Here is a 55,342-nt window from a genome sequence, read left to right as displayed (position 1 = left end):
GAGGTAAGGTATGTCATATGGTCTGGCACTAGGATTAATTTTGGATTTAATGCCGACTTCCGTACCCATATTCAACATTCTTTCATGAAACATTGTCCACACTTTGTGGCACACTTCAATTTTTTTTTGTTACCACAGCACATCCTTCCAAGGAGGTGCCTTGATGCCTGTGAAAGGCTCTTGATCCAGGGAACTGGAAGTGTCTCTTCCCTTTTTTTGATCGAATCTGATTGCCTCTCCTCCTCCATGTGGTGTGATTACTCAGGGTTTAGCATTCTTCTATTATTATAATCAAATAAAGTGCTAAACCGACAAGGGTCATGCTGCTAGCATTCCCCTAAAAATGTAATAACTCTTAAATATTTCGACTGTGGCATGATCTGAGAAAGGTATCCTTGTATTCCTCAGCCGAGCCCCCTCTACCTCAATTTACACAAAAACGAATGCTGCAGAATGAAATTTAAGTTTATAATGTTAAATATCAGCTTTCAAAATTTGAAGCTAATCAGAGGAGACAGTCACAAACTATTATCTGGAAACTACTGGTACCTACACCCTTTAAAACCGACTCGATTTTATTCCTAGTGTACTCACCTATATGTGGTTGCAGGGGTCAAGTCACAGTTCTTGGCCCCGCCTCTTCACTAGTTGCTACTAGGTCACTTCCTACTCCAAGAGCCTTATTATACCTCTTCTTAAAGGTATGTATCGATCTTTCCACTCTTCACTCTCCAGATTATTCCACTTCCTGACAACTCTATGACTGTGTGCGTACTCACCTAGTTGTGGTTGCAGGAGTCGATTTATAGCTCCTGGCCCCACCTCTTCACTGGTCGCTACTGAGTCACTCTCCCTGCACCATGATTATTATTATTATAATCAAGGGGGAAGCGCTAAACCCGTAGGATTATACAGCGCCCAGGGGGGGATGTGGAAGGCATTCAGGCTTAATTCGGGGAACTGGAGCACAGATTCAATTCCCTAAATCAAGAGCCCCTCACCAAAATCAAGGAACCTTCCATGAGGGGCCCTGCACCATGAGCTTTATCATACCTCTGCTTAAAGCTATGTATGGATCCTGCCTCCTCTACATCGCTTTCCAAACTATTCCACTTCCTGACTACTCTGTGACTGAAGAAATAGTTCCTAACATCCCTGTGATTCATCTGTGTCTTCAGCTTCCAACTGTGTCCCCTTGTTACTGTGTCCAATCTCTGGAACATCCTGTCTCTGTCCACCTTGTCACTTCCTCTCAGTATTCTATATGTCGTTATCATGTCCCCCCTATCTCTCCTGTCCTCCAGTGTCGTCAGGTCGATTTCCCTTAACCTCTCCTTGTAGGACATATCCCTTAGCTCTGGGACTAGTCTTGTTGCAAACCTTTGCACTTTCTCTAGTTTCTTTACGTGCTTGGCTAGGTGTGGGTTCCAAACTGGTGCCGCATACTCCAAATATGGGCCTAACGTACACGGTGTACAGGGTCCTGAACGATTCCTTATTAAGATGTCGGAATGCTGTTCTGAGGTTTGCTAGGCGCCCATATGCTGCAGCAGTTATTTGGTTGATTTGCGCTTCAGGAGATGTGCCTGGTGTTATACTCACCCCAAGAACTTTTTCCTTGAGTGAGGTTTGTAGACTCTGGCCCCCTAGACTGTACTCCGTCTTCGGTCTTATTTGCCCTTCCCCAATCTAATAATTTTGCATTTGGTGGGGTTGAACTCCAGGAGCCAATTGCTGGACCAGGTCTACAGCCTGTCCAGATCCCTTTGTAATTCTGCCTGGTCCTCGTCCGATTGAATTCTTATCAACTTCACATAATCTGCAAACAGGGACACTTCAGAGTCTATTCCTTCCATCATGTCGTTTACAAATACCAGAAACAGCACCGGTCCTAGGACCGACCCCTGTGGAACCCCACTCGTCACAGGTGCCCACTGTGACACCTCGCCTCGTACCATGACTCGCTACTGTCTTCCCGACAGGTATTCCCTGATCCATTGTAGTGCCTTCCCTGTTATACCTGTTATGCCTGTTATGCCTGTTATCTCTTGTGTGGAACTGTGTCAAACGCCTTCTTACAGTCCAAGAAAATGCAATCTACTCACCCCTCTCTTGTCTTACTGCTGTTACCCTGTCATAGAACTTCAGTAGGTTTGTGACAAAGGATTTCCCGTCCCTGAAACCGTATTGGCGCTCATTTCTTTCTAGGTGTTCCACCACTCTTCTGATAATCACCCTAGACTAATTGCTAAATACTCAGTACACACTTACTCACCTATGTACTCCCACATCATAACTGAAACACTCACTTTGAACCTTTTATCCATTGTTGACAGGAATATAATTGAATCATTGTTTTCACAAAAAGCATTTTCGAATATAAATATATCTTTGTATTATACAAATTTTGATTCATTTATAATTAATATTCTATTTACCTGGAGTTTACCTGGAGAGAGTTCCGGGGGTCAACGCCCCCGCGGCCCGGTCTGTGACCAGGCCTCCTGGTGGATCAGAGCCTGATCAACCAGGCTGTTGCTGCTGGCTGCACGCAAACCAACGTACGAACCACAGCCCGGCTGATCAGGAACTGACTTTAGGTGCTTGTCCAGTGCCAGCTTGAAGACTGCCAGGGGTCTGTTGGTAATCCCCCTTATGTGTGCTGGGAGGCAGTTGAACAGTCTCGGGCCCCTGACACTTATTGTATGGTCTCTTAACGTGCTAGTGACACCCCTGCTTTTCATTGGGGGGATGTTGCATCGTCTGCCAAGTCTTTTGCTTTCGTAGTGAGTGATTTTCGTGTGCAAGTTCGGTACTAGTCCCTCTAGGATTTTCCAGGTGTATATAATCATGTATCTCTCCCTCCTGCGTTCCAGGGAATACAGGTTTAGGAACCTCAAGTGCTCCCAGTAATTGAGGTGTTTTATCTCCGTTATGCGCGCCGTGAAAGTTCTCTGTACATTTTCTAGGTCGGCAATTTCACCTGCCTTGAAAGGTGCTGTTAGTGTGCAGCAATATTCCAGCCTAGATAGAACAAGTGACCTGAAGAGTGTCATCATGGGCTTGGCCTCCCTAGTTTTGAAGGTTCTCATTATCCATCCTGTCAGTTTTCTAGCAGATTCGATTGATACAATGTTATGGTCCTTGAAGGTGAGATCCTCCGACATGATCACTCCCAGGTCTTTGACGTTGGTGTTTCGCTCTATTTTTTGGCCAGAATTTGTTTTGTACTCTGATGAAGATTTAATTTCCTCATGTTTACCATATCTGAGTAATTGAAATTTCTCATCGTTGAACTTCATATTGTTTTCTGCAGCCCACTGAAAGATTTGGTTTGATGTCCGCCTGGAGCCTTGCAGTGTCTGCAATGGAAGACACTGTCATGCAGATTCGGGTGTCATCTGCAAAGGAAGACACGGTGCTGTGGCTGACATCCTTGTCAGATATGAGGATGAGGAACAAGATGGGAGCGAGTACTGTGCCTTGTGGAACAGAGCTTTTCACCGTAGCTGCCTCGGACTTTACTCTGTTGACTACTACTCTCTGTGTTCTGTTAGTGAGGAAATTATAGATCCATCGACCGACTTTTCCTGTTATTCCTTTAGCACGCATATTGTGTGCTATTACGCCATGGTCACACTTGTCGAAGGCTTTTGCAAAGTCTGTATATATTACATCTGCATTCTTTTTGTCTTCTAGTGCATTTAGGACCTTGTCGTAGTGATCCAATAGTTGAGACAGACAGGAGCGACCTGTTCTAAACCCATGTTGCCCTGGGTTGTGTAACTGATGGGTTTCTAGATGGGTGGTGATCTTGCTTCTTAGGACCCTTTCAAAGATTTTTATGATATGGGATGTTAGTGCTATTGGTCTGTAGTTCTTTGCTGTTGCTTTACTGCCCCCTTTGTGGAGTGGGGCTATGTCTGTTGTTTTTAGTAACTGTGGGACGACCCCCGTGTCCATGCTCCCTCTCCATAGGATGGAAAAGGCTCGTGATAGGGGCTTCTTGCAGTTCTTGATGAACACAGAGTTCCATGAGTCTGGCCCTGGGGCAGAGCGCATGGGCATGTCATTTATCGCCTGTTCGAAGTCATTTGGCGTCAGGATAACATCGGATAGGCTTGTGTTAATCAAATTTTGTGGCTCTCTCATAAAAAATTCATTTTGATCTTCGACTCTCAGTCTGGTTAGCGGCTTGCTAAAAACTGAGTCATATTGGGACTTGAGTAGCTCACTCATTTCCTTGCTGTCATCTGTGTAGGACCCATCTTGTTTAAGTAGGGGCCCAATACTGGACGTTGTTCTCGACTTTGATTTGGCATAGGAGAAGAAATACTTTGGGTTTCTTTCGATTTCATTTATGGCTTTTAGTTCTTCCCGCGATTCCTGACTCCTATAAGATTCCTTTAGCTTAAGTTCGATGCTTGCTATTTCTCTGACCAGTGTCTCCCTACGCATTTCAGATATATTGACCTCTTTTAGCCGCTCTGTTATTCTTTTCCGTCGCCTGTAAAGGGAGCGCCTGTCTCTTTTTATTTTACATCTACTCCTCCTTTTTCTTAGAGGAATAAGCCTTGTGCATACATCGAGTGCCACCAAGTTAATCTGTTCTAGGCATAAGTTGGGGTCTGTGTTGCTTAGTATATCTTCCCAGCTTATATCGGTTAGGACTTGGTTTACTTGGTCCCACTTTATGTTTTTGTTATTGAAGTTGAATTTGGTGAATGCTCCCTCGTGACTAATCTCATTATGTCGGTCTGGGGCTCCGCGCATACATGTCTGAACCTCAGTTATGTTGTGATCTGAGTATATTGTTTTTGATATGGTGACATTTCTTATCAGATCATCATTGTTAGTGAAGATGAGGTCTAGTGTATTCTCCAGTCAAGTAGGCTCTATTATTTGCTGGTTTAAATTGAATTTTGTGTGTGTGTGTGTACTCGCTTATTTGTGGTCACAGCTCCTGGTGTACTCGTCTATTTGTACTCGCCTATTTGTGGTTACCGTGAAAATTATCATTATTCGAGCAAATCACCTGCAGGAGATTTACAGGGCATCACCTGAATTATTACCTGCAAGTAATTTGGGTGAGGTAAGGGGGACTTAGTCACAGTAGGTCGCTGAACTGCAACTCCTTCGACTGCCCACTTCTTCACTACTCTCACAAAAAGTTAAACCTGACATTAAATTAACAATTATAAAATTAAAACCAGCAACTCTGGTAAAATTAAAATTATGTAAACTGTATGTTATTTTGGTTTACTTCCTGGGTACACAAAATTATAGCTATTAGTACAATACATATAATACAACAGTATTTATTAAAAAGTAACTTTGTATTACCACTTACCATTTAATTAGTGTAGATGGGTCACACCACAACACCTGCCTCACACCTAGACCCTACACTGGCCAGCTGAGATCCAAATGCAAGGATTAATGGTATACTTCCCTGTGAGTGATGTTCCCTTATCTTCCACCATCCACTTGTAATTCTTGAGGTCCCGCAAATTTCCTGTCCCAATTCTTCAGCAGGGGACATTAACATGGGTTCCTATTACAAATTCAGGCCAAAACACTCCATATTGGCCTCGGAAAATGCCGAATTACACTGCATCATTGTAGTGATACTGGTCCTGTGGGGAGCAGCAGCAGGATAATACTGCACCACCTCTTGGGGCCCTTAACAACAACAACAGTTTGGTGTATGTCATGGGCGCCAACACATGGTGTGTGATTCTCTCCTACTATATCCATTTATCAGTGATGCAGATTACACGGCGAGTTTAAATATGTGGCCTGTAGTTATAACTTTTCTCTTGACATATGCAAGACATCACCATCCCTGTAGAAGCCATTATTAGATGTACTAGTCATTATATTTTGTTGTTGCAGTAGTACTATGAAGATTCTATGTTCAATAAAGCCTAGATATAAGGCCTGTGTTTCTATCACAACAATTTATTGAACATAGAATCCTGGGCTACCTGGTGGTGATCCTGCGCTAGATTACATCACAACATGGAGCGTTTACTGAAACCTGAGAGGCTAGACTGTGACCCCAGCTTATCAACGGCTGCTCAGGAATGGAAGCACTGGTTTAAGACTTTCGAAAACTTCTTGGGAGCTCTTCCTAAAGAAGATCTAGATAAACTAAGTCTGCTCATCAATTTTGTGTCACCTAAGATATACGAGGCTATTTCTGAGTGTAATACCTACGAAGATGCTATCAAAACCCTCAAGTCTCAGTATATTAAACCTACAAATGAAATCTTTGCACGCTATCGCCTTGCAACTCGCCGCCAGCAGATTGATGAATCCTTAGAGGAATACTTTCAAGCACTGAAAATTTTAGGTAAGGACTGTCACTTCCAAGCAGTGACAGCTGCTCAGTATTGTGAAGAGTCCATCAGGGATGCTTTTATCAGTGGCCTGCAATCACCAATAATAAGGCAGCGTTTATTGGAGAATAAAACTCTCGACTTAGCCGCTGCCTTTGACCAGGCAAGAGCTCTAGATTCAGCCCAGAAGAATTCTGAAGTATACAGTACCACTCAGCCTTCTCGAGTGGTAAGTGCTGCAATTCCTGACCAAGACTCTTGCAATGAAGTTACTGTGGAACCTGCCTCAGTGACAGCAGCAGCAGGTACGGTGTGTTTCTTTTGTGGTTTTTCAAGACATCCACGTCCAAAGTGTCCTGCTCGTGAAGCAATGTGCCATAAATGCCACAAGAAAGGTCACTTTGCTAAAGTATGTCGTGCTAATGCATCAACAAGAGCTAGTGCCTCCACACTACTGTCAAAGGCAGTTGTGAAAGTATTCATCAAAGGAACAGAAGTAGATGGTCTTATTGATAGTGGCAGCTCAGAGAGTTTCATCAACCTTGACTTAGTTAAACGGCTCTCCTTGACTCTACATCACTCATCAGGTACCGTTTCCATGGCATCAACATCTCTCTCTATTCAGACCTTAGGGTTTTGTAAGGTAAATCTCAGAGTTAATGGAAAGGATTATCAAGATGTACATTTAGCTATTCTGCCACAACTGTGCTCTGATGTTATCCTTGGTCAGGACTTTCAGAAGCTGCATGGTAGTGTCACCTTAACATATGGAGGTGAACTGCCTCCTCTTGTTGTCTGTGGACTTAGCACTTTAAGGGTAGACCCACCAAAGCTGTTTGCAAATCTTACCGCGGATTGCCATCCTATATCAGCTAAGTCACGCCGCTATTCTTATGAGGATCGGATGTTCATTGAGAAAGAAACTCAGAGGCTGCTGAAGGAGGGTATTATAGAACCGAGTGATTCCCCTTGGCGTGCACAGGTTGTTGTTGTTAAAGATGGTTATAGGAAACGGAGACTGGCTATCGATTACTCTGAGACAATCAACAAATTTACACTTCTTGATGGGTACCCTCTACCTCGAATTGATGATACAGTGAACAAAATTGCTCAGTACTATGTGTTTAGCACAATTGATCTACAGAGTGCCTATCATCAAGTCCTTATAAGGAATGAAGATAAACCATACACAGCGTTTCAGGCTAGTGATGGCCTGTATCAGTTTACCAGAGTCCCTTTTGGAGTCACCAATGGGGTAGCCTGCTTCCAACGAATTATGGATTCACTCATTCAGGAAGAGCAACTCATGGGAACTTACGCGTATTTAGATAATGTTACCATTTGTGGCAAGACCCAGGAGGAACATGATGCAAACCTTGATAAGTTTTTGGAAGCCGCCAAGAAGAAAAATATCAGTTACAATGAGGAAAAGTGCACTTTTTCAACTAAAAGGCTTAGCATCCTTGGTTATGTAGTGGAAGGAGGTTCAATATTCCCAGACCCTGAACGACTACGACCTCTACGGGAACTTCCAATGCCTCAAGACAAAAAGTCACTCCGAAGAACTCTTGGTCTCTTTGCTTATTACTCACAATGGATCTACAACTATTCAAGTAAAGTCCGCCCATTGAGTGCTACCACATTTCCTGTGACAAAGGAAGCAGAAGCCGCTTTCCATACTCTCAAACAGGACATTGAAAACTCAGTAGTTCAAGCCATTGATGAGTCCCTACCATTCGAAGTGGAAACGGATGCATCTGACATTGCCATTGCTGCAGTCTTATCTCAGGCAGGACGACCAGTAGCCTTCTTTTCGAGAACTTTTCAAGGATCAGAGAAATGTTATGCTGCTGTAGAAAAGGAAGCCCAGGCCATCATAGAAGCAGTTCGCCACTGGAGGCATTATTTAACTGGTAGACATTTCACCATAAGGACTGACCAACGGTCCGTGATGTATATGTTCGACAAGAAGCACAAAAGTAGGATAAAGAATGACAAGATATTACGCTGGAGGATGGAACTATCGTGTTATGACTTTGATATTCTGTACCGACCGGGTCAAGAGAACATCTCACCTGATGCATTCTCTAGGTCCCACTGTGGAGCAGCATGTCATGATTTGCAATCACTCTCAGCTCTCCACAAGGCTTTGTGTCACCCAGGAGTTACACGCCTGTACCATTTTGTCAAATCATAGAACATGCCCTACTCAGTGGAAGATGTGCGACAAGTGATCAGAGCATGCAGAGTATGTGCAGAGTGCAAGCCAAACTTTCATCAGCCAGAGAAGACTCATCTCATAAAATCCACCCAGCCTTTCGAAAGATTGAATATAGATTTCAAAGGACCTCTACCAAGCACAAATCAGAATAGGTATTTCCTTAACATAGTAGATGAATATTCAAGGTTTCCCTTTGTATTCCCCTGTGCAAATATGGCTGCTTCAACTGTTATTAGTTGTCTTTCACAGTTGTTCTCTATTTTTGGTATGCCAGCTTATATCCATTCAGACAGGGGATCCTCGTTCATGAGTAACGAACTTCAGGAGTTTTTGGCTAGCAAAGGTATTGCCTGCAGCAGAACAACAAGCTACAACCCTCAAGGCAATGGTCAAGTGGAGCGGTTCAATGGTACTATATGGAAGGCAGTTACAATGACATTGAAGTCGCGCAATCTACCTGTTCAACACTGGCAAACTGTCCTTCCTGATGCTCTTCACTCTATTAGATCACTGCTGTGCACAGCTACTAATGCAACCCCTCATGAAAGACTCCTCAACTATTCACGTCGTTCCTCTACGGGAGCCTCCGTGCCCACTTGGTTATGTCATCCTGGACCCGTTCTCCTGAAGAGTCACCGTAGGATGAACAAGACGGATCCTTTAGTGGAAGAGGTAGAGCTCCTGCAAGCTAATCCACATTACGCCCACATTCGCTACCAAAATGGTGAAGAGACTACAGTATCTACAAGACATTTAGCCCCAGTTGAAATCCCTATTAGTGTGGAATCTCAAGATACACCAATAGATGTGAAAGATGCTTCGTTTTCTCCTGGAAAGCCCCTTGAGACTACCCCTATGGAAATAGAGGATTCTGCTCCAGCAGTTAATCAAACCCCGCTGGAAAATATCGAACCTGGTGAAGAGGCTCAAGGGCTACGAAGGTCGGGACGTGTACGTCGCCCACCTAACAGTTTGGGAGATTACTGTCTCTGATATTTTAGAAGGGGGAGATTGTAGTGATACTGGTCCTGTGGGGAGCAGCAGCAGGATAATACTGCACCACCTCTTGGGGCCCTTAACAACAACAACAGTTTGGTGTATGTCATGGGCGCCAACACATGGTGTGTGATTCTCTCCTACTATATCCATTTATCAGTGATGCAGATTACATGGTGAGTTTAAATATGTGGCCTGTAGTTATAACTTTTCTCTTGACATATGCAAGACATCACCATCCCTGTAGAAGCCATTATTAGATGTACTAGTCATTATATTTTGTTGTTGCAGAAGTACTATGAAGATTCTATGTTCAATAAAGCCTAGATATAAGGCCTGTGTTTCTGTCACAACAATCCAGTGTTCACACATTAAATTCAATATGGTGTCACCTGCCTGGTGTCACTTAGCAGCTGTTCCACACACCCCTCACTTGAAATTTCTTGAGAGGGTCAAATCAGCATCACATTTTATTACACAATTATTGTACTACTCAAATTTACCCATGCTCAATTTAGGAAAATCCAAAATTTTTCACAGTTGCAGGGGTCAAGTCACTATTCCTGGCCCCTGCCTCTTCACTGGTAGTTTCAGTGCTGGTAGCTACTGGGTCTACTCTCTCCCAGCTCATATCTCTTCTTGAAGCTATGTATGGATCCTGCCTTCATTACGTCGCTCTTCAAATTGCTCCACTTCCTGACAACTATGACTGAAGAAATACTTCCTAACATCCTTGTGACTCATCCGAGTTTTCAACTTACAGTTGTGACCCCTTGTTTCTGTGTCCCATCTCTGAAACATTCTGTCCCTATCCATCTTGTCAATTCCTCTCAGTATTTTATGTCACTATCATGTCCTCCCTATCCCTCATGTCCTCCAGTGTTGTCAGGTTGAGTTCCCTCAACTTCTCCTCGCAGCACAAACCCCTTAGCTCTGGGACTAGTCTTGTTGCAAACCTTAGCACTTTCTCTAATTTCTTGATGTGCTTGACCAGGTGTGGGTTCCATACTGGTGCTGCGTACTCCAGTATGGGCCTGACATACATAATGTAGTGTCTTGAATGACTCTTTACTTAGATGTTGAAACTCTGTTCTTAGTTTTCCCAGGCGCCCATATGCTGCAGCAATTATTTGGTTGGTGTGTTCCTCAGATATGCTCGGTATGGTACTCACCCCAAGATCCTTTTCTCTGAGTAAGGCCCCTTAGCCTGTACACTGTCGGCAGTCTTCTTTGACCTTCCTCAATCTTCATGACTTTGCACTTGGGGCTAAACTCCAGGAGCCAGTTGTTGGACCAGGCTTACAGCCTGTCCAGATACCTTTGTAGTCCTACCTGATCCTCATCCGTTTGAATTCTCCGCATTAGCTTCACGTCATCTGAAAACAGGGACATCTTTAAATCTATTCCTTCCGTCACATTCACATATACCAGAAACAGCACCGGCACTAGGACTAACCCATGTGGAACCTCACTCGTCACAGGCGCCCACTCTGACACCTCGTCATGCACCATCGCTAGTTTCTTTCCAGTCAGGTATTCTCTGATCCACTGCAGTGCCTTTCCTGTTATTCCTACCTGCTCCTCTAGCATTTGCAGTAATCTCTTGTGCGTGCATATGTGTACTCATCTAATCGTGGTTGCAGGAGTCGATTCATGGCTCCTGGCCCCGCCTCTTCAGTGAGAGAGAGAGAGAGAGAGAGAGAGAGAGAGAGAGAGAGAGAGAGAGAGAGAGAGAGAGAGAGAGAGAGAGAGAGAGAGAGAGAGAGAGAGATTACCATTCGTTAAAGGCACATGTCGGCAGACACTTGGCCTGTTTTTGTTTTTTTTATACTCATCTATATATGGTATATATGGCTGTGTGCGGTACACAAAACACTTATATCTCTCCTAAAGTACACCGTTGCCAACAGTCGCCAGGACACTACCATGCAGGACAGCTCGTAATAACCTTCTAAACCTGTCAGTGTACCCGACCTATATTATAGTGATACCATCCACCTAGTGACATCACACAGAAACCTCTATAGTGTTGCCATAGAAAATAACCAGTAACAAATCGGTACTTATTGTGATGGAGTGACGTATACAGTATCCGGTAATATACTAAAACCTGTAGTTAGCAGCGGTTACAATATACACACCGAAAATCAAATATCCTCCAGTAATCTTCATCTTCAGAAGCCAATACACAAGTTATAATTTTTGTATCAAACTGAACACATATTACTCTGTTAAATATTTTTCCAATAGTCCTCTTCATGAGCTAGTCCAAAACCACAGACTGGAAACGTCCAAAATAAGTGATCCACTAATTCAGATTCGTCCAGATTCGCCCTGATTGGTTCAAGAAATTAGTGAACCAACAACCGGATTCAAACGGATTCATTGAAAACAAGATACACTTGATGGATTCTTAAGCTGACGGGGTTTAACATGCCTCATCAAACAGCTGAACAATAACTACAACAAATAGATACAATACAGACAGATCTACTTTAAGGTGGTTATTAGTAAAAAAAAAAAATACAGTGATCCACTAACTGGATTCATCCAAGAAATAAGTGATAAAGGACCGGATTCAAATGGATTCGTTGGAATAAAATATATGCAATACAAATAGACAGATCCCCACTTTAAGGAAGCTAATAGTAGAATATACAGTAAAACAACCAACAGAATCACATGAAATCCTGTGTACTCTGCAACCAAATAAACAAACGGGGTTTTGCATGGATTACTTGCAATTTCTGTGGTGAGTGGAGCCAGGTACCTTGTGCAGGTATTCAGGAATCATCTACAAGAGATATTAAACCAGGGAAGTGTTTTTGGGTATGCCCTAATGAGACCGAACTGTGGAATAAAATCACATTGATAATAAAAGATAACATCAAAACGGCCTTCATAAAAAAACATGACAACATTCTATAACAGTTGGAAAAATAAAAAAAATCTGGCCCAAAGGATGTTATTGCCCCTGGTTCAAATGTTGTCCTGGTAAACAGAAACTGTACGAATAGAGAAATAAACGATGGTGGCCTGGAGGGGGACAGGTGCTCTAGGAAATCAGGTGTAAATAAGGACAAGGACATGCAAAAACCAACATTACAGACTAGCAATACCACAGGAGATATTAAACAAGGGGATGCCCCAAGAAATAGTGAAGATAAATTACCAGAAATAACCGATGAAGACTCCATTGTTAGCACTAGTGCTGAAGTCAGAAATGAGACGGGACAACACGCACCAGTAGGGAATACAGTTGGGAATACAGTCACATAAAACCAAGGCAAACAGAAACCAGGTCTATGCAAATCATCATTACTGATTCTATGTCATCATTGAAGGCTCTTGGCTCATATAATGACTCCAACAACATGCTCATTGGGGAAGCCAGGTATAGATACTCAAAAATTAGGGAAAAAGGAATTAATGTACAATTGCTATGGATCCCATCACACATTGGATTACTCCTTCATGATAAAGTTGATATGTTAGCCAAGAAGAGTATCGAGAAGGAGAATGTAGAATATAACTTTGGTATAACTGTGTCTAGCATTAGGAATAATATTAGGAGAGAAGTAAATAATGAAAATGATTGTTATAGGAATGCAGTTAGAAGCCTGAGTAGATCTATAACCCACTATGATAACATGAACGTAGATAAGTATGTTTATGGAGCAACTTGCAATGTGAACAGACTGACTGATGTTGTAGTGGCCAGACTTAGGCTTGGTTACAAGTACTTCTGGCAGTTTGGGAGACACACAGATGATGATCAAACTAAATGTAAATTATGTGATCAGTCATATGGTCACTCTCTTGAACACTATGTGCTTAATTGTCCACTCATTGAGGAATACAGAGACAGACAGTATAATAACCTATGTGACATGTCAAGATATCTTATTAATGAAAATAAGATACCAGATATACTAAGCAAATTTCCTAAATTTGCTTGTAACAGATAAGTGAACTATAGATATGTAGATATAAATCCATATGTATTCTTGTTAACCCTTTGGGGCCTAGTTCCTAGGCCTTTTGTGTATCCATATGCTCTCGCGCTACCGTCCACAGGATGGATATGGGGTGCACAATAAACTAGCCACTTCGGTGGCAAAATCTAAAAATCTAATCTATGCACTTGGTATCTGCAGGCATGGAATATCTGGAAAAACAGATGGGACGTGCAACTTTGACCACCCCAGAAAATGCTGTGCCCATACAGCAACAGGAAAATGCAACCTCCCTTCCTGTAAGCATTTCCACCCTGAAATGTGCCATTCTTCAGTTGCCAGGCACAACACGTAAAGGGTACAAGAAGACACAGAGCATCCAGACCATGGGACAACCTGGGTAGCCACAGCCACTCTACAGACTTTTTTTTTTTAGCTCCAGGAAGTAAAACAAGCTGGCAGGAAATGACAGAAATCGTACACCAACTCCAATCATTTCTGAAGTGGAATCACAGTCGATGGCCTCCACTCCAACACAACAGATATTAGTGCCAGGAAAAAAAAAAAAAGATTCCATTCCCCCATACCACCAATCCGACAACATTCATCTTTGCAAATATACAGGGTATAAAGCCAGCAACGAATAACAAAATACCTTTCATCCGTGGACTGCTTATGGAGTCAAATGCAACATTCGCGGTTTTCACAGAGACTTACATAAAAGATCAATTGGACAACGAAATGTGGACCCCGGGTTACAACCTATACAGATGTGACAGTGAACAGGCAAAAAGGGGGAGGGGGTTGGCCTGTATATCACACTCAGAACTACTAAATGCCTCAAATGACGTAGTTGAAGTTTTAGCAGTAAAGATCGAGAACCAAAACCTGATCATTGTGGATGTATATGAGCCTCCGGATGCAACGTCCCAACAATTCCAGGAGCAGCTTTTGAAAATTGATCACTGTCTGGAAAATCTTCCAGCTCCTGCCCTCATCATCTTGCTCCTGGGGGATTTCAACCTAAGGCACCTAAAATAGAGGAATATAACAAAATGTTGTAGTAGAGATAACACCAGAAGGCAGCTCAGATGAAAACTCGCACACACACGAGCTTTTAAATCTCTGCGCCAAATTCACCTTAAACCTGCAAATAATAGAACCTACAAGACTGGAGAATACACTGGACCTCATCTTCACTAACAATGAGGATCTGATACGAAATGTCATCATATCAAAAACAATATACTCGGATCACAACATAATAGAGGTCCAGACATGTATACGGGGAGCCCAAGACCGACAAAATATGATCAGTCACGAAGGAGCCTTCACCAAATTCAACTTCAAAAACAAAAACATGAGGTGGGACCAAGTAAACCAAGTCCTAAATGATATAAACTGGGAAGATAGACTAAGCAACACGGCTCATACCCTATGTCTAGAACAAATTAACTTAAGGAAAATGAGATGTAAACTAGAAAGAGAAAGGCGCTTCCTATACAGGCGAAGGCAACGAATAACAGAGCGGCTACAAGAGGCCAATATATTTGCAATACGTAGGGAGACACTGGTCAGAGAAATGGCAAACATGGAACTAAAGCTAAAAGAATCTTACAGGAGTCAAAAAATGCGAGAACTAAAAGCCATAAATGAAATTGAAAGAAACTCAAAGTATTTCTTTTCTTTTGCCAAATCCAAGTCTAGAACAACATCCAGTATTGGGCCCTACTTAAACGGGATGGGTCCTACACAGATAACAGCAAGGAAATGAGTGAGCTACTCGTCCCAATATGACTCGGGTTTTTAGCGAGCCACTAACCAGATTGAGAGTCGAAGACCTAAATTAATTTTTTTATGAGAGAGAATTTGGTAGAAACGCACCTGATATTACCCTGACGACAAATGACTTCGAAAAAGCGATAAATAACATGTCCATGTACTCTGCCCCAGGCTCAGACTCATGGAACTCCGTGTTCATCCAGAACTGCAAGAAGCTCCTATCACGTGCTTTTAACATCCTATGGAGAGGGAGCATGGACACTGGGGTCGTCCCACAGTTACTAAAACAACAGATATAGCCCCACTCCACAAAGGGGGCAGTAAAGCAACAGCAAAGAACTACAGACCAATAGCGCTAACGTCCCATATGAAAATCTTTGAAAGGGTTCTAAGAAGCAAGATCACCACCCATCTAGATACCCATCAGTTACACAACCCAGGGCAACATGAGTTTAGAGAAGGTCGCTCCTGTCTGTCTAAACTACTGGACCACTACGACAAGGTCCTGGATACTCTAGAAGACAAACAGAATGCATATGTAATATACACAGGCTTTGCAAAAGCCTTTGACAAGTGTAACCAAGATGTAATAGCGCACAAAATGCGTGATAAAGGAATAACAAGAAAATTCGGTAAATGGATCTATAATTTCCAAATAGAACACAAAGAGTAGTAGTCAACTGAGTAAAGTCTGAGGCGGCTACGGTGAAAAGCTCTGTTCCACAAGGCACAGTACTCGCCCCCATCTTGTTCCTCATCCTCATATCGGACATAGACAGGGATATAAGCCACAGCACCGTGTCTTCCTTTGCAGATGACACCCGAATTTGCATAACAGTGACGTCCATTGAAGACACTGCAAGACTCCAGGCGGACATCAACCAAATCCTTAAATGGGCTGCAGAAAACAATATGAAGTTCAAGGATGAGAAACTCCAATTACTCCGATATGGAAAACGTGAGGAAATTAAAATTTCATTGGAGTATAAAACAAATTTCAACCACACAATAGAGCGAAAAACTAATGTCAAAGACCTGGGAGTGATCATGTCAGAGAATCTCACCTTCAAGGACCATAACATTGTATCATTCGCATCTGCTAGAAAAATGACAGGATGGTTAATGAGAACCTTCAAAACCAGGGATGCCAAGCCCATGATGACACTCTTCGGGTCGCTTGTTCTGTATAGGCTGGAATATTGCTGCACACTAACAGCACCTTTCAAAGCAGGTGAAATTGCTGATCTAGAAAATGTACAGAGAACCTTCACGGCGCGCACAACTGCAATAAACCACCTCAATTACTGTGAACACTTGAAGTTCCTAAACCTGTACTCCCTAGAACACAGGAGGGAGAGATGCATGATTATATACATCTGGAAAATCCTAGAGGGAATACTACCAAACTTGCACACGAAAATCACTCCCTACGAAAGCAAAAGACTCGGCAGACGGTGCAACATCCCCCCAATGAAAAGCAGGGGTGTCACTAGCACGTTAAGAGACAACATAATAAGTGTCAGGAACCCAAGACTATTCAACTGCCTCCCAGCATACATAAGGGGGATTACCAAGAGACCCCTGGCAGTCTTCAAGCTGGCACTGGACAGGCACCTAAAGTCAGTACCTGACCAGCCGGACTAAGGTTTGTACGTTGGATTACGTGCAGCCAGCAGTAACAGCCTGATTGATCAGGCTCTGACCCACCATGAGGCCTGGTCACAGACCGGGCCGCGGGGGCGTTGACCCCCGGAACTCTCTCCAGGTACACTCCAGGTATACATGGCTGTGTGCGGTACACAAAGTACACATCTTGGAAAACATAAAAATCATTATAACTGGTTTGCGCATTTTCTTTTGTTGTACAGAATAATTAGAACTTTCAGAACAAATCACGTTAATGATGGTACTATTCAAGTCCCTTAGGTTCTAATGTCTAGAAACTGCTCTGTGCTCACAGCTCTGTGCAAGTCAGGAGAATTAGCACAACTAAAATATGTACAGAGATAGTTTGCTGTGTGTGTGTGTGTGTGTGTGTGTGTGTGTGTGTGTGTGTGTGTGTGTGTGTGTGTGTGTGTGTGTGTGTGTGTTACTATGGAAGGTGCCTGTGTTGTCTCCTACTCCTCGTCACTCACAGTTCTTCACTAGTCACCCGCCATCATGGTAAGTCGATGCTCCTCATCTTCCAGTCCAGACCTAACTGAAATGCATTCAGGTTTTATTTTTTAATGATTATATCATTTTCCCCGCCAAACTTGAGGACCCCAAAAGACCTACATTTAGAATCACCTAAAACTGTGCCTTTTCCAAGCTGTACTGAGTATTGGAAAACATTCTTTTAATAGATTTCAAATGATTACACATCACTTTCCCTTCACTTTACGCAAATAATTTCCTCACATAACATATATAAGTCGTATAAAGGAACTGACTTTTTTTAATATGGTAGTTTTATCGTTCTGTATCATGGGACCAGGAGCTGGAGAGAGTGGAAGGTGTGGAGAGCCTTCTACCGCATGACAATAGTAAATATTCCTCCATCGAAATAATTCTTTTCTGCAGCTGCCTTCTGTGCTGACTATAGTCTTCTGTCTACCTTGATACGAGGCTCTGCATTACCTTGAATCAACTACGACAGTGACAGCTATCCAAACAAATTATAAACACGGGTCAATGTCACACATATTTGGAGAAATAAAATAATAATGTATATTTGGACCACTAAAAAGGGCCTAAGTATCTGGCCGAAATATACAGCATTTGTCATATTTTCTAATTTATATATGAATGTTGGTGAAAATGGTAGAGAATACTTACAAGTTGATAAGTGAGACATGTGCAACAGTTTGGCAACTTTACCTGGAGTATACCTGGAAAGAGTTTCGGGGGTCAACGCCCCCGGTCTGAGACCAGGCCTCGCGGTGGATCAGGGTCTGTTCAACCAGGTTGCTACTGCTGGCCGCACGCAAACTGACGTACGAACCACAGCCCGGGTTGTCAGGTACTGAATTTAGGTGCATTCTTGAAGACAGCCAGGGGTCTATTGATAATCCCCCTTATGTATGCTGGGAGGCAGTTAAACAGTCTTGGGCCCCTGACGCTTATTGTGTTATCTCTCAGTGTACTCGTGGCGCCCCTGCTTTTCATTTGGAAAATGTTGCATCTCCTGCCAAGTCTTTTGCTTTCATTGGGAGTGATTTTTCGTGTGCAAGTTTGGTAGTATTCCCTTTAGGATTTTCCACGTGTATATTATAATGCATCTCTCTCGTCTGCATTCCAGGGAATACAAATCAATGGACTTCAACCGTTCTCAGTAATTCAGGTGCTTTATCGTACTTATGTGGGCCGTGAAAGTTCTTTGTACACTCTCCAGGCCAGTAATTTCGCCTGCCTTGAAGGGGGCAGTTAGTACAGCAGTATTCCAGCCTAGAGAACAAGCGATTTGAAGAGAATCGTCATAGGCTTGGCGTCCCTAGTTTTGAAGGTTCTCATTATCCATGCAGCTGAACTCATCTCCAGGCTGAGGGACTGACCACCTCAAACTATTCTCATCTGTATTAAGGAATAAATGTTTGGAAAGCGAAAATCGTAAGGAACACCTCTTACCACCATGCAGTTCAAAAATAATAACAAATATAGCGGGCTCGCTGATGAGTTCGTACCACATCATTTATTGTGGATTTGAATGATTATCGTATACTTTACGAATTTCTATTTTGCAATAATTTGTATTCATTGCATTCATTCGATTTTTCTAATCAACGTTATAACGAAACGACGCTAAACGAAACAACGTTATTCGAGGACATGTTGTACTGCTCATGTAATGTATGTGTGGGGAGGACTTCTGAGTTTTCCAGCTGCTGTGTATTATTATTATAATCAAAAAGAAGCGCTAAGCCACAAGGACTATACAGCGCTGCAGGGCAGGAAGGAAGTGAGGGCATCAGGTGGCAAAAGGGAGATGGATGAGTAATAGGTTACGGATAACAGCGGGGTAGTGGATGGTGAAAGGGTAAAGGGCAGCAAGAGACTGAACTAGAAAGGGCTGAGAGGAGTGCGAAAAGTATCATCAGAGTTTGTGGAGTAAATCAGTCGTTGTCAAGAAGTCAATGAGAGAGTCAGGATTAAAGGAGGGTCCATCAGCAAGAAGGGAAGGTAAAGAGAGAGTAGTAGAACGAAGACGACGTTGGAGGTAAATTCTGCCTGCTCGTTGATAGAGAGGGCAGTCTAACAGAATGTGGCTAATCGATACTGGAACTTGACACTGCTCACAGAGAGGAGCAGGGTGTCTCTCCATGAGATACCCATGAGTAAGACGAGTGTGGCCAATGAGAAGGCGGGAGAGAGTGGTCTCCCAACCTCGGCACTGATGACAAGAAGACGGCCAGTAACCTATGCTCGGTTTAATAGAATGAAGTTTGTTACCGAGCAGAGTTGACCAACGTTGTTGCCAACAGGTGCGAAGGTGGATAGCTATTGCAGCAAAATAGTGCAGAAATGGAACACCTCGATAGGAAATTGGTAGGTCATGTACTGCTGACCGCGCAGCAGTGTCTGCCTGTTCATTGCCCTGTACGTCGACATGACCAGGGACCCAACAAAAAACTATCTTTATGTTTGGTAGAGATACGGCGTAGCCAAAGTTGGATATGGAGAACTAGGGGATGAGATGTATCAAATTTTCGTATAGCCTGTAGAGCACTAAGGGAGTCTGAGACTACTACAAATGATGACACAGGCATAGATGCAATACGAATAAGTGCTGCAATAATGGCATACAGTTCAGCAGTAAAAATGCTAGCTGAAGATAGTAAATGTCCCCGCACGACGCTGTCCGGAAACACTGCTGTGAATCCGACGCCGTCTGAAGACTTAGAGCCATCTGTGTACACAGCGGTGGCATGAGAATGGGAGTGGAAGTGATCAAGAAAAAGAGAGCGGGAAGCCACCGTAGGCAGTTGAGCTTTCGAGCAAGGGAGTGAGAAAGAACAGACCAGAACAGCTGGAACTTCCCAGGGGGGTAGGGAAAAGTGAGATGCTACATGAACATATAAAGGTGGTAACTGAAGGGAAGACAAGAGTGAATGTAGGCGAAGAGAAAAGGGACGGAGCAAACAGGGGCGGCGAACGAATAATGTCTACTAATATCGGTGACCATTCTATAAATGGAAGGATTGTGTAGATCGTGAGAGCGTACATAGTAGCGAAGGCAATGGGCATCACGGCGATCAGACAAGGATGGAACATTTGCTTCTGTATAGAGGCTCTCAACAGGGGAAGAGCGAAAAGCACCAAGGCACAAACGTAATCCTTGGTGATGGATAGAGTTAAGGCTAGAGAGAGTAGCAGGAGAGGCCGCGGAATAAATCTGGTCACCATAATCGAGTTTCGATAAAACGAGGGCTGAATGTAGGCGAAGCAGAGTTCGACGATCAGCTCCCCAGGAAAGATGAGCAAGGGTTTTAAGAAGGTTTAGCCGGCTGTGACAAGTTGCCTTCAGAGAGGTAATGTGAGGTTTCCAGGATAACCGACGGTCAAAGAGAAGGCCTAGAAACCTGACTATCACGTTCGGGGATACGGGAGCCATAGAGATACAAAGGATGATCGGAGATAACAGAGCGTCTAGTGAAAGTAATTTGGTGAGTTTTGGTACTTGAAAATTTAAACCCATGCGTGGTGGCCCAAGTGGAAACACGGTCGACCGCATGCTGGAGAGAAACTGCAATAAGGTGACAGTCAGCGCCTGCACAAGCAATAGCAAAGTCATCAACATAGAGTGATGACCAAATACTGGGTGGAAGAACAGAGGCCAAATCATTTATAGCTAAGAGAAAAAGTGTTGTGCTTAGAACACATCCCTGAGGGACACCTTCAGCTTGGACGAAGTCCGGGGAAAGAACATTATTGACTCGAACACGGAAATGTCTGTCAGTTAAAAAGTTCTTAAGGAAGGATGGTAGATTGCCTCGGAAGCCTAAGGAATGGGCCTGGGCCAAAATATTATACCTCCAAGTTGTGTCATATGCCTTCTCAAGGTCAAAAAATATGGCAATAACTGAGTGATTATTCGCAAAGGCATTACGAACATACGTATCCAAGCGTAGTAAGGGGTCTATGGTAGAACGACCCTTACGAAAGCCATATTGACTAGTGGAGAGACTGTTGTGTGTCTCTAAATACCACATTAAACGTCGATTTACGAGACGTTCCATCACTTTGCAAACTGCACTAGTAAGAGCGATGGGGCGATAGTGGGAGGCATCATGTCCTGTAGTACCCGGTTTGCAGAAAGGGAGAACAATGGCAGATTTCCACAGCTGGGGAAGAACTCCTTGTGCCCAAATAAGATTGAAGAGGTGTAAGAGGACTACAAGGGCTGACCGATGTAAATGTTGTAACATACGAATATGAATGTCGTCAGGCCCAGCTGCCGATGATCGGCAAGCTGAGAGCGTGGCCTCCAGTTCTTGAAGTGTAAAAGGCACATTATACTGTTCTTCTCTGAGAGAAGAAAAGTCCAAGGGTACTAACTCTCTGGCAGACTTTGAGGAAAGAAACGAGGGGCATAGATGGAGCCCTCGGGAAATACGGACCAGATGTGTGCCAAGTTCAATGGCAACGTCGAGAGGGTTTGCTACATCAACACCAGCGACCCGTAGAACAGGAGCCGGGTCAGGAGAGTATTTACCACTCAATTTCCTCACTTTTTTCCAGACTGCACTCATAGAAGAAGCAGAGGTGATGGTGGAAACAGTCTCGCCAACAAGTGCGTTTAGCTTCACGGATGACATGGCGAGCGATTGCACGCTTCTGCTTAAAATCAAGAAGTCTCTCAGCAGTTCTATTGTACTGGTACCTGCCCCATGCAGCACGTTTCAAACGTACTGCACGAGCACAAGCAGGAGACCACCAAGGCACGCACTTCTGATAATGCCTGCCTGAGGTTTGGGGTATAGAATGAGAAACTGCGGTATAAACTGACATCGAGAAGATGTGTAGGAGCTCATCAATGGAGGATGAAGAAGGAACCTTACTAAAGGCAGTGAGGTGTGAGTAAAGATCCCAATTTGCCCGATCAAATTGCCAGCGAGGGCTACAGAAAGGTGGTGAATAGGAAGGAGAAGTAAGAATGATCGGAAAATGATCGCTGTCATGTAAGTCTGGTAGAACAGACCAGGTGAAGTCTAGTGCAGTGGAGGAAGAGCAGACTGATAGATCGATGCAAGAGAGAGTATGAGTACGAGGATCAAAATGGGTGGGAGTACCCGTATTTAAAACATGGAGGGGGTGAGAGGCGAGAAAAGCCTCCAACTGGATGCCACGTGAGTCACAATGAGACCCCCCCCAGAGGAAATGGTGGGCATTAAAATCACCAAGTAACAGAAGTGGTGGCGGTAAGGATGAAACAAGAAAGGCAAAGTCTGGGATAGAAAATGCCCGAGAAGGAGAGAGATATAAAGAACATATTGTAAACCACTTATTCAAGTGGATACGGGCTGCAGTGTAATGCAGCGAGGTATGGACAAATAGTTGACAGTACGGAATATCATTGTGTAGAAGAAGGGCACTTTCATTAAAGGTCCCATCTGAGAAAGAATCCGAAGAATACAATAAATTATAGCCTGAGATAGGTTGGAAAACAGCCGAGTGTAATTTTGGTTCTTGTAAGCAAGCACCAACAGGGGAAAACCTGGAAAGCAACATCTGAAGCTCACCCCGATTACCCCTGAGGCCGCGGATATTCCACTGTAAATAGGCCATGATTGGCGATGAAGAAAATATCAGGAATCTGTAGGTAAAGGCACCTACGGACTAGAGGGGTTAGAAAAGTCAACGTGTGGTGGCATTGGAAGACGTTCAAGTAGCGAAGGAACGGAGCGTTGCGAAGAATGGGGTTGTGAAGATGGAGGAGAGGGAAGAGAAGGAACAGGAAGTGAATCAGTGTCCATTGAAGGTTTAGTCTCTGCAATATATTCTGAAATGGCTTCAAGTGTTTCTGAATTCAAAGATGAATGGGAGACCATATTGGAGATAGAAGGAGGAGGGTGAGCAAAGATTGGGACAGTAATGGACTGTACCAAAGTAGAGGGGGACGAAAGAGTGTAAGGGACTGGAGATGAAGTGTGGGGGGGGACAGAAGAGGCAGAAACCTGGGAGGTGGCAGAAGAGGGAGAAACTTGGGAGGGGACGGGGGTGGAAGGCATAGTACGAGGAGGAGGGTGAATCTCCACACTTGTAATAGAGCCAGAGAGAGGGGAAGAACTAGGTACAGAGACTGGAAAGGTAAAGTGTGGAGGTGGAAGAAGGGAAGGAAGGGGCAAAGAAGATTTGAGCAATGTGGATTTTTTGGACTTCTGAGTAGAGGGGCGATTGGTATTAGGTGTCGTACAAGGTCTTGTCGATACTGGGGCTTGTGAGGAAGGATGCGAAGATGTGAGAACAGACTGAGTTGTAGTCAGGACGTCAGACCCAAGGACAGCAAAAGGATTAGATGCCGTAGTAGCTATGGGAGGGGTAATAACAGAGGAGGCTGCAGAAGATGGGACCCCAGAAGTAGGGGGATGTTTGGAAACACGAGAATAAGAAACACGGGGTAGTTTTCCTTGGAGGCGGAGATGAGTAACTGCCATAGCATAAGGGAGACCTTCTGCCTCTTTGAGGCAATGGATTTCACGTTCATTTAAGTAGACCTGGCAACGGCGGGAGTACGAAGGGCGAGCTTCATTACAATTAAGGCAAGATGGAGGTTGACTGCAAGATGTATTAGAATGGTCGTCGGCACCACAGACTGGGCATTCGACCATAGATCTGCAATATTTCGCTGGGTGACCAAAATGCCAGCAATTTCTACATTGTTGCAGTGTAGGTATCACCTTTCGAACTTGTAACCGATGTCCCGCGACATATACAGAGGACGGGAGTTCTCGGCTGTCAAAAGTTAAACGAGCCACATTGCAAGGGTAATGTCTCCGCCCCCTGGCAGGAAGGACATAAGTGTCTACTTTGAGGATTGGGAGATCCTGGAGTTCCAGCTGTTCAAAAATGTCATTGCCACATGACTGGAAATTCTGTTGGACTATGGTATGGGGCAGAATGACAGTACCACTACAAGAATTGAGAGAAAGATGTTTTTCAATAGTGATAGGAGTAGTATCGATATTCGAAAGGAGAGAAAGATCATGAGCTTGGGTAGCATTCTGGACAGTGACGATGCGCATACCGCTCTTGAGAGCATGAAATGAAATATCTCTGCCAACATGACGCAGGAGTGCTTTGCCAATACTATGGTCAGAAAGGTAGGCAGAAGAAGAAGTCGGTCTTAAAGTAAAGAATTTAGTCCATTGTGTGGTCCAAAACTGAGCGTGGAGAGGGAGTGCTTGACGTGTCGGTCTTTTCCGAGTAGAATGGGAAGGTAACGAAGGAGCATCATCAGGAGATTGACGTTGGCGTTTAGGAATAGGACCGGAGTTGGTCCGGCGTGAAATGGTGGGCGATTCGAAAATTGCCGTACCGTAGAGGGAGAAGCCGGAAGCATAGTCAAAGGATAGCGGAGTTCAGACAAATCGAAGGAGTCAGTCGAAGCCCTGGTACCTGAAGCGGGTGAGGAAACAGCACCAGCAAGAGGTACAGGGGCATCAGGAGTGTCCGAAGAGTGGTCTAGACACAAGGCAGGGTCAGAATGGGGTGCGGCATCAAGAAGGGGCCCGGGGGTAGTGGGTTAATGGACTAGGGCTGCCATGGTTAGGTTACTCCTTTGCTTTTTGTTTAAAAAAAAAAAAAAGAAAGAAGAAAAGAAAATAAAAATAAAAAAAAAGAATAAAAAAAGGGGGGAGCGGGGAGGAATAGTTCCCAGGAGGAATGAAAGGGCCGGAAATCTCCCTCCACGCCCAAGAGGATCTCAACACCGCTAGTAGCGCAGATGCAGCATGGAACCCGTGCCATACCCTACCCTTCATGCCAGTAAACCAGCAATCCGGGATAGCAACCTCACATCTGCCGAGCTACCTCGGTGGACAAAAGAGAGGGCGGCTGGATATCCGCCACAAAGCATACCTCCTTCGGCCACCACCCCCGGAATCCGAAAGGTGGCTTCCAGAGATACACCTGTCGCCCGAAAGACACCCAAAGCTACTCCGGGATACCGGAGAGGGATTGGGACATCCCCAGGCAATTCAGATTCCACGGCAAACTACGCCACCACCAAGAACTTCAACAGAATGGGATGGACCCCGGTGTCCTTTCCCCTACCTAGGAACTAGCACGCCTGTGGGAGAAATCCCAAAGGCCAAAAAGAGGAAGGGCAAAAGGGAGGGGTGAGGAGGAGGAATGGAAAAAGGGGAGGATGGGGAGGATGGGATAGGGGAGGGGAGAATGGGGGGTAATTAGGTTCGGTCTGAGGAAGAAGACCGACAGGGCTAATTCCTCAGACCAAGAGCCTCTTCACCACGCCAAGGAGCCCCCCTTGAAGAGGAGCTGCTGTGTAGAAACCACAATCAAGACAGACTGAAGGCTGCCTTGATTATGACACAGTTTATGAGTATGATACATGTAATTGCCTCTATACGAGTATAACAACATCCGTGTGGGTATGATGTGACTCCTGTAATCTATCTTCTAGGCTACCACTTGCAAAACGAGCTGCACAAGCTAATTGCTCAGAAGAATTTTAACTACTTTTAGGTTTAAGTTGCAGAAACGCGATCCTGTTGAATACCAGAGTTTTAAATCTCTCCTACTTATTCTTGATACTAAAATTTAACGCGGATTTTATTGAGAGATAAGAGAAGGTTCATTGTCTTGACAGAAGTGTGTGTTCATTGGTGTACTACTGGTGGTGATGGTAGAGTGTTATGGTAATGTTATGAAGTATTACCTGCTGACGAGGGGCGCCATGCTGACCAATGACTCCGTCTCGACTACTCTGTTACTCACGTCAACTCTTCAGGTACTTGCCTATTTGTACACTAGACTATTTGTGGTTGGTTTCCGAAAGATACGCGAGTACAAACTTGCATATATTTATTACAAAACGTTTCAGTCCTGGAACCTAGATCACTGGTTAAGGGTCGAAATTTTTTTTAATAAATACGTCCTTGTGTTTGCTCACGTGTCTTTTTAAACCGCTTAACGGTATCTATTACCAAGGTTTATACTTAATCTATTTGTGGTCGCGAGGTCACAGCTCCGGGCTCAGTCTCTTGGTAGTCTTCACCTTCCACAACGATAGTCAAGAACTTCCCTGTAAGAGTAGGTTGTAGGTACTACAATCCACTAAACAACACGAATGTCTCTCAAATGACTTAATGATGCACTATCTGTGCCCGTGGAAGAAAGTACACGACAAACGAATCATGGCAGTGTGGCACTGCATTTGTGCTTCCACTTAGGTCTTGGAAACATAATTAAGAGTAACTCTGACCAGTAGGGAGTCATGCAGTGTCTGGTGAACGGGAGGTAATTAGGTTTGACCCTTGAAAGGGAAGGTAGTTTCAGTTCCTTAAATCAAGCGCCATCAATATCAAGGCTCCCCCTTGAAAACAAGGTTAAACCCTCAGGTTTTGTATTCATAATTATTATATTTGACAAAGAAAATTTCGTGCCTGTGATAACTTTTCTCCCTTTCCGTCATAAATTATTTTTGAGAGCAAAAACTATCCAGCTTATAGATATAAAAAAAAAGAAAAATATAGATCACAGTGGTAAAGAATCCTACAATATATATAACATGTTGGGTTATCCAAAATTAAATCTTCACCACTGTATACCTATAATGTGTGTTTCAAAGATTTTACAAAGTTAGGATAATATTTCTAGTGTATAAAATTTGCAGTGGTGTGGCTAGGAAAATATTATAACTAACCCACAAATTGGAGATGAAATTAGACGATGTTTCGGTCCTTTTTCATTATTATTATTATTATTATAATCAAAGAAAGCGCTAAAACGACAAGGGTCATACAGCGGTCCTTTCTGAATCGAGTTTAGAATGGACCAAGACGGACCGAAATGTCTGAGATTTTATTTCCAATATGAGGGTTACAAAGGTGTAAAATTATCCTGAATAGTTTATTTCTGAATAGTTTACTTCTGAATAGTTTATTTCTGAATAGTTTACTTCTGAATAGTTTATTTCTGAATAGTTTACTTCTGAATAGTTTACTTCTGAATAGTTTACTTCTGAATAGTTTACTTCTGAATAGTTTACTTCTGAATAGTTTACTTCTGAATAGTTTACTTCTGAATAGTTTAGTTTACTTCCCACAGTTAAGACATGTGCAACAGTGTCAACAATAAAGATAGCCAACTGTTGCAGATGTGTCTTAATCATCAACTTGTCGGTATTTTATACCTTTATGAACATCACTTCCCTCAGTGTGCCATGTTCGCCAGGCAGGCAGGAATGACCAACTTTGGTAGCCGGCCAGCTGGTGACCTGATGGGGCAGCTGGTGGAATGTACCTTCACCCACACCCCCACACTTCTCACCACCCATAACAACACCCACACAGTGTGGGCAGCTCAGGTAAGCAGCATCAATTTCATCATACAGTAATGAAACTGAAATCAAAATTTTTAAAGGGGTGGAGGGGTAAGCCAGCGGAAGGCCTCGGTCAGATGACCAAAAGCTCCAAAGGCGGGTCATCATCTAAGACCCGCGTCAGGAAACACTTATCCTGTTTCCTGACGAACCTTTAAAAAAAATTATTGGGCCACAACTTCCATACTAGACAACTACTTACCTGGGGAAGGAAATTTACGTGCATTGATTTAGAATACCATTCATAGGAAGTTGTAAACCCATAGGGTTGATAAAACAACTTACACCTGTTGTCCCTGTTCACCCATCAGTAAAGTGGGTACCTGGGTGTTAGTCGACTGGTGTGGGTCGCATCCTGGGACAAATTTGACCTAATTTACCCGAAATGCTCTACATAATCAAGGGACTTTCTATATAGTAGTATGTTATTGATGTCAGCTAGGACTGTGTACCTTGTACTTGTAGTATTATAATAATCATGGGGAGCGCTAAAACCGTAGGATTATACAGCGCCTATAGGGGGGTGGAGGATGGAAAGAATTCCGGCTCAATTCAGAGAACTGGAGGACAGATCCAATTTTCTAGATCAAGAGCCCCTCACCAGCGTGAAGGAACCTCCCTTAAAGGGTTGTACTTGTAGATAGAAAGAACTAATTTGAAAAATGGTAGTGAGATCCGACTTGGATCATTTACAAAGTCACACTGACTTTGTAAATGGTCCAAGTCGGACCGAAACGTCGTCGTAAGCTCCTCTCCCTTTTATGTGCGGCCTATTTGTGTAATAAACATGGTCCATGTTCGATAAACGCACTCTTCTGTTGCAAACATCTAATCTTCTTCACCTCAACATCTGTGTTGACCAGGGTACTAACACAACAGCGACCCTAGCAACGACCATCACCACCTCAACCACTCCAGCAACGACCATCACCACCTCAACTACTACCATGGGAGCCGTCACTACTATGAGCCCTGTAGCTACCACTTCTAGTATAGCTGTCATTACTACAGGTGCAGATATGCTCACCACCCTCCTTACTACCACTAAACCCACAGTCCCTACCACAACCCCTGCTACCACATCTACCACGACTGCTTCAGGTAACTACTCATGTTTTTATCTTATTCAAAATATCAAATGAAAAACTATGGTGTTCCACAAAGGTAGGTTTGTGCATCTACTTACTAGTGATTCAGAGGGCTACTGCCCTAGTGGCCTGGTCCCAGACCGGTCCTAGTTTATAATCTGGCCAGTCAGGCTACTAATGCTAGGAAGACCTAGACCAATGTAGCAAATTCAAGAAAAGCCAAGAATAATTTATGTTTCCTTCTCGAAGACAGTTAAGGGTCTGATGATAATTCCCCCGAATTGGGCTATTTTTCGTTGTAGGAGCTAAGGAGGGAGATGATCACGATACATGAAATACTACAAGGGATAGAGGCCTGGTCTAAGAACGGCCCTCAGGGGCGATGCCTCACGGGATCAAATCGACTACATAAGAGATAAATCATTAAAGGATAAGGGACCATAGTTGGAAATTAACCTCCATATAAACCAGAGGTATTAGAAAATATTGTTTCAACGTCAGAATATTGATGAAAAAATTGAATATGACATTATTTACTCAGGTGAGTTGGTCTAGTCTTGAAATGGAATCAGAATCTCAGTTCTCCCTCCCCATCCTCTGAAAACACAAATGGGGATACAAATAGGTAATTGCACATAACCACAAACCTGCAACCACAAATCGGCGAGTACACAAGACACTTCCAACCTATTACAATTCTGTCAGGCATGAATAATGTTCCAGCAGTTAAGTTACGAGGATGAGGAAGATTTTATGTAGTTAACAAGTTCGTGATATTCTGCCACAAGGAGTATAAACTAATAAATCACTACAAAGAAAAACATTTAATGCCCTTTTGATAACACATCCCGAAAAAGGCTCCTTAAAAATAGCATCACGAATACGTTTTAACGTGAGATTACTCTTATATTCATTCTCAGCAGCCATGAAAAGTATATAACAACTGTTTTACTTACCATTATACAAATCACCTCATTAAGACCAGCGTCAAGTGAATTTTTTCAGTGTTAACAAATTACCCGCTAGACAATAGGAGGTAATCAGGATTGATCCTAAGGAGTAGTAGCTCCAGTTCCTTGGATATGGATCCATTCACCGGTATCAAGGCACTCCCCTTGAAATAGTTATATATTTATCACAATAAGCTAATGCTACCTTGACAACACTATTTCGACCTCTCTGACAGTCAAGAGTGTTGCACTATGTCGTACTTTATGAATGTTAAATGCTGACAGTTTATGAATGTTTCTTACCTGAAAGAATGATCACTATGTCAGGCTTCAGTAAGTATACTAGGCGAGACCAGGAGAAAAACCTGCTACCCAAAAACTAGGTTTCTCTCAAGCTGTATGAAGAGTTTACATTTCGTGATCGATGAGCGAAGCTGTGAAACCAGCTCATATTTTTACACAAAATATTTGTTTACCTCCTCACATTTGCTGATGTTTGAGAACGTTATCCCAGGTGATTTACTATAATGTTTTCCTTGAGACTTGCAGCAATCATCTGGTGAATATGTTCGTGTACGTACAGTCTTGAAGGCAATGAATATTTTCGACTGCAAGCGAGACTTCGGGTTTTACATGTGATTTATGAGAGATTTACCTGTGATTTACTTGTGTATGGTTTATCGCCACCATGGCCCGGGCTCGGTCTTAGACCAGGTATGCTCCAGGTATACTGGTCGACACGGTAATAAAGCTTGAATTCTGACGTGTCTGAAACAAGTCACAGTCGCTTCCGATTATTAAAATCACGTGGGAACGCTAAATTCGTAGGGGTCATACCAGCCCTGGCGAACCGGAGGCAATACGATTTGATCGAAGCAATGGGAAGGTTGCTAAAATTTTTTGAGTCAAGAACCCTTCACCGGCATTAATACACAACCCGCAAATAGAAGAGAAGAGCTTACGACGACGTTTCGATCCGACTTGGACCATTTACAAAGTTACACTAACGAAGAGGGAGTATATATAGACAAACAGACAGGGACGGGACAAGAGGTAGTAGAGGAGGTGATAGTAGTAGTAGTGGAGGTGGTAATAGTAGCAGTGGAAGTAGTAGTAGTAGCAGCAGTGAAGATAGTAGTAGTGGAGGTAGTAGGTAGTAGTGGTGGAGCTAGTACTAGTTGTGGTGGAGTCAATCAAATACTAAGAAAGAGGAGCACTGCAAGGGAGCTAGGGACCCACATAGGGTAGGAGCAAGAACACAGAGGGGGGAAATAATGAAGGAACAAATACCCAAGGCAGAAGAAAGAAAACCCAAAGGAGAAAGAGGAAAGATGAAAGAGGAAGAGGGAGAAGGAGAAAAAAGGTATCAGGTTAAGTCACGGGTGTTTTGAAGTTTGGAGCATTTTACAATGTAGTGGGAAAGGAAGGCATCTACAGACAAAAAGCCAGGACTAAGATTCATACAAGGAAAGTTGTGCATTAGGGAAGGTTCAACCAGACGGCGACTCTGAAAGTTGGAAGTAGGGTAGACAGTTTTAGCAGAAGACCGGTCAATAGGATGACTGTGATCTCTGACGTGACAAAGAGCATTGTGTCGGCAAGCCTAACACTACTTTTGTGCTCCCTAAGTCTGTCAAAAAGATATAGGCCAGTTTCTCCAAAGTACAGAAGAGGACAGGAGGAACAAGAAATAGAGTAGACACCAGGAGCATCTATAAAAGGAGGAGAGGTATGAACTAGATTAGTGCGGAGAGTGTTAGTCTGGCGGACAGTAAGTTTAATGTCTAAGGAACGGAGAGAATTGTTGAGATCAGAAAGACCTGAAGTGTAGGGAAGGCAGAGGACAGGAGAGTTCTCAGAAGTAGAGAGTTTGGGAGAGAAGAAAGTCCGTTTACCACGTGAGAAGGTAGTCTATGAAATGGGAAGGGTAGCCAAGACGGGAAAATGAATTATGAAGAGTGGAAATTTCTGATTCAAGGAACTGAGGATCACAAATGCTGAGAGCATGGAGAAAGAGGGAGATAACACTTTTTTGACAGGGAAAGCATAAGAAAAAATAGTAAATGTACATGCCACTGTGCATAGGTTTGCGGTAAACGGAGAAGGCAAAACCTGTATCTGAGCGGTGGACATGCACATCAAGGAAAGGAAGCAAGGAATTAGATTCCCATTCAGAATTAATACATCTCCATTGAAAGTTATTCACAAATACTCTGAATACTTTACCTAACAGCTCACTACTGGAAACTTATCAGTTGTGCTCACCCACTGAATAAAGGACTCCATGCAAACTACTACATATCCCTTCTGCTGAACCAGTGACATCCAGGACCTGCTCTCGTCTCAGTGGTAGAGTTTTCGGCAATGATGAAGATGTGAACAGGTGATTACATGCTAGCAGAGGTGCAAATAAAGAGATATATAATACATAATTAGTTCTAATAATGTGTGTGTAGATACCTATTGTTTGGGTAGGGGTAGACTCCCAGCTCCTGACCCTTCCTCTTGCCCTACGATGGCTGGGGGAGGGTGGGGAGCCGGATTTGAGCCTCAGCCCATATTCATATAGTTGTTAATAGGCACCCAGGAGATAGTCAGCTGCTTCGGAATGAACATTAGAGGATCCCAACAAAACTAAGTCCTACTCTTAGTTAATAATCCTGAGAAAAGTTGTTGTTTCTACCTATCACCGCCCCTGACCCACTGGCACATTTAGGCCCTGTTATCCCTGCCTCTGGTCCACTGGCCCACCTATTCTCCCACTAACACACTAAGGAACTACTTCCCACCACTTAACAAGAGGGGACGACTCCATCAATTTGGAGGATGGACTTTAAAAGACATTCATCACTCACGTCGTTACCAGACATCTTATACCGCAGTTACAAGCCCTACATGACGTCTGTGATTTATCTGGTGTTATTTGTGTCTGATATTCACCAAATATCATTTTATTTACACTATTGATTTATAACATGTGCACGCGTATGTGTGTGTGTGTACCAAGCTGTGTTTGTGGGGTTCAGTCTCAGCTCCTGGCCCCGCCTCAAATTACAGTCGCCATCATTATTGGGTACCTACTCCTGAGACTGTGTACTCTATTTTCTCTACCACTATCGTAGTCTCCAAGAACACGCAGTCGGTGGATGCTCGTCTTTCTTGTTTGATTTTCTTTGTCAGAGAACTTCAGTAGGCTAGTGAGGCAGACCTGACCTTCACTATATCTATGCTGATTCTGTAACAAATTCTTCTTTTTTAGGTGGTCGACCAATATTTTCCTGATAACTTTTGGTTTAAGTTTTCCACTACTTTAGACAGTATAAATGTCAGTGATACCAACCAGTAATTTAGTGCTTCTTGTCTCTTCCAATGCTTGTATGCTGGGGCCATATTGCAGTTTTACAGCTGTCCAGCAGTCTTCCCAGTCTCTGGTGACATGTAAATTTTTAGTGTAGATTCACACAATTCTTCACTACTCAGTATCCATGGTGAAATGCCGTTAGGCCCCATGGTTTTTGATGTATCAAACTCTTTTAATTTCTTTCTCTGACACGTAAATTCTATCCACTTTGTCTTGGTTAACTCTTTCACCCCCGCTTCCTAGTACCATCCTTCATTCAGTGAATACCTCTTAAATCTGCAAAATTTCTCGAAAACCTTTCCATCGTGAGTGGTGAGTACTTCATCAGCTCTATTACAGTGGTCTCCCTATACGTGGCGATAATATAATAATAATATCTATTTCTACAAGTACATGTACAAGGTATACAGGCCTAGCTGACATCAATGACATACTACTATATAGAAAGCCCCTTAATATGTTGAGCATTTCGGGCAAATTAGGTCAGTTTTGTCCCAGGATGCGACCCACACCAGTCGACTAACACCCAAGTACCGATTTTCCTGATGGGGAACAGACAACCGGTGTAAAGAAACACGCCCAATGTTTCTACCCTCGCCGGGAGTCAAACCCGGACTTCGCCGTGGCCACAAGGCCACGGGACATCACAGTAGTTTCGGCTCTGATTTGGCCTTCGGTTTGTAGTTATATAACTGCTTCCCTTCTTATTCTTGCATAATCATTCGTATATATTCTTCTTACCTCCCGATTCTCTGTCATCTTCTGTATCCTCTATTTTTTCCATGCTCTTTTGCTCCTTCCTTTTGCCTTTGCAGCTCTAAACAAAGAGTTCTCTTTGTATTTAGCCTTCCCATACCTGTATGAACCATGCTCTTGCCTCTAGTAACTTTCTAGGCTGAAGGAAGAATTGTAATGTTTTCCTGTATTCCCTTACAGGGTGTAGACATGTTAATGACTCCTGTACCACCATTGGTCAGACGTTCATCCACCCAACTAACTGTACCATGTGAGTATTGAGAGAAATTAAGGGAGCAACGAGGTATTACGCATCAAAATTTAATAAACTTATTAGACCGTGTCTTATACTAATAGTACACAGTGCAGAAAGTTGGCGAGGGAAACATCTCTATTTCCGGAAAGTTTCGCCTACACAGTAGGCTGCTTCTGTATTCGACCGAAGAAAGTAAGACATGTGCAACAGTGTCTTATTAAACTATGGGTATTATATACCATTATCATATTCGATTAACGAAGCCTACCATGTAAGCGAAACGTTTCGGAAATAAGACGCTTAACTGTTGCAGAAACTCATCTGCTTAACCCATATTAACCATGTACTGCTGCATTACAGTAATAATAATAATAATAACAACAACAGATTGCCCCGAAGGCCTAAGAACTGAGCTTGGTCCAAGACGTTATAAGGCCACGTAGTGTCATATACTTTTTCAATATAAAAAAAAGGACTGCTATAACCAAGTGTTTACTAGCAGAGTCATCACGAACACAAGTACCTAAACAGAGTAAGGGGGTCCAAAGTGCATCGGCCCCTACGAAAGTCAAATTGACGAGTATTAAGACGAGTAAGTATCTCCAGAAACCACATCTTCCACTTGTTTACCTGCTGAAGAGGATCCCAGAAGGGAGTCGAAATATCCAGATCGATTAATCTTCTGAGTTTGTGTTATTCACCACAGCAAACGTTTATTTTCCAAATGTTCTAACAACTTGCAAACTGAACTAGTAAGAGCATTGGGTCGATAGTGAGAGTGATCTAGAAAAGAGTGGAAAAAGTAATTAAAATTATGATGTAATTAAACCTCGACTGAAGGATTATTTATTCATGCATGTATGCTATTAATGTTTAACACAGGCCTAACTCTGTTATCTTTGCAGGTACTTGGAGTGTACTACTACCTACAAGTTAATCGAGCGGAGCTGTCCCTCTGGCACATACCGGAAACAGTCAGCGCTCTACTGTGACTTTCCAAGTAATGTCTCGGAAAAATGCTCGTGCTAAAACCCACTAGCCGACAGGACACACATTACCAGAAGTCAAATGATGCAGATTTCAACATGCCTGAATCTGATATATGCCAAGAGTGGTAGTGGATTTTTCCTCTGGGGCGTCCCTTCCGGAAAAGGCCTTCCTCTGGGGCGTCCCTTCCGGTTTGGGCCTTTCACTGGGCGAGGAACTTCCGGTTTAGGCCTTCCACTGAGCGGTGTATCCGGTCTAGGACCAGCAGCTGGAGGGTCACCTTTTCACACCTAGGTGTTACTTCCGGTTTTTGACCATGACCTCGCCCTCGAGACTACCTCACCCTTGACCCCCCAATACCCACACCCCCCACGACCCCCCGCCTCGCGACCCCGCCGTCGCGCCGCGCGCCCGCGCACCCGCGCGCCCCGCCCCGCCGCCCCGCGCGCCCGCGCACCCGCGCACCCCGCCCCGCCGCCCCGAGCGCCCCGCGCGCCCCGCCCCACCCCGCGTGCCCCGCCCGCCCGCGCCTTCTGCTGCGCCTTCTGCAGCGTCGTCCGGATCGCCCCCGCGCCTCGAATTTTTTTTTTCTTATGATCTCCTCGGATCAAGTTTTTTGGATTCCCCCCTATGGGGTTTTTCGAAATTCTCCAATTCCTCGGATCAAAGTTTTTGGAATCCCCCCTCTGGGGGTAAGCATTCAAAATAGGCTCCTCCTATGGGGGCATGCTTACTACAGGTCTAAACAAGTTAAATGAACTAAAAAAAAAAGCGTTTACTCGGCGGTCAGTGACGTCACGCGCACAGGCTGAATCATGTCGACCCTTTTTTTTAGTTCATTCAAGTTAATAAGGGGACACAGCAGTGACGTCACACACACAGGTTGAATCATGTCGAACTTTCAGTTCATTCAAGTTAATAAGGGGACACATATACATCATAGGGAAAACATTTTCATCATCAGAAAGACACATTTCAGGATAACACTAATACACAATTTTTTTTTCATTATTTATTATACAGCCATTACATTTCTGGTAATACAAACAAATACAATTTCATTGAAAAACGCTACAATTCATTGACTAAAATCAACGTAGAGTAATTTTTCTTCTCTTGTAGAATTTCTGTGCATTTTGTTCAGGGTCGTCATCTTCTTCCTCATCTGTTATACAATAAACTTCTGGGGGGGAAGCTGGTGGATAATAAATGGGGGAATCCTCATCCATACATGAAGTAGGTTGGGAATTTGTCATAAAATATTCCATCTCGCTCCATACGCATTTATCGCAATAACAACTACTAACACTTTCTCCACTCATATGAGACTGGGGAGAAGGGTCGATCTCGGCGTGGGTAGGAGTTACAATATCCTGGATAAAAGCGTTAACATCAACCGCCTGAGTAGGAGGCACAGTCTCAACATCCACATGAGGTCGGGGAGAAGTCTCGTTGGTAGGAGGGGTAGCAACAGCATCTCCATATGGATGGGTAGGAGGCTGGGTGGATCTCGCTCCTAACAATCCCATTAACTCACAAAACATTTTCTCCTGTCGGATTTGATTTGCGCGAATAAGTTCCAACAACCGCATTATATTCGCATCTGGCAAAGAAAAAAAATTCTCGATTAGAAGAAGAATAAGGCATATCTTTAATTGCATTAAAAAGTTTTATTGGTTAATACATTACACTTCTAAAATCATTTATGTGTAAAAAGTTTTTTTCAATATTAGAACAAGATAATGAACAAAAAAATCACTTACCATTTACCGCAGGTGGATTATTCTGACATACACAGGGATGCAGTCTTCTCTCCTCCTCGCAGACACCTCCAACGGAGTACTGAATTGGATTCATCCTTGACCCAACTTGAATGACAGTAGATGCAAAGAGTGACCCAGCACGGGCATTTATAGCAGCGTTATGACCTTTTGCCCCGCCTCTAACCTTTCGCCCCGCCTCTAAACACCTCTACCCCACCGTATTATAATTCCAATATTTTACACAGATTTTCATAATTCCACGTTGAATTATTAGCAAATACACTTGAACATGAGGGTATATTGAAATGCTCATATGCATATTTCATTATAAATTGGTCATTCTTTAATTTATTTCTACCAAAATCTTTAAACAAATATGGTATAATTTTCTTGACGCTATAATTTGTTAACTTATACACAAAATATATAGCATATAAGCCGCACACCAATGATTTTTCATGTTGAATCCTCTGATTAATACCGTACATGAAATTTCTCTTGTATATAATTTTCTCATATATATTTGTATAATGTTTTAAATCCACCCCGAAACTATCTAAATATATTAATATGTATTTGTTCACATATATACTAATCCAATGACCCATATTTTCATCTTGATCGTTCAATATATTAATGATGAAAATTACCGGCTTATCTTTTATCCTCATAATAACTTCATTTATATTATTTGCGGCAAAACAACCCAAATACGAGGCGTATCTTCCCGTATGATGTTTCAAGGCAATATTTATTTCTTCACAATTCATGGTCTATACTCGCGTATGCACTATCACTGTTCTATTTTCATTTATATTTAAAATCGCATTAGTTTCACCAAACATCAGACAAATTCTATTCTCATCTTTCGGTTTACCAAATGTCATATCTATTCTCAAATTACCATTCTTCTCGACAGATATAGCATTCTTAACCTGTTCACTTCTCAGGTCAACACCTAATATAGTTCTGCCTTGGAGAAAACTCTTATATGTAATCAGATGATCAGTCTCCAAACCCAGAGATTTCAAGGTAGCGTAATATAACCTACTCGCGTGGGTAGGGAACTTACAGTCAATATTAAGAATCATTTCTGAATTAATTGTAACCCCGAAATGATTCAAATCTTCATGTTGAAAATATAATGGATTAAAATTATATCCTCCATCATATGTCTTCATATCAACTAATATAATAAATATCTTATCGGGTATGACTTGTCCCCAAGGATTATCTGCGATCAATTGTGTTTGATTAGATGCCAGAATATATGATTTAAATAATGTCTTCTTGAACAGATATTCACACCCCTGCGGGTTTGCCCTCATGCTTGAATTCAATGCAATTAATGCATTCGTATACGGAATAACTTTATCGATCCATAATTTAATGGAATTAATATTATATTTATATGTTTTTCCGCTTAATGGAGTCATAATTACCCATGCGGGTGAATGCATTTCAAGTCTCAATCGACATTCGACACTATCCAGGATATATTCGTGAAAACTACTCACATCCAGCATCAAAGGGAAACAAGTATTCACTTCATTCGTTAATTTACCTTCGTCTTTCTTAATATCATCTAAATCAGCTGTTGTAATAGTACTACTTGCTGTGTCTTTATTACGAAAGAATGCTATTCTTCCCAATGTATCTAATTTTGATGGGGATAAATGCTTAAGCAGTTTAATATAACCCGTATATGAATAAAATGGATTCGATTCTATAAGTTGTTCATTGAGATACAAACACACAGATTTGAATATTGTCTGACTTATAGAGTTCACAAATATGGCCTTATCTCCATCTCCCAGTGCACTCCCATCCTCATTTGTTATATTTATGTTCATTTCCAAGGCCAGACTCGTTAAATCTAAAAAATGACCTTCTGAACTTTGTATTCTAAATTCGAGAAATTTATCAGATCCTTGATTTACTGGTAATACTTCACAGGTGCGTCTAGCTGCTATTGAGGATTCAATAATGGTATGTCCTGGTAATTTTGGGAATCCATCAGTTATGGAATGAGAATAAGTGGGGACGGGGGCGTTGAGTCCCCCTGGTGTAACGTATAGAGCACCAGCCGACATACTAACAATATGACAGTTAACAATAAACTAAAATTAATTAAATATTCCAGTTTCTTTTATTATTAAATTTCAATCGTTTCAAACCAATCTTTCTACTTCCTCCGGATAATAACTTCTGTCCGACACCCTTCAATGTTTCTACGCCTCTATTTCTCGCAGAATTTTTCAATGCAATACCATTATTAACATCGTTCAACACATTTTGCCCGTATTGTAATACTCCCGGAGCAAAGGTATTCAATAAGAATGGTAATGCTTTTCTGGCCATCCCACCGAGAAATGACAATAATCCTCCGCCCCTCCCTCTAGCTTTATATAATATAATATCATCTAAACCTCCCCCTTTCACCCTCGAAGTATCAAAGAGTTTCAGGAATGATTCCACTGAAGGAGGAGAGAAACTGGTTCTCATCTTGACGGTTCGTTCAATATTAACTCAACTTGATCATTCACTCTCGTTTTATAGGTCTTAAATGTAGTACACATACAGTAGAACACTTATCATTATATTGAATTAACCTTCCTTTCTGATCAGCGAGCTTAATACTCACTTGATCAATTATCTTTTTATTAAGTGGTTTATACATTGTGGGGTCATAATTAGATCTTAATGTATTAATATCAACTACTCCCAAAAGAGATACCAACTGATCGCCAAAATTAATGGGATCAATCAAATCGCTATATATTAACATATAATTAATACCTGATTCAGGATCGGGTGGGTTTACCGCCTTCACACCAGACTCGTTAAAAATAATCTCTTTTTTATTGGTAAAGACATACAAAATTTCATTACCTAAGAACCCTAGCATATCGCTTCCTTCTTTATCAAATTCCAACCCCACATAACCACTGGTAATATCAGAAGGTAGTATAATTTTTTTTTTCAAGTTAATAACCACTCTGTTTATTCCTGGATGATATGTGAACACAATTGAGTTTTTGGGGATGATAATACCCGTTGTATGTTTAACTGCTATTAAGAGATTTGCATTAATATCCTCATTTATTGCCTCTAAAATCCTTGCCATATCACCTCCAATAATTTTGCTCATATCAATTTTATGCATATATTTATTTACTGTAGATTTCTCATATGTAATACATATCTTCAAATTCTTTTGCGGTATATAATGCGTCTTGGGGTAAATTATATTTTTCAGAGCAACCTCATAATCAATTTTATTATCTAATATAATGGGGTCATATAATTTATTAATGAAAGCCGAAGGTGTATTGGCGGGAAATAAATCGAGACTTGAATCGCTACACACGTATAGAAGACGTTCAGCCATCTCCACACTCTTATAACACACACTAAATAAAAACATAACATCACAGAGTTTATATACTCACCTAATATGATATCCACGATGTTTCTCTCCTTACACCGCCTCCTTTATGTAATAATTGTTTTCTCACTTTTGTATTCCTCACAAAATCAAAATGTATACCTGATATATTTAATAAATGCTTTATTTCTGTTAAGTAATCAGAATCGATTCTTCTCGCTGATTTCACATTATTTTCTGATAAAACATTTAATATTTCAATAATATTACGTCCAGTAATGGGGGTAAGAAGGTCACCATTCTCATCCCAACTCACCAAAGGATTTCTTTGCAATAATACCAACATTGATTTCACATATTCTATATTTCTCGCACTCACTCTTATGTGCATGAATCTTGACAAATCTGGGGTTTTCTGAGGTTTCACCGAGGTGAGAGCAGGTGGGTTGACCTGCCTAGCGGGAGTAGTCTTAAACTTGCGTTTAACACCACGCTTCAAGCATGCACCACCACCACCTCCTTCCAAATTCTCATCACCCTCCGATTTTACTAACTCGAGAGGTTTCCGATTCATAACTGAAGTTGGTACAAGATAAAATTCTTTCATGATTTATTAAACAATCTCGAAATAATATTTACTGCTAGAGGTAATATAATGCCAAGAAGATTTCCACCTCTGATACTCAGCAAATATTTCTTTTTACGCTGAAAACCGATTTTCTTACAAGCTAATGATTTAATCTCGTTCTTGTACTTTTTAAATATTTTAGGGTCTAATGGTATTTTATTCTTAATCAAATTCTTGAAAATCTCACTGATACAACTTATGTGCGTTTTCTTAAACTGTTGTAATAAACTCTTCCGATGATTGCGTGGGAGACTATTAAGTAATGTAATTAATTCTTTAAATTTTTCTAATAATGATTTTTTCATTGTACCTTCAACAAATCTCCTTCTTTGACCCACGAATTAAAAGTGGAATCATAACCTTTATAAGATACCAAATAATGCGTAATTCCACCAATTTTTTTTCGTTTCAATACTCTGTCGATAATATATTCTGGAGGTGGTATGACTGGGGTCAATTCTTCGCGATAAAATATTCCTTTAATCTTTTCACCTTTCAAATCTTTCAAATGATATGTTGTTATAGGTTGAGAATTATTAATTCTATATATTTTAAATATTTCCTCTGTATTTTGTGTGTGAAACCCTCGGTTAAACGCGGATGATCTGCTAAGAGTCACTCTTGTTGTGTCTCCAACAGCCAATTTCTTACTGATTCGTTTCTTATTGGATCTTCCATTTTTATAATTTATCCGAAACTGATTCCTTATATCATTCAATGACGTAATACCATGGACTTGCAATGGGGTTTTACCGCCAATCCCCGAGTGCGGAGATGAATTATACGCATCTACTAATTCATTTAACACTTTTGAATAATTAAATGTATTGGCACTTGTCATATACTTGTATAATTTACGTTTCAGCGTTTGCAAGCCTCTCTCTGCAATGGAAGCTTTTGTTTCTTTCGAAAATACATGATATAACTTTATATGCTTACTCTGGAGATAATTCTGTACCTGTTTATTTAGAAACTCCCTGCCTTTATCTGTAAATAATCTCGATATATTCTTCGCCTTTTCATTCTCCAATATGTTTTGTAATGCATGTAAAGTGCTCGGTCCGTCTTTCTTTTTCATGAGTACTGCTTGTAAATATCTTGAAAAAACATCGATACACACGAGAATGTATTTATATCCATCATTATATCTGGATAATTTAGACATATCACCCAAATCACAGGTTAATATCACTCTGGGTTTAGGAGCAATTATTTTCCTACGAGGAAACTTCTTAGGTTTAAGAACGTATAAAGTATATGATCTTTCTGAATTTAAGAAATTTCTGACCTCTTTCAAGGTTATGGACGGATCGATCTTTTTTACAGCTGTATATAAACTGTTTACACCAGAGAATGACCCAGCAGATCCAGGATCTCTATAAACCTTTTCAATTAATTTTGCTCGCTCCATTGGTATACAATTTCGTAGGAATCCTGCCGTAACACATTGGTTCGCAACTGTAATGCTTCTGGTGTATTTAATGCAAGGTCTATGAATAAATAACCAAAGGGTGACCGTTTTATAGCAGATTTATATATATTTACAAATTCCTTATTTTTTCCGAACACTTGTCGCCCCAGAATCTCTACTTGTCCAAGATCCCTCATTTTAAATAAAGCAAAATGCGTGGCGTTTAACGCCATGGTACGACTATATCGCCCTCCGTGAAATATATTTTGAGTAATCAGAATAATGCTTATATTATGATGTCTACCTTTAGTAAAACATTCGAGAATAATTTCACTGTTACCTGCTTTTAAAAATAGATCATCAACAATAATTATTGTATTTTCATCAGGTGATGCAATGACATTCTGCGGGTCGATAATATCGTTACTTAATGTTAATTTATGAGTTATCTCTGAATCTTGTTCTAAGGGGTGTGATGTCACCCCACATATTATAATGTTATGAAATTTCTCGTGGTATAACTTTATTAATTTTGATGTGAAATAAGATTTGCCACTATTCGAATAACCGGCAATGATAATCCTTGATGGATAACGAAATATATCAACGTCAGCAGATGTGTATGTTGACAAGTTCAACATCTTCCCCTTATTATTTTAAAATGATCTAAAAGCTTCCTCTCTTTAAGTTGAATGAACTAAAAAGGGTGTTTACCATAGAGAGGCGTCTTGTACACTGTAAGTCTTAATGGGTTTTCAAGATATATAATACTTTTAGTTCAACAAGAGGACACAGTTAATGTGGAGCAGGATTGCCTCACCAAAATTAGTTGCTTTAGGGTGACGATTGACCTAGGTGTTTCAGTAAGGATATACTGGTATTATATTCTATCTTGGATGTTACCCGCATTTCATGGCGCCTGTCTGTCCTGAGTTGACGCAGGTGTTATGTTCTACCTTGGGTGTGAAGCGCATTACATGGCGCCTGTCTGTCCTGAGTTGACCCAGGTGTTCGGTAAGGCGATGATTATCTTTAATCTACCTTAGGTGTGAAGCGCATTACACCATGTGTTGGGGTGACCCACAATGAGTCTCTCAGAGCGAGGACAGTGCTTCTATCCGTGACTGAGCTCATCTTCCCCATATTATTTTAAAATGAACTAAAAGTTTCCTCTCATTAAGTTAAAGGACCTCATCTTCCAACGCTGAACCGCACAACATGCTGTCTGTCTGACCTGTGTTGACCCAGGTGTTCATGATTATCTTAAATCTACCTTAGGTGTGAACCGCATTATACCGTGGTGTCGGGAGGAGGGGGCGGCCTATATAAGCTCAATGAGACACTCAGAGCGAGGACAGTGCTTCCATCCATCATCCGTGACTGACCTCATCTTCCCCCCCCACAGTATTCCTCTCATTAAGTTAAAGGACCTCATCTTCCAACGCTGAACCGCACAACATGGAGAAAGGTAAGTTGTACTTAGAAAATTCTTGTTTTTGCATGTTTAATTTTTGTTGAAGCATACGAGTGAAATTTGGGTTAATTTTTGTTGAAGCATACGAGTGAAATTTGGGTTAATTTTTGTTGAAGCATACGAGTGAAATTTGGGTTAGTGCGTTAATAAGTGAAATTTTTAATGGGTTAAATAAGTGAATTGGTGAAGAGGAGATTGTTAGAAAATTCTTGTTTTTTTTTACATGTTTAATTTTTGTTGAAGCATACGAGTGAAATGTTTACTGGGTTAGTGCGTTAATAAGTGAAATTCTTAACAGGGGATAGCATATATTCGAAATACTTGGAAGCATTGGTGAAGAGAAGATTATCGATTAGAAAGCAGCGTTCGTTGGTAATCGAGAAAGGCGGTGTACAACGCAATGAAAGGTTATTGCAATTGGATAATGAGTGGGCACGTGTAGATGCTTTATGGAAGAAGGCTATAGAAACAGGTATGTAACCAATTTGTGATCTTTTGTTGTTGTGCTAGTCACTCGAGAAAAGATTTTTTGTTCTATTCATTGAAATCTTAATATTTTGGGTTATGAATTGGATGTGCTTGTTTTTCCTCTGTTCATTGAAATCTTAAAACGTATTATGTAAAAATTGTGAAGGGTGAAAGATTTTCCTCTGTTCATTGAAATCTTAATATTTTTTTGGGTTATGAATTGGATGTGCTTTTTTTTCCTCTGTTCATTGAAATCTTAAAACGTATTATGTAAAAATTGTGAAGGGTGACCTTCTGAATCGAAATCTTAATATTTTGGGTTATGAATTGGATATACTTTTTTTTCCTCTGTTCATTGAAATCTTAATATTTTTTGGGTTATGAATTGGATGTGCTTTTTTCCTCTGCAGGAAATACACCTGGTAGTGTTGTGAATCAAACTGCCCAGCTTGGTGGTGAGAGTGCTAGTGTTGGTACCTCACAATGCGGAGGTGCGGGTACTTCTGCCTCCATTAATGATGATGAGAGAGCAACTACCTCGCATGACGTGTCTGACACGCATAATAGTGAAGATGAGAGCCCAGAAGTTATTACATATATCCAGAATTTTAGAGGTAGACATACAGTGAGGAAATATAGTGTTCCTTCATCTTATAACAGAGAGTTAAGAATGTATTTACATGTTTATAGGGATTATTTTATAGAACAGATGCGAGATATGTATGATAGATCGCCTCTAGCAATGTCGCTCAGAATCCACCCAATTATAGTTATAAGGACATTACGTCAAAACATATCGGGTGATGATCAAAATGGACAATTTGTGATAAATTTAGCGTTTGAGTTAGTAAGTGAAGAGGAAATCTCTGAAGTATTTGATCGATGGGTGGGAACGATATTAGAAAGATACGAGTCAGAGTTGCAAGATCAGGAAGGATCTGGCTGGATCATAGATCAAATCGAATCTTTCAGTATCGAATATGTTAAAGTAGAATTCAGAGTACAAGTGGGGTCATATGTGGCATATCCCGAGAAACTGCGAGGGAAGAAATATGTATTTAATCCAGAGATTAATGATGGGTTATGTGTACTGCGTGCTTTTGCCGCCTATCAATGTCATAAAAAGAATATGTCATGGGATCATATTCGCAGAGCAGTTACTACTAAGAGAGGTTGTCTTAATCACGCAAAATCTTCTATAGATGATTTCCCCATTACGCGTGATAAGTTAGGTATATTAGAGAAGGAAAATAAAGTGTCATTATATGTTTATCAATTAAGAAAGGATCAAGATAGGACATTTATGGCTATGTGTCGTAAGGGGAATAAGAAATATAAGGACATTATGTGCGCGTTATTGTTGAATGAAAGACATTTGGTTTTAATCAAAGATTTTGACGGGTATGTTAGAACGATAATGACAGAAAAAGGTGTAAAGAAGCACTGTCATAGTTGTTTGATGAAGTTGAATACACAGGAAGAGTTAGATATCCACGAAGATGGATGTAAAATCAATCAGGTTCTCGTATTCCCCCCGGAAGGAACAACAGTACACTTTGAAAATTTTAGTCATACGCATTCCAACGAATATATCGGTGTATTTGATTTCGAATGTGCATTAGACACCACTCTCCCAGCAGGTAAAATTGAGTCTCGTCATAAAGCCATTGCCTATTGTTATATTATATTTGATCGCAAAGGAGAAATAGTGTGTATAAAGAGTTATAAGGGGGAGGATGCTGTTAATCATTTCATTTTAAATGTTAGTGGTGAATGGAATAAAATAAAGTTTAGAAGACAGTATCATGAAATCCATATGACAGAGGAGGATAAGATGAGACATGATTCTCAGAACACTTGTGAATTATGTGGTAACACCTTCAAAAACCCCAAGGACAAACATAAACACCATGACCATACTTTAAATTTCAATAATTATATTGGAGCCTATTGTGCACGTTGTAATATGCAGTGTAAAGACAAGAGAGAGAAATTATTGCTTTTTTGTCATAACATGTCGTATGATTTAGGAATAATTTTAAAGGAATTGAATGTTGATAAATATAACGTTGAAATTCATTCGAAACAAGGATTCAAATTCTTGAAAGTAGAGATAGGTAAGGTTAGGTTTCAGGATTCACTGTCTTTATTGAATGGATCTCTTTCCACGTTAGCAGAACAACATATCAAGGCAGGTAAATCCCTGAAATATACAGAGACTATTCTGAAAGATGTGCCTCGAGATGTCTTACCTTTATTATGTAAAGGAAAACAAATTTTGTGTTATGATTATATTGATAGTTTAAAGAAGCTCGATGAAACAAAATTACCGAGTAAAGATCATTTTTTTAATTCTTTGAGAAATAGCGCTATCAGCCAAGAAGATTATGAACATGCATTGAAAGTGTTTGAGTTGGGTAAATGTAAGACTTTAGGAGATTACTTGATGTTATATCTCAAGACAGATGTTGGTTTGTTAGCCGATGTCTTCATGGAGTGGCGTAAAACACTCAAGGATATTTATAAGTTAGACGTTAGTAATTATATAAGTTTACCATCATTCAGTTGGGATGCATTCCTATTGAAAACTAATGTAAGATTAGATATGATATATTCCCATGAATTATATGACTTGATTAAAAGGAATCTCAGAGGTGGGTTTACCTGCGCAATTAATCAGTATTCTAAAGCAGATAATCCCCTAATTAACCCTAATTTTGATGTTGAGAGTGGAATGGGCACTCATATTCTATATCTAGATTTCAATTCTTTGTATGCTAGTGCGATGGTTGAAGCTCTTCCACAGAATGGTATCAGAAAATTATCCAATGACGAGAAGAATGCTATCCTCGATGTGGGATTAAGTAATGTTTCCTGTGAAGGTCAAAAGGGATATTGGATAGAATGTGATACCAAGCACATATCCCCCGAGGTAGCTAGACTCACTGATGAACTTCCTTTAATATTATCACATATGAATATATCAGAAGAGATGTTATCTCCTTATTGTGAATCTATATTGAAAAATGAAGGTAGAAAGATCCCCAAATCTAATGGGAAATTAGTGGGCAGTCATTTACCTCAGAAAAATTATTTGATCAGTCTAGAATTGTTACAGTTATTACTGGAACTTGGGTTAGAGGTGGAAAAGGTTCATACCATATATGAATATACACAGACAAAATTTTTAGAACCTTTCATATCAACTAATATTGCACAGAGAACAGCTACAAGATGTCCTATCAAGTCAAAAGCCTTCAAATTAACTAATAACGCCATATATGGGAAATCATTGCTGAATATTACAAAGTATGCTGAGAAATATAGATATATCAATAATGAGAAAGCATTTATTAGAGCGAGTAAGGATCCTTTGTTAAAAAATATCACACATTTAAATCAAGATAGAGTGATTTGCACATTCAATAAAGATATATTAGAAGTTAAGCAACCACTTTATCTCGGTTTTCAAATTCTTGAGATAGCTAAAAAGAAATTGTATCATTTTTGGTATAAAGTTTTAAAACAGCATTATGGTGATGATGTAAGACTTCTTTATACCGATACTGACTCGTATATTTTTAGCTTGAAATGTAAAGATTTGTACACCGAGTTAAAAAGTGAACCATTGTTAGGTTATATGGATTTTTCAAATTTCAGTCCTGAGCATCCCTTATATGATGATAGTAGAAAAGGGGAGCTGGGGTTATTGAAATCTGAAATGTGTGATAACCATATTAGCGAGTTGATAGCCCTGAAAGCTAAAATGTATTCTGTCAAGATTGCTGGAAGATCAACTAATGTCAGCAGAGCCAAGGGTATTCCTTCGCAATTTATGCCATTATTAACACATGCAAGATATAAGAATGTTTTATCAAATGTAGATAGAGAATTATTCACGTGTAAGTCTATAGGTAATGTAAAAGGTGAAATATGTACGGTAAGAATTAATAAGAGAGGTTTGTCAGCCTTTGATGATAAAAGATATCATTTGAATACTAATGAATCCTTGGCTTATGGACACCCTGATATTCCACCATCTAAACGTAGGAGAATAGAGTGATGTATTGCTTGTATAATAAATAATGAAAAAAAAATATTGTGTATTAGTGTTATCCTGAAATGTGTCTTTCTGATGATGAAAATGTTTTCCCTATGATGTATATGTGTCCCCTTATTAACTTGAATGAACTGAAAGTTCGACATGATTCAGCCTGTGTTCTGGGTCCTTTTTAGTTCATTTAACTTAATGAGAGGAATACTGACGTCACTGACATAGGGTCGACATGATTCAGCCTGTGCGCGTGACGTCACTACTATGGTCCCTTATTAACTAAAAGGATCGACAAGATTCAACCTGTGTACGCGTGACGTCACTACTATGGTCCCTTATTAACTAAAAGGATCGACAAGATTCAACCTGTGTGCGCGTGGTCCTTTTTAGTTCATTTAACTTGTGACGTCACTGACCACCGAGTAAACGCTTTTTAGTTCATTTAACTTAATGAGAGGAAACTTTTAGTTCATTTAACTTAATGAGAGGAAACTTTTAGTTCATTTAACTTAATGAGAGGAAACTTTTAGTTCATTTTAAAATAATAAGGGGAAACTTTTAGTTCATTTGACTTAATGAGAGGAAGGTTTTAGTTCTGTTTAGACCTGTAGTAAGCATGCTTACCCCCAGAGGGGGGATTCCAAAAACTTGATCCGATGGAGAATTTCGAAAACCCCATAGGGGGGAATCCAAAAACTTGTATTATCCGGGGGATGGGGGTGAAATGAGGGGGGGAAATCCAAAAACTTGATCCGAGGAGATGGAGAGCACAATAAAATGAAATTCAAAAAAAATTCGAAACCCCATAGGGGAGAATCCAAAAACCTTGATCCAAGGAGATCATAAGAAAAAAAAAAATTCGAGGCGCGGGGGCGATCCGGACGACGCTGCAGAAGGCGCAGCAGAAGGCGCGAAGGGGCGGGGCGCGGGGTGGGGCGGGGCGCGCGGGGCGGCGGGGCGGGCGGGCGCGCGTGCGCGGGCGCGCGGGGCGGCGGGGCGGGCGCGCGGGCGGGCGCGCGGGCGCGCGGCGCGATGGTGGGGTCGCAAGGCGGGGGGTCGTGGGGGTGGGGGTATTGGTTGGGGGGTCAAGGGTGAGGTAGTCTCGAGGGCGAGGTCATGGTCAAAACCGGAAGTAACACCTAGGTGTGAAAAGGTGACCCTCCAGCTGCTGGTCCTAGACCGGATACCTCGCTCAGTGGAAGGCCTAAACCGGAAGTTCCTCGCCCAGTGAAAGGCCCAAACCGGAAGGGACGCCCCAGAGGAAGGCCTTTTCCGGAAGGGACGCCCCAGAGGAAAAATCCACTACTAGTGGTGACTCGCCAGACTCTTGGCGAGTCACCATTCACCATGCAGAGATGTTCAGTTTAACATTACTACCAACTATGAAATTAAACGTTTCCTCCCCATAACCTGGCAGAATCTCGGTACAACAGAAAGTTAAGAAATAACCGAGAGTCAAACAATACTAATTAATTGACCTGAAGGCCAAGAATATTCTCCCCCCCCCCCACCCACCGGGAGCCTCATTTATACCTAAACTTGAGCCGGATTAAATACAGTCGTCCCTAACAACACAAAATATGTCGTATTTTGTGTCGTTAGATCCAAACAAACAAACAATGAAGGACTGAAGGGGTAGGTCCAGTCTTCACTATCCTCCAGTCTTCACTATCCTCCAGTCTTCACTATCCTCCGACCTGAGCACAATCAACACCAAATTTCAATAATAAATATAATATATATAACATTACCAATAAACAGATAAAGTTAGACACATTTGCGACAATTACGTATTTTAATTAAAAAATGTTTCGCCTACACAATAGACTTCATCAGTCTAATACAGAGATATTATTTTGACAAATACTACCCCTCAAGGAGGCTTCCTTGACGGTGGTGAAGGGCTCTTGATCTAGGGAGTTGGATCTGTGTTCCCGTTCCCTGAATTGAGCCTGAATACCTTCCATCCGCCCCCCACGTGCGCTGTATAATCCTACGGGTTTAGCGCTCCTTCATGATTATAATAATAATGGACACATACCACGGGCGGGGATAGAACCCGCGATCAGAGAGTCTCAAAACTCCAGACCGTCGCGTTAGCCACTGTTTCAGTGGCTAACGCGACGGTCTGGAGTTTTGAGACTCTGATCGCGGGTTCTGTCCCCGCCCGTGGTATGGTTTGTTTGCAATCGTATCATTACGATTTCGTGAGTCATGCTAATGGACACATACTTGCACCTCCGTATTCAACCTATGAATCCTACTGTACAGGCGAAATATTTCGGAATCAAGATACCTAACTTTGTACATGTGTCTTACTGATGAACCAACATCAAAGTCCATCTGCCAGAAACGCAGATTACATCAAGATAAACTCGTACGTGAATGACTAATATCCACAATCGTCTAATAACGTTGATTTATCAGTGCAGGTCATGAATATTGACAAATAATTATTAGTCACGGGGAAGCGCTAAACCCGTAAGGCTCATGCAACGCCCGTGAAAAGGGAGATAATCGGGTTGAATTAATACAGGGAATGGTAACTCCACTTCATCAGCTCAAGAGCCCTTCACCGGCATCGAGAAACCTCGTCTGAAGGGAACTGCCCCCCCCCCAAAAAAAAATCACATAAACGTTGACACTTACCTGGCCTACACTAAATAGGACTTACCCAACCACCCACCCATATATCTGTCCAAAGTATTTTTAAAGCTATGCAAGACACTCACTTTAGTGGCACTATTTGACAAACTTTAGACAGTTGGACAAATATATGGGTGGAAATGGTCGGATTTGAGAAAGACCTGCCTAGTATGGGCAAATAGGCCTACACTAGTGTTCCTCCATTCTTATGTTAGCCTACAGCACAAATGTAACCATTTGTTTACCTCAGAATTCACAAAAAACGCATTTTGGAGAGAAAACTTATTACGATGTTTCGGTCTGTCTTGGACCATTGTCAAATCACTATCATAATAATGATCGTCTCCTAAGTGTGGGTGTTTGGTAAATTGTTCCAGCCAGTATTGTTGATTTTACCCGCTACCACTTACTTGGTTATGGTGGTCATAGTTTCCTGGGCACTGATGTGGTCCTCTCCCTCGTATATGCTGCTAATGTTGAAATTTTACTGTTTCAATTGATGCTGTTGCGCAACAGACCTCTGAGGCCACTATCAACACTTGTACACCAGCACCTCTGAGGCCACCATCAACACTTGTACACCAGCACCTCTGAGGCCACCATCAACACTTGTACACCAGCACCTCTGAGGCCACTATCAACACTTGTACACCAGCACCTCTGAGGCCACTATCAACACTTGTACACCAGCACCTCTGAGGCCACTATCAACACTTGTACACCAGCACCTCTGAGGCCACCATCAACACTTGTACACCAGCACCTCTGAGGCCACCATCAACACTTGTACACCAGCACCTCTGAGGTCACCATCAACACTTGTACACCAGCACCTCTGAAGTCACCGTCAACACTTGTACACCAGCACCTCTGAGGTCACTATCAACACCAACACCACAAACTGCTCAACACCTGCTCAACTGACTGACGCCTCACATGTTTGCCAGACATATAATTAGCGTTACAGACGGCAACAATTCCCTCCCAAGTCATGAGTTTGTCCCAGTTGTCTCCTGAATATTTTTTGTGGGTATATTTAAACAGACATTATTATCACATTAATGAGGAGCGCTAAAACTGTATTATTATTATTATAATTATGGGGGAGCACTAAACCCATAGGATTATACAGCGCATGTAGGGGGGGTATGGAAGGTATTCAGGCTTAATTTAGGGAAATAGAGCGCAGATCCAATTCCCTAGATCAAAACCCCCTCACCAGCATCAAGGAACCTCCCTTGAGGGGGTCTAAACCTATACAGATCAAACATTATTATAATCATAACTAAGCGCTGAAGAATGGGAGGTGGTCAGCTTAGACACACGTAAAGGAAGTTGGTACTGATTTTTTTTGCATCAGAACCGTCACCGGCACCTCCATGGAAAGGATTAAATTGTTATTAATTTGATTAATGGAGACCAGAAGTTTTATTTAAGAAAGATTACTTTCTCGTCCCATAACCTCAAATTTTCATACCACTTAAAATCGGATAGTCTATAAACTCGTAATGAACGACTGTATTCTGTGTATTAGTTACTACAGATAGTGGGTTCTGAGGGGTATTTGAATAGGTGATTCATGAAAGCTTCTGGGGTTGTTGGATGAGACAGTAAGTTTATGCTGCTGATATAATTATGTCATAGTTTTCCTGGTTGTAAGTTCCGTGGCTGAGTAGTTAGTGTCGGCCTGGTATGTACAAGGACTAAGGTTCGAGTCTTAGCCTACTAATATATATATATATATATATATATATATATATATATATATATATATATATATATATATATATATATATATATATATATATATAGGGAGGTACCACCTCTATAACTGGTCTGGGGGCCCTCATCCTCAACTGCATCAAGGTACCGCCCTTTAGAATAAGTATATAGTAATTGGTTAGAAACGACCTTTTCAGCGGGTATCTTATGCACTCACTATAAACCCAAGTTCTTAGGAAATGACTAGCTCATATATATTTACACATAGATTCTCTTACAAAGGTTTTTTAACATAAAGAACATTTTTCCCTAACTTTATAGGTTCCTAGCAGCAGGACGAGGTAGGTTAAACCTCACAAAAAGTATACAAAACATTGTTAATCTTGACAAACAATGGAAGTGAGGTGATATAACAGTGTGTGTTAATAACTCTGAGGCTACCATAGTATATTCTAACCTCGTGTCATGAATCATGTTTCTCGCCACAATTATGAATATTCATAAATCAAAATGTGTTATGAAATATTCCTAGCGACCGTCCCATTAGTCACACACATGTCACATGTAAAGAATACATTTAGTTTCAGTGTGATATTTAAGCTTGTTGGATATTACTTAGCGCTCCCCCGGTTAACGATATTTTTTCACTCCATAAGTATGTTCAGGTGCCAGTACTGACCGAATTTATTCCCATAAGGAATATTGTGAAGTAGATTAGTCCATTTCAGACCACCAAACATACACGTACAAACGCACTTACATAAATACACTTACATAATTGGTCGCATTCGGAGGAAATCGTTATGCGGGGGTCCACTGTACTTATATTTTCACAATATGTACAAACTGTTATTATTTCATAACCCAGATTCTACAGATGTGAGGAGACAGTTGGGTATCTTTATTGTGGTAATGTTTTACCAGCCAGTGGCTTTTATCAGTCCCATGCAGAGAGAAACGGTGGAAGATGAAGACGGAGCTTGAGGTAATCAGTCCCTCAGTCTAGGGATATGTTCAGTCCCTCAGTCTAGGGATATGTTCAGTCCCTCAGTCTAGGGATATGTTCAGTCTCTCAGTCTAGGGATATGTTCAGTCTCTCAGTCTAGAGATATGTTCAGTCTCTCAGTCTAGGGATATGTTCAGTCCCTCAGTCTAGGGATATGTTCAGTCCCTCAGTCTAGGGATATGTTCAGTCTCTCAGTCTAGAGATATGTTCAGTCTCTCAGTCTAGGGATATGTTCAGTCCCTCAGTCTAGGGATATGTTCAGTCCCTCAGTCTAGGGATATGTTCAGTCCCTCAGTCTAGGGATATGTTCAGTCCCTCAGTCTAGGGATATGTTCAGTCCCTCAGCCTGGAGTTGATGTGTTCAGTCCCTCATTTTTGATATCCAAGTGTCTGTTTTCTAAACTATATACTATATAGAAATCAAGCTGACCTTTGGAGAGAGCTTAACCACAGAGCTTTGACGAAAGACTGCACAACGAGCATAATACACAATGCGCTATCATTCAGCAATGTGTTACGAGCATTTGTTGGGTACTGTGACCTCACTAACCTGTACAATGGATAGTGTGTTCGTACCTGTAAAAGCGTTACTCCTTTTAATGCCTAAATATTTTGCGAGTTACGAGTGTCTTACAGCTACTTTTTTTTTTTTTTTTGGTAAGTTCGTGGTTAGCAATCAACAAGTAAACATGAAAGTTTGTGTTATTTGTATTTAAACTATACGAATATAAAACAAAGTGTTGATGTATGTTGTTCATGTGTCTCTAGCGCTACTGTGAAACTGAATAGTTTAGAGAATAAAACGTGTGGGAATATATTGTATTAGTTTCCATAGATTTAGAGTATGCGAACATGTTAATATACATTAATGTGTACTTATTTGAGAGTTAACTTACGTCAGAGTTATCACAACTTTACTCTTAGTGTTAACACCAAAATGTATTAATATACATTTCGCTAAAACCCCATAATTAGAGAGAATCCTCATGACATTTCGGTCCGACTTGGACCATCGTTAGGTCACATACCTTTCAATATTATTATAAATGTGAAGTATATAATTCTGTTGTCTTACCATCCTCCGGCGATACATTAAAAATCTCCCATCAGTGTAAGAGACATTAGTTTTAAGATTATTATTACTGCAGCAATCACTTAAATGTTCCAAACACACGTCTAGGAACCACTTCTCAAATTTGAGGTTTCACTGCCAGTGTCACTAGGCGTTGGTGTGTGTAGTACAAGACGGGCAGGCAGCATGATCCATGTTGTACAAGACGGGCAGGCAGCATGATCCATGTTGTACAAGACGGGCAGGCAGCATGATCCATGTGGTACAAGACGGGCAGGCAGCATGATCCATGTTGTACAAGACGGGCAGGCAGCATGATCCATGTGGTACAAGACGGGCAGGCAGCATGATCCATGTAGTACAAGACGGGCAGGCAGCATGATCCATGTTGTACAAGACGGGTAGGCAGCATGATCCATGTTGTACAAGACGGGCAGGCAGCATGATCCATGTTGTACAAGACGGGCAGGCAGCATGATCCATGTGGTACAAGACG

At 41.5% G+C, this 55,342-nt stretch overlaps 2 protein-coding genes across 2 annotated transcripts; one reads left to right on the top strand and one right to left on the bottom strand.

The window, feature by feature from the left end:
• Nucleotides 1-36,020: 36,020 nt before the first annotated feature.
• On the bottom strand, nt 36,021-37,906 carry LOC138855135 (uncharacterized). Its single transcript, XM_070102557.1, has 2 exons — nt 36,978-37,906; nt 36,021-36,817 (listed from the first exon to the last, which is right to left on the bottom strand). Exons 1-2 carry the CDS (start codon nt 37,069-37,071, stop codon nt 36,306-36,308), a joined length of 606 nt encoding a protein of 201 aa, XP_069958658.1. The 5' UTR covers nt 37,072-37,906; the 3' UTR covers nt 36,021-36,305.
• A 5,827-nt stretch (nt 37,907-43,733) lies between these two features.
• LOC138855134 (uncharacterized) lies at nt 43,734-48,427 on the top strand. The gene is made up of 3 exons (XM_070102556.1): nt 43,734-43,872; nt 44,177-44,350; nt 44,757-48,427. Exons 1-3 carry the CDS (start codon nt 43,863-43,865, stop codon nt 48,407-48,409), a joined length of 3,837 nt encoding a protein of 1,278 aa, XP_069958657.1. The 5' UTR covers nt 43,734-43,862; the 3' UTR covers nt 48,410-48,427.
• The last annotated feature ends 6,915 nt before the right edge of the window (nt 48,428-55,342 follow it).

Source organism: Cherax quadricarinatus, chromosome 82 (genome assembly GCF_038502225.1).
Source record: "Cherax quadricarinatus isolate ZL_2023a chromosome 82, ASM3850222v1, whole genome shotgun sequence".
NCBI classification, from domain to species: Eukaryota; Metazoa; Arthropoda; class Malacostraca; order Decapoda; family Parastacidae; genus Cherax; species Cherax quadricarinatus.
Note: the sequence above shows the minus strand (reverse complement) of the source record. Positions and strands in the feature narration are given on the sequence as shown.

What these genes read in the sequence shown, in the direction of transcription:
- LOC138855135 (XM_070102557.1), bottom strand. Translation starts at nt 37,071, where the DNA reads ATGAATCCAATTCAGTACTCCGTTGGAGGTGTCTGCGAGGAGGAGAGA. An exon ending in TAATCCACCTGCGGTAAATG is followed by an intron (nt 36,818 to 36,977) that starts GTAAGTGATTTT and finishes TTTCTTTGCCAG; the next exon opens with ATGCGAATATAATGCGGTTG.
- LOC138855134 (XM_070102556.1), top strand. An exon ending in GAAGAAGGCTATAGAAACAG is followed by an intron (nt 44,351 to 44,756) that starts GTATGTAACCAA and finishes TTTCCTCTGCAG; the next exon opens with GAAATACACCTGGTAGTGTT.